General features: G+C 37.2%; 1 protein-coding gene, 2 long non-coding RNA genes and 1 pseudogene across 4 annotated transcripts; all 4 read right to left on the bottom strand.

Moving 5' to 3' along the window:
- Window positions 1–819: 819 nt before the first annotated feature.
- LOC125471017 lies at window positions 820–2,537 on the bottom strand. Its single transcript, XR_007253338.1, has 3 exons — window positions 1,670–2,537; window positions 1,482–1,589; window positions 820–881 (listed from the first exon to the last, which is right to left on the bottom strand). It is a non-coding gene; the product is annotated as an uncharacterized LOC125471017 (long non-coding RNA).
- Window positions 2,538–6,635: 4,098 nt separating this feature from the next.
- Window positions 6,636–7,730, bottom strand: LOC125470929. The gene is made up of 3 exons (XR_007253289.1): window positions 7,512–7,730; window positions 7,324–7,431; window positions 6,636–6,697 (listed from the first exon to the last, which is right to left on the bottom strand). It is a non-coding gene; the product is annotated as an uncharacterized LOC125470929 (long non-coding RNA).
- Window positions 7,731–27,358: 19,628 nt separating this feature from the next.
- LOC103935147 (F-box/FBD/LRR-repeat protein At1g13570-like) lies at window positions 27,359–29,994 on the bottom strand. 2 transcript variants are annotated; one of them, XM_048570848.1, is made up of 4 exons: window positions 29,848–29,994; window positions 28,307–29,125; window positions 28,066–28,221; window positions 27,359–27,919 (listed from the first exon to the last, which is right to left on the bottom strand). In XM_048570848.1, exons 1-4 carry the CDS (start codon window positions 29,848–29,850, stop codon window positions 27,632–27,634), a joined length of 1,266 nt encoding a protein of 421 aa, XP_048426805.1. In that variant the 5' UTR covers window positions 29,851–29,994; the 3' UTR covers window positions 27,359–27,631. The 2 variants fall into 2 exon arrangements, with proteins under 2 accessions (XP_048426805.1, XP_048426806.1); XM_048570849.1 differs by having other exon boundaries at window positions 27,791–27,930.
- A 1,996-nt stretch (window positions 29,995–31,990) lies between these two features.
- Window positions 31,991–38,953, bottom strand: LOC103935158 (annotated as a pseudogene).
- Between the last annotated feature and the right edge of the window lie 17,954 nt (window positions 38,954–56,907).

Genomic DNA, 56,907 nt, shown 5'->3' with positions numbered 1-56,907 from the left:
ACTAATCTAGAACACTAAAAGAAAATAATATAAAATTGAATGAAACAAAGAAGTGGGTCCTACACCGAGAGGACTCGAAGATGCCGATGCGGAAGTGCCTGGACGTCGGGATTGTATGCCTCGATTCTAAGTCCTGAAGGGGGCGCAAAACAAACATGAGTGGACCAAGTTGATATATATATAATAAAACAGTTATCAACATACTAACCCCCAGGTTTTATGAAAACACATATATATAATGATAAACATAGGTTTTCCGAAACCTAGCATGTCGTGCAATGTCTCAAATCATAATTCGCATAAATAATAAACACTAGTGAATGTCCGATATAACACTTCAGGCCCCATGCCGGCTCCCCGTCTCTGAGCACACAGTCAGAGGAAAATACACTTCAGGCCCCTTGCCGGCTCCCCGTCTCTGAGCAGACAGTCAGAGGAAAACACACTCCAGGCCCTATGCCAACACCAAACCGTCGCCCGGGACGGACCGGATCTATCCCTACGTCCCGTAGCGGAAAGGACCACTAGGTAAGTACAAAACCAGTGAACATACATATATTGAAAATCAACTTCATAGTATAAAGTCATCCATCATCTATACTATAAAGAGGTGTTCTAAACATGTTCTAAATATCATATCGTCATCCATCAGATATTCTACCAGAACATGGGTTATAGGAAAAATAGTAATAATTCAAACTAGCCTCAGTAAGCATGTTATCTCGTAAAACGTTTCATAAAACATAATCATCAAATCATGCTTTTCATGTATGCAGTTCTACTATTAAAACATGCATTTTTAGAAGGGGTCCACTCACAGTACTTCGCCGTCGAAAAGCCACGTCATCTAGCGAAGAAGGAAACGCCATCGATAATTGCCCCTAAGCACATAAAGGGTACATTTAGTCAAACTCTACTCAAACGATCGAATTTGGGAAAACGGACATCGGAAACGGATTCAGGACGTCGAAATTAGCCTAGGAGAGGTCCCGCACGAAAACCCAAAAAGTCAACGGTCAAAGTCAACCTTGACCGTTGACCAGTCAAAGTCAACGTTGACCGTTGACCGGGTCAACGGTCAACGGGTCGCGGTCAACGGGTCGCGGGTCACGGGTCAGGGTCATGGGTCACGGGTCAGGGTCAGGGTCACGGGTCATGGGTTTTGGGTTAGGGTTTTGGGCTAACAGGCCCTAAGGCCTTAAATATGAAAAAGGGAAATGGGTTTTGGGCTGCAACCAAGGCCCTAAGGCCTTTTGGGTTTTTAAAAGAAATAAACTAAAAATAAAAACTGAAAGGGTTGGGCTTTTGGGCTAAAACCCGAAATGGCCTAAGGCCCGTGAGGAAACAGACATGGCCCGAAGGCCTGGGTGCCCGGAGAAGAACACCGGAGCTTCCATAGCTCCGGCCAACTTCAAACACTCGACCTAGACCCCGATCTAGGTACCAAAATGAAGCACTAGAGGAGAGGAGTAAGTTTATACCTTGGGTTAGCCGTGTAACGGCTTGTGGTGGCCGGAAAATCCCTCGGAAACCACACACACTCGCCGGAAAATTTGGGTGCCTTCACCCGTGCCAAAGCACTCCAAAACCTTGGAAATCAAGAACCCAAACTCAAAAACCACATTTAACCAACATCTAACAAGACTAAAAAGGAAGAAACCATGCTTACCCAACCGGAAAACAAGCTAAATTCGCCGGAGGTGCTCGTACCCTCTTGGCGCCGTGAGCAAGGGAGAGAGAGAGAGAGAGAGAGAGCTAAGGTTTGATGATGATGATGATGGTGGCTATGTCCTCAAGCAGGTGCAACAATGGGTGTGTGTGAGTGTGTGTGTGTCACGGGTAGAAGAAGAAGAAGAAGAGGAATGAGAGTTTTCGAAAAGAAAGGAAAAAGGTGCAGACAACAAAAGAAAAGAAGGAAAAGAAGAAAAAAGAAAAAGAAGAAAGAAGAAAGAAGAGAGGAGGGACACGGCAGGGGGGGACAAAACAGGGGATGGGCCCCTTGGGCTCACCAAATAAGGTTCAAAAACAATTTTAAAAAGGAAGGTATCCCCAAACTTAGTGAAAATACAAAAATACCCATTTTCTTCCGTAAATTCCGGGACGGGTTGTTACAATCTACCCCCCTTAAAAGAATTTCGTCCCGAAATTTAAAATCACAACTTAAACCGAAATACTCGAAAATAGGAAGAAGAATATATGTATAAAGAGAATTCAAGTCAGAGTGGGTGCATCAAAGAGAATATGCCACACCGTCGCGAGCGGGTTGCCAAATCCTCTATCATGCCTCCAAGCTCTTACTTTCTTCCCCATCAGTGTAAAAGTAGAAACATACTTTAATAAGATATAAAGTTGAAAACATATATAGACGTAAGTTCAAAAATAAGTACGAAAAATACTATAGTGTCAAAATAGTCAAAATAGATATGTACTAACATATAGGTCAAAAATTCGTGTTGAACTTAAAACTGAAAACGAGAATACCTCCCCCAAAACATTTTAATGACAAAATAAATAATTAAAGAAAAGGAAGTTAAAATACTTACTGAAAATCAAAACTGAACTCAAAACTGAAAAAAAATGAGAGTGGGTCTCGCCTAAGCATACTAACGTCACGTACTCCGAGAAAAGATGCGTTTCTAGGTCAAGTCCTAACAATAACAAATCTGTACCAACTGCTGAAGACGAATCTTCCTGCCCACTTGCTTAACGAATCCAACAAATAAGTTTTCAATACCACAGTCGGCCGCCCGTGATATCGATCACACATTTGTTGTCTTGATAAGCAAGTAGTAATTTGATGAGGGTGCACAATTTCACGCGTCGTAATTTCAACCTTTTGAATACTAGTTCACAATACTCCTCTGCTAACTAGTATTACCTGTAAAACTCTCGTACCATGTCGCAAAAATGGCGTACTCAAACCGAACAAAATAGAAACTGTCGTCATAAAACTCTATCCAGTATCAAGCATACTTTCCTCCTCAATTCTTCCAAATGTGACCAACTACTCCAGTGTTTTGCCAACAAAGAACCCATTTGAAAACTGTACCTCGGGATTCAAAGGAAGTGGCTACCATGTTACTAGTAGACCCAAAAGCTCAAGCCAAGCAAGCAGAAAACAAAAAGTCACCTTTCCCAACAAGCAGTATCTCTTGGGAATCATTGTAGTGCTCAAACCACCTCTCCGATTTTGCTTAGTTGCAGATTTCTAGTAAAACAAGGTCAACGTTGATGGAAAGAAGGACTCTCAAGAGATCAACCTAAAAACAAAAGAGAATACACACCTTTCAAGAAAAGTGTAAAGATTTTCCAATTCTCGCCTCGACCACGCTGGGGTGCCAACCCAGAGTACACTAAACAGATCTGCTAGAAGTGTTTCAATAACCACGTACTCACAACAACAGAGTCTTGAAGCGAAATAATGAAAAGATGAGTTGAGATGGCACATAACATTGGAAAAGAACCGATGTGACGCCTATGAATTATAGTAAGATGGTGATACAATCCGCTGACCTTCTGTACTCAAACCTTCATCTAACTCTTACTAAAAGATCACATAAACATCACGCTCACGTGCTCACGAACCGAAGGATCCTGGTGGCAAGGTAGTGGAAAACTACGTTGAGGCGAACACATCACATCATCGAAAAGGTCTGCCAAAGTACGATATCATGGTTATGAATTGCAGCAAGATAATGAGTGGTGTCCATTCAATTCAGCGTGAAGATAATGATGCAATCTGCTGCTCACCTGCACCACAATCTTCACCAACCTCCTACCACAAGACGACTCCAACCTCACACCCACATGAAACTCTTTCTGGTAAGTAGGATAAGCTTATGAAAAGATTAGGCTCCCAACATTTCTGTCTGAAATGATAAGAATTGGGCACAAACTTCCACCGAATTGATCGATCGTGAATTCTTCACTGATTGAGCGAGAAACCATGTAAAGAAGGCTAAAAGAACACTCAAGAATTTGAGGATCAAAACAAGTTTATTAAAACTAGAGTACAAGATATCTGGATGAGAAACAAACCAACGAAGGAAGGTAAAGATGCAGAAATAGAAATCACTGTTTATGATTATTTGGTTAATCAACACGGTAAGGTCGACTGGTTCCTTAGCCAAAAAGGAAATAGGTATAGGCTCAAGAAATAGTCAAGAACTGTTAATAAGATTGGACGAGGCCAAAGACACTTTGAAATTCACAATACGTTGTAAGCTGCTTCAAAGTTCAAAAATTAAACATAGAACCTCTGAACCAACAGAATGACGAAGAAGAAAGATACAAAGCAGTCTGTGTAAGCATACAGTGACACGATTGGCTACCTCAAAGTGATGCTCTTGGGCAAACCAAAGCTCAATGAGTCCAGAGAAGTTCAAAGTAAAGCTCGATCTTCGTACAATGATGAATATGGTTGTCTCAAGCCATTACATTGAAAAGTTACAAAGCTGAACAATTAATGGATAAAAGCACTGGTCAGTTGGGCTACACGCAAGAGGCTAAGTTCACCTCCACCGAAAAGTATGTGGACAAGGTGCAAGGATTTACCGCCTAGTGCCAAACCCAGGTGAAGTTCAAGAAGTCTGTTTATCCAAACAAGTATGGATCTTCATCAACCAAAACCAACTACAACAAGAATAATCGCAACTGCTTTTGGAAATTGGTAAGAATAGCGTCTGCTACTGAAGAGTCACTTAAGAAATTATCTAATTTAAATGAAGTCAACGCCCGAAGAATTTGGTATAGAGCTAACGGTCAATGGTTAAGGAACTTGACTTCGTCGTTGAGTAAGCAAGGAGGTTACTGATAGAACAATCATCGAAGATTCATTCTACCGATTCCCACGAGTTTCTTCAGTGGTAATGAGCCTGAGAACATTGATTTGCTCTCGCCAACTACAACTTACTAATCGTCGTCACCACTAGCGCTTACTTGCTTTCTCAAACACGCACTTCGAATATTTCAAGTAATTGCCACTGCAATATGACTCTGCCCTCCATTTCTAGGGAACGCATGTCGCAGAGTGATGTCATCGTTTCAAGGTTCTAGTTGATCTCAACCAACTCGTACCGTCAAGATTTTTCCACTTCTCGAGATTTCGATGTAGAGCCGACTCTGCCCGCAATTCCTAGGGAACGCATGTTGCAGAGTGGCATCGTCATTTCGTATCTACAGCTGATCTCGACCAGACTCCCACAAACTGAGATTTCTAGAACACGTCACTTCCAAGTAACACTAACTGTGCCCGCCATTCCCTGAGAATGCACGTCGTAAAGTACAAAACCGCTTCACATCTTCCAAATTCAACTCACTTAGCGCTTTTTCCGTTTCCCAACGCACCTAGGTAAAACCACTTATGTTCGAAATTCCTAGGGAATGCACGATGTAGAGTATCGATCCGATGTCAAAAGTCATCCAACCATCCACTTTATCACTACTGAGGCATAATCCCGACACGAATTCTTGTATTCCAACCAGAAGATGACAATTCAAACAAAGAAAGATTCGAACAACTACGCCGAATGACACCAAATCCAGAAGTCGTGACATCCAAATGATGTCATGACAGACACACTACTCCAGTAACAGAAAGTCCTAAGTATGCTCTGAACAAAACTAGGCTCTGATACCAATGTGACACGCCCCGACCCCGATATTCCCCGAATACCAGGATAGGCACGTGCTGGGCGACACCCGAAGGTGACGAAAGCCATTTATTGAGTGCAAATGCTGAAAACAAGGGATAAATAAGGGTTATAAATATAAAAGAATAATGAATATGCAAATAAGGACCGTGTTCAGAGCACACCACTAATCTAGAACACTAAAAGAAAATAATATAAAATTGAATGAAACAAAGAAGTGGGTCCTACACCGAGAGGACTCGAAGATGCCGATGCGGAAGTGCCTGGACGTCGGGATTGTATGCCTCGATTCTAAGTCCTGAAGGGGGCGCAAAACAAACATGAGTGGACCAAGTTGATATATATATAATAAAACAGTTATCAACATACTAACCCCCAGGTTTTATGAAAACACATATATATAATGATAAACATAGGTTTTCCGAAACCTAGCATGTCGTGCAATGTCTCAAATCATAATTCGCATAAATAATAAACACTAGTGAATGTCCGATATAACACTTCAGGCCCCATGCCGGCTCCCCGTCTCTGAGCACACAGTCAGAGGAAAATACACTTCAGGTCCCTTGCCGGCTCCCCGTCTCTGAGCAGACAGTCAGAGGAAAACACACTCCAGGCCCTATGCCAACACCAAACCGTCGCCCGGGACGGACCGGATCTATCCCTACGTCCCGTAGCGGAAAGGACCACTAGGTAAGTACAAAACCAGTGAACATACATATATTGAAAATCAACTTCATAGTATAAAGTCATCCATCATCTATACTATAAAGAGGTGTTCTAAACATGTTCTAAATATCATATCGTCATCCATCAGATATTCTACCAGAACATGGGTTATAGGAAAAATAGTAATAATTCAAACTAGCCTCAGTAAGCATGTTATCTCGTAAAACGTTTCATAAAACATAATCATCAAATCATGCTTTTCATGTATGCAGTTCTACTATTAAAACATGCATTTTTAGAAGGGGTCCACTCACAGTACTTCGCCGTCGAAAAGCCACGTCATCTAGCGAAGAAGGAAACGCCATCGATAATTGCCCCTAAGCACATAAAGGGTACATTTAGTCAAACTCTACTCAAACGATCGAATTTGGGAAAACGGACATCGGAAACGGATTCAGGACGTCGAAATTAGCCTAGGAGAGGTCCCGCACGAAAACCCAAAAAGTCAACGGTCAAAGTCAACCTTGACCGTTGACCAGTCAAAGTCAACGTTGACCGTTGACCGGGTCAACGGTCAACGGGTCGCGGTCAACGGGTCGCGGGTCACGGGTCAGGGTCATGGGTCACGGGTCAGGGTCAGGGTCACGGGTCACGGGTCAGGGTCAGGGTCACGGGTCATGGGTTTTGGGTTAGGGTTTTGGGCTAACAGGCCCTAAGGCCTTAAATATGAAAAAGGGAAATGGGTTTTGGGCTGCAACCAAGGCCCTAAGGCCTTTTGGGTTTTTAAAAGAAATAAACTAAAAATAAAAACTGAAAGGGTTGGGCTTTTGGGCTAAAACCCGAAATGGCCTAAGGCCCGTGAGGAAACAGACATGGCCCGAAGGCCTGGGTGCCCGGAGAAGAACACCGGAGCTTCCATAGCTCCGGCCAACTTCAAACACTCGACCTAGACCCCGATCTAGGTACCAAAATGAAGCACTAGAGGAGAGGAGTAAGTTTATACCTTGGGTTAGCCGTGTAACGGCTTGTGGTGGCCGGAAAATCCCTCGGAAACCACACACACTCGCCGGAAAATTTGGGTGCCTTCACCCGTGCCAAAGCACTCCAAAACCTTGGAAATCAAGAACCCAAACTCAAAAACCACATTTAACCAACATCTAACAAGACTAAAAAGGAAGAAACCATGCTTACCCAACCGGAAAACAAGCTAAATTCGCCGGAGGTGCTCGTACCCTCTTGGCGCCGTGAGCAAGGGAGAGAGAGAGAGAGAGAGAGAGCTAAGGTTTGATGATGATGATGATGGTGGCTATGTCCTCAAGCAGGTGCAACAATGGGTGTGTGTGAGTGTGTGTGTGTCACGGGTAGAAGAAGAAGAAGAAGAGGAATGAGAGTTTTCGAAAAGAAAGGAAAAAGGTGCAGACAACAAAAGAAAAGAAGGAAAAGAAGAAAAAAGAAAAAGAAGAAAGAAGAAAGAAGAGAGGAGGGACACGGCAGGGGGGACAAAACAGGGGGTGGGCCCCTTGGGCTCACCAAATAAGGTTCGAAAACAATTTTAAAAAGGAAGGTATCCCCAAACTTAGTGAAAATACAAAAATACCCATTTTCTTCCGTAAATTCCGGGACGGGTTGTTACAATAACATCTCACACCCATATTCACATACACACAATGAAAGTAGAATTAGAGCGACACAGTTCATCCAAAGCTTGCACCTTTGCAACCATCTCAAACTAAACTCAATGAACTAAGGTGGATACAATCCCAGACCATCACTCAACGGGATCACGGAGGAAGAGGGATTCCGGACCATCACTCAACGGAACCCAACCTATGATACGATTCCTGACCATCACTCAACGGAATCGCGGAGTACATTGCATAACCACCAATCAAAGAAACAACACATGAATCAAGTTGCTCAAGTTATAAAGGCTCAATGAAACAAGAAATGAAATAATGAAACGAGCATTGACACATGTTTCAAAGCAACAAACCCCATGACAATGGGTTAACGGTCCACCACTATCCCTTACCTCATCAAATCAAGCCAATCATACAAAACAAACCATATTTCCAATATGCACGTCAAATCCCATTTCATATAACTATATCATTGGCTAAAAATGAAACTTAACAAATTATAGGAAAAAAAAATGATTATAAAACCATTTCATATTCACATATACTAAAGTCACTCACATTTCATCATATCATACCATTTATGTAAATCAACCACCCTTCGAATATGCACGTCAATTCACATATCTCGATCATCATCAGTACACAAGCCAAATCATGTTTGATAACATAGGTCTATGGCTAAATGTATATAGATAATCACATTTCAATAGAATCACATTATAAGACCAAGTCAAATTCACAGATGATACCAATAAGAAATCAAGGTAATAACCAAATCACATATGTTCAAGTCACTCTCTAACCAATGTAGGCCCACTAGACTTCACTTAAGTCTCCCATAGTACTAAATTTATTATTTAGAACGTTTCGAGACATGTTGACCATAATTCAACTCTCGGTCAACGAAGGGGTCCACAACAATCCACAACTCAGATTTATGATCCATAACTTCCCAAAGTCCACACTATGCTTCGAGAATAACATACTAAGGTTCCATTATACTCCAATGGTCGGATTGTCGTCAGTCACACAAACAAGTGGCGGTCCAAATTGATCACCACACCCAACAATTGAATCTTTGGAAACCAAGCTAGACATAGGTTCACATGGTCACTAGAAGGTATTTAAAACCTAGATAACACTCGTGAACGATCCCACACACCGCCACATGCGGTGGAAGTCAAGATGGAAGGTTTAGAAACCCCGAATTTCAACATTAACTAGATGAGCTCAAATTAACGTGGTAGCTAGAGCTCAACAAGGGAAACACTTTTCACAACTAGGCCGACGATAAATTCTAACCGGAAACCGTCCAATTCCACCGGAGAAAACCGGATTTCTAGAGTTCTAAACACCCAACTCTAAAATGAATACGAAAGCACAAACTAAGCATACCTACTTGAAGATTATGAAGAGTAGATGAAGTTTCATACCTCACTCGAAGGAAAACGTTGCCGGAATCGCCGGAAAAATGATAAAACCGCCGGAAAAGTCGTGGACTTTGCGACCTAGAGCTGCAAAGATGGAAAAGAAATGGGGAAATCTAAAATCACAGAGATGTAGGGCTCGCCAAGAGCTTTCCATGGACACCAAGATCATCCAAAACGGAGCTCGGATGAAAAAGATACAAGCGGGTCAAGTTTGGTGGGTTTATGGGCCAATTTCTTCCTAAAAACGGGTTAGGCAGCTCCCCCCCCCTCCCCCCATTTTTCCGAAAAAAAAAAACTCTCTTTTTTTCTGGAGGTTTCCCTCCCATTTAATTTATAGCAATTTGGTAATATTACCAAAATGCCACCAACTTCAAACGACTCTAACTTTTCCGTTCGACTCGGAAATAAGATCTGTTAACGCCTACACGCTCATGGAATCGATCTCTACCTAACCAATTCAAGAGTTGACCGAAAAGGTCGAGAAAATTAGAAACGACTAAAGTAACCCTCACTTCGTTTTTTCTCAAATTTGGAGAAATAAAGAACTAGTTCCAATCAAATCTTCGAAATACGTCAAGAATAAAATAAAATAATAATTTTAGGGACGGGATATCACAGAAGTGCCAAAGAGAGTGGTGGTTGTGGTTCAGTGTGGTGAAGGAAGGCTCGAGCCACTCCACAGCAGTGGCCGAACCCACCCCTCACTGGAATGATTCTAAATAGACAATAAAAGCACACCAAAACATAAACGATGTGATGCTAGATCAAGTAGTCATGTGCAATGTAATATTATTTTTAAATAAATTAATTTTGCTTACATGTAGACTGTAGCATTATCACCTTACTCTAATCATATTCAGATAAGAGCAATAAAGTTTATGGACCTTATTACTGATGAACTCATGAAAAATGGGGTAGCTACTAGCTTTCTAGTGTGAGGACATGATCAATGGTTTCTAGCACCCAAAGCTTTACTTCCGAAATAGAAATCCTCCATTATTTTACAACTTCAATTCAGAATCCACACACTATCTCTTCCAGTATCCTGTGATCTTGGTCTTGAAAGAAATTCGGCAACCTTGATCGATCCCAAGTAGACTATCTCGACGTGGATTGAGGCACGCCTGAGCTTAAGCAACTCTTTTAAAAGTTTTGAAGAACCCTTGCTAGAAGCAGGCTCGAGTCATCTTCTCGAGCACAATTGAACTTAAAAGCAAAAATATGATGAAATCTAGTTCAATCTTGGAACCATAAATGTTGGTTATTTTCATAAGTCGCAGCTGGCTAAATTGGTAGTTCTGGTAGTCATCTAACCAAGAAATCCTTTCTTGCACATCAGTCTCGTCAACACAAACCTGCAAAGTAACGTTGGTTTCAAATTTTAAATACAACATAAGAAATTAAAGACGAGGATGCCAAATCATGACAACCATTCTGTTTTATTGTCTGTTTTAGTTAGTCAATTATAGTGTGCCATGTGTACAAAGTTAATTTGATCTGTTATAAAGAATATTGTAAATAGCTGTGGCTATATATATGACAATTGATGTAATTATCCTATCATTCAATGAAAAGGAATATTCAGAAAATAATGTGTTCTTAGTTTTCTATATGGTTTCATCACCAACCGCCTCACGGCCTCTCTCGGTCCCTCTTTCCTCCGCTCTGCTTCTCTGATTTATGTACAATTTGATCAATTTCTTCGTTGATTCCTATACTCCGATCATCGATCTTAGACTGTATTTTTTATCTCTAATGGCGTCTCCGTTTGCGTCTTCTTCCCCCTTTGAGTCGGTGCCAATTCCGAACCCTAATTCCTCTTCAAACCCTTATTCTTCTCAATCTTATACCTCTCTCACGATCCAAAACATTGGTACTATGGTGCCTATCAAGCTCAAGAGATCCAATTATTTGCCATGGTGAGCTCTCTTTGCCCCAATTCTTCGGTGATATCGGTTCTTGGCATCGTCGATGGCACAGAACCTTGTCCAGCGCCACTTTTGCCCGATCGATCTTTGAATCCAACGTTCGAAATTTGGTATCAGAAAGATCAAAACCTCTTGATTTGGTTCAATCCCACATTGTCTGAGGACGTAAGTCCATTTATTGTTGGAGTTTTGTCTTCTTGCAATCTCTGGCTCAAACTCAAGCAAAGATTTAGGGGCGTTTCTGATGCACACATTCATTAGCTTCGATTGTGACTTCAAAGTATTCAAAAAGGTTCACAATGCATGTCTGATTACCTGCAAGAACTTAAAAAGATCTCCGACTCTCTCACTGCCATTGGAGCTTCAATCTCTGATTGTGATCTAATTGCGACCACTCTTGCCGGTCTTCCTGATGATTTTGAGTCCTTCACCGATTTGATCATGCTCAGATTATCCTCTACTTCTTTGGATGAATTACATGGGTTGTTACTCACCAATGAGCTCTTTATGAATCATCGAAAGAAAACTTTGTTGAACCTTTTCATGCTTTATCTGTCCAAGCTCAACCATTTCTTCTTCTTACACTGCCTCAGGCATATGCAGTATAGAATCCACCCCTTCAGAATTCCTTTCGTTACAATTCGAATCAATGAAAGAACAACCGTTACAATACTAATTGTGGAACTAGAGGTATCTGTCGTAGAAATCATTATACCAGTGGCTTCAATCGCAACAATACCAATTCCCATTCTCGTAGTTCATCTTCTGGTCCTTGAGTTCCGTGTAAATTTGTGGCAATCCCAATCATAAAGCCCTCGACTGTTCTAATTGCATGAATCTAGAGATCTCTGGTCGTATTCCTCCTTCTTGGATAATAGACTCTGGCGCCACCTCACATATCACCAATGACATCTCAAACATCAATTCTCTCACTCCCTATACTGGTGAAGAAAAAGTATACATCGGTGACGGTAAAGATTTGTCCATTTCTCATGTTAGTTCCTCTACATTACGTACACCTGCTGCTTCTTTTAAATTGAACATCGTTTTTTAAATTGAACAACATTTTTTAAATTGAACAATGTTCCTCATGTTACTCACATGAAACACAATTTATTGTCTGCCTTTCAATTTCTCCAAGACAATTATTGTTCATTGACCCTTGATTCTGATGGATCTGTTGTTAAGGATCATTCTACAAGGAAGACGTTTTTGCGAGGCTCAGTTAAAGAAGGGTTCTATCCTCTGCAACCTATTACTACAACTGGTAATTTTGTCTCTGAGATTGTTCCTCCCTCACTTACTGCATCAGCTCTAGTTAGTATTAAAGCTCTAGTCACGATATGGTATAGTAGATTGGGTCATCCTTCTTCCCCTATATTTCGCAAGGTTATCTTTAAGAATAAACTTGTTATGCAAGGTACATCTTTAGTTGAGTTTTTCTGTTCTAATTGTGCTATAGCTAAAAACCACAAGCTTCCTTTCAAAGCTACAAGTTCCTCTGCATCTCAAAGCTTGGCACTACTTCACTGTGATGTTTGGGGACCTGCCTTTGTGTTTTCTGTTAGTGGTTTTCGTTATTATTTGTTGGTAATAGATGATCATACTAAGTATAGTTGGTTTTTTCCATTCAAATCCAAATCTGAGATGTATTCTACATTTGTAAACTTCAAAACATATGTAGAAAATGCTGCTAGAAATAAAATAAAGGCTATCTGTTTAGATTCAAAGGGTGAATTTGTTAGTTCTTCATTTCAAGCTTATCTCCGTTTGCATGGTATTTCTCATCAGCTTAGTTGTCCACATACTTTTGAGCAAAATGGCTGTGTAGAATGAAAACACAGACATTTAATAGAGACAACTCGAACTCTTTTGGTTGCATCTCATATTCCTAAAAAATATTGGGTTGAAGCTATATCTACTGCCTTCTATTTGATTAATTGATTGCTTATTTCTAGCCTTTTTCATTCTCCATGGGAATTGTTGTTTCATACCTCACCAGATTATACTAGACTTAGGCCTTGTTTGGCAGCTCGGACTGTACTGATTATTTCAGTCGGATAGGATAAATAGTCACCAGATAAGGCTGACTAAATTAGTCAGGCGTTTGGTGCAGTATCGGACTAAAGATCGACTATTTAATATTGTGTTTGGTACTGTACCATATAAATCGTACTGTTATTAATTTTTTATGAAAGACAATTTCCATATTAGTTTTAAGAAAAAATTTTTTTAATAAAATGAATAAAAGGGAAAACAAATTGATAGAATAGTCCATAAATGAGGTCGTTTTGATCTTTGTTTGTGCACATTTCTCCATCTTGCTTGCCTTGAAGAGCTTGTACGAAGCCCTGATCTTGATTAGCTTCCCTCTCGCTGTCGAGTTCTTCAACTGCAATGCCGGAGTCTTCCTCGAGATGCAAAAATTGAATCAGAAATCTCAATTCGAGCACCGTAATTGAAAACCCAAAAGCAAAAAATGAAGAAAATGAAGAAACCGGGATGTGAAATCGCGAATTAAAGTAATTGAAAGTATAGAAGATGAGCGACGGTTTTAGTATTGGGTTTTGGCTATACAAGCTTCATCTCTTATAGAGTTCTGAGTTTCGTCTGCCTAAATGGTTGTCCTTCCTTCTTGGGTTCCTCCGTCATCGGAGCCTCTGCTGGTAGTTAGGATGGAGGGAGGGAGAATAAGCGACAACACCTTGGTCACGATGCGCAAAAGGAGAGAAGGTTAGAGAAAAACGAACGCCCGACTAAATTATACCAGTGCATAGGTGAAGATAACTAAACGGGTGTAGGGTGTATTAAAATTGTGGGACCGGATTGTTTTATTCGGTGGCTATTTTATACATTATGCACCAAACAACTAGGTTCGTATTATAAGTACTATTCTGTCCCTTATACAAGCTGCCAAACAAGGCCTTAAGGTCTTTGGTTGTAGCTGCTACCCTTGGTTAAAACCCTATGTTTCATCTAAGTTGGATGGTAAAAGTAAGGAATGTGTTTTCCTTGGATATAGTACGCAACATAAGGGCTATCGATGCTTAGATCTTCTCACATATAGGGTATACATATCTCGACATGTCTTGTTTAATGAGAGCTTTTTTCCATTTCAACAAGTTCACCCTCCATAGTCCTCACAATCCTCTACCACTGTTCCTTTTCTCATTGATCTTCATTTTCCTATTTCTCAACCATCACCTTCACCCATTGCTCAATCCCCTCCAACTGTGGCTCAACCTATTACCTCAACCTTATCCTCTCAACCTATTAAACCATTAAATTCTCATACTTCTGTTGAGCATCCTTCTCATGCACCAGTCAACAACATTCATCCCATGGTCACTTAGTCCAAAAATGGTATTTTTCGACCTAAAGCCTTTTCTGCTACTAAACATCCTTTGCCATCCACTGTGGATTACATTCCCACTACTTATAGTCAGGCTTCCAAGCATAGTGAATGGAGATTAGCTATGCAAAATGAGTTTAATGCCCTTTAATCCACTGGAACTTGGTCCCTAGTTCCTCATCACCACCTCAGAATGTAGTAGGTTGCAAATGGATATTTTGAATTAAGAAAAAGCCTGATGGTTCTATTGAAAGGTATAAGGCTCGATTGGGTGCCAAGGGTTTTCACCAATAAGAGGAGCTTGATTATCAAGAAACCTGTAGTCCTATAGCAAAGCCTGTTATTCAAATTTTGTTAACCTTTGCAGTTCAGTACAATTGGTTTATGCGTCAGCTTGATATTAGCAATGCATTTCTCCATGGAGACTTGAGGGAAAAGGTGTTTATGCAACAACCCCCTGGTTTCACTGATCCAAATGAGCCAAATCATGTGTGTAAGCTCAGAAAATCCTTGTATAGACTCAAACATGCTCCCAGGGCATGGGTAAGTTGTTTCAAGCTCTTAAGTCCTTTGGTTTTACTTAATCTTGTTCTGATGCATCTCTCTTTGTTATTAAGGATCTTGTTCTTGTTACAGTATTGGTTTATGTAGATGACATCTTGGTTAGTTGTCCAAACTCCCTTATGTGTAATCTGTTTATCTAGAAACTTGGTTCTCTATTTCCAGTCAAGGACTTAGGTCCTCTTCACTATTTTCTGGGATTGGAAGTTCAAAGAACATCACAAGGTTTATTTCTTCATCAAGGTAAATATCTTATGGATCTATTGCAGAAAATAAAGATGGAAGGTGCCAAGCCATGCTGCATACCTCTTGGTAATATTAAACTGGATCACAGTGGTATTCCCTTATCCAATCCCACTGAATATAGATCACTTGTAGGTGCTTTACAATATTTGACATGGACTAGGCTTGATATTTCTTTTGCTATAAATCAAGTATGCCAATTCATGCACACACCAACTAATCTTCATATGCAAGCTACCAAAAGGATTCTTAGATTTCTCAGAGGCATTTCTTCACATGGTTTGTGGTTTCATAAAAGTAATCGCAATCTCTCAACGTTCTCTGATGCAGATTGGGCTGGTTGTATCTTTGATTGAAGATCAACCAGTGGTTTTTGTGTTTTTCTTGGATCCAACTTAATTAGCTGGAGTACTAAGAATCAGCCTACAATGGCTATATCTTCCACTGAGGCTAAATATAGGTCTTTGGCACACACTGCAACTGAAATTACATGGATCTGCAAGGTTTTTCATGATTTTGGCTTTCCCTTATCTCTCAAACCTACAATCTAGTGTGATAACATATCTGCTATCTCCCTTGCTTCTAATCCTGTTTTCCATGCTCGGATAAAGCATGTTAAGATTGATTATCATTACATTAGAGAGTTGGTTCTTGCTAATCTTGTTCAAGTTCAATATGTGTGCAGCGAGGATCAAATAGCAGATATTCATACTAAGTCATTGTCCAAGAACAGGTTTCTCCTTCTCTAATCCAAGCTATCTCTTAGAACTCCAACTTCTTCCAAGGTCAGCTTGAAGGGGTCTAAAGATAAGGATGCCAAATCATGACAACCATTTTGTTTTAGTTAGCCAATTATAGTGTGCCATGTGTACAAAGTTTATTTAATCTGTTAGAAAGAATATTGTAAATAGGTGTGGCTATATATATATATATATATATATATATATATATGACAATTGATGTAATTATCCTATCATTCAATGAAGAGGAATATCCAGAAAAACAGTGTGTTCTTAGTTTTCTATAGAAATATTGTATGCGTCAATATAATAAAACTCACCATAATTTCAAGTTCTTGTAGAGCAAGGGAGCTTCTCAGAAGGCATTGAGCAGTTAAAACTTGTGCCAAAAGCGAGAAGTAAATGCTTATAGAACAAAAAAAAAATCAGTTACAAACAGGATTGGCAGCTTTGTTGGAGAGGCTTAGAGCCAAATACCGGAGCAAAAAGCAACAGACTTAATAAATACACTCACATTTCTATGGGCACGTAAATGATCATGAATTTAAAGTATGAAACCATACAATAGATGTACCTCTAAAGCCATTCTGAGTTGTGATCCTTCGAACAAGTGATAGGTGAACAAAAAACTTTACCAAAGGACTAAAACTGATAGGAACCAATCTAATGGAATCATTGTCCAAATCAATGCAAACTTGAACAAGTTTTAACGTATTCTCGAGATTTAAATCTCCAAAATATCCTGCAAAGTAAAAAAAATTGGAGGCTTGTGCATTAATCTTGAGGTGTGTAAGTCCGCAACATGATCTCAAAGTTAATCTCTTAAGCAGAGGACATCAAGCAATCAGATATTCAATGCATCTTCGGCAATGGTCACTTCATGAAGATAAAGGCTCTTCAAACTTTTGAATCCTTTGAATGTGGAAGGAGGTGTTATATATCCTCAAAATAACCAAATCATGACAAGAAAACAAGCATGATGGCATCTCTTAGGGATTCCATCTCCAAACTTCAAGAATGAACTACTTGATAGCACTTCTAGATTGATGAAGAATCATTCGAACAACTGGACCAGTGGCTATAGGACCTTGATGGACAAGCTTGAATGTATGTAAGGGGCCAACATGAAGTTCAAGTACTTGATCAACAAGTGCTCAAGGGTTGTAATGGGTTTAGTCGGAAAACACTAATCATTAAACACAAGATGTGGAAGTGTTGCCGTTTTGTACCTCCACTTTCTTAGTAAAACACTTGTCTTCCATGCTTGCTTTATGATGTTGAAATGTAAGTCTATAGCTGATTAGGAAATAAGTTGCGAATCAATGTGTGTATTCACTTGAGTTAAAATACCAAGTGTGCAGCTATATAGTAGTAAGGTAAGTAATGTCAGGTGTAAAGATCCTAGCAACTAGCTAGATGAAGGGCTGAGATTGTTTTGTAATGGGAGAGAATCCACCTTGGATTCTAATGGTTATGTAAGCATCGAAAGTGTGAATTGTAGAATGAGAGATGCAATTGAATATGCTCTGCTAGATTTTGCAGAAAGCAAGAATCCCTTCCAAAATTCTTCCATTGTTATCCTTTCCATTCTTTGTTCTTCATTTGTTCATATCATAACCAGATTTTAAAACTGAATCACAACATGGCCTCAGAGCCAGGTTCGATCATTTGAATCTGGGCATAAAACTATGAATTCTCTGAGCTGAATCAAAGCTCACTTGAAGGTCGCTGAAGTTTTGTTACCATCTGAAAAGAGTAATCAACTCATTCGTACCAAAGACGTCAAGATCTGGAGGCTCGAAAGTGAGAACTTCAATTTTCTCCAATGAGAACTAAGAGTTCTGAAGAATTAAGATGGTGACAATCTTTAAATCACATGGGTTGTGGAATCTGGTTGAAAATGGAATTATAACTCTCGATTCGAAGAAGAAGAAGAAGGTCAAATGATCATCGGAGGATGAGGGAGATGATGAAATAGACGCTGTGTTGATGAAAGATGCAAAGGCTCTAGGAATTGTTCAGAATGCAGTCTCCAACCAAATTTTCCCTCGAATTGCCAATGTTGAATCAGCGAAGATGGCGTGGGATCTGTTGTATGGAGAGTATCATGATGGCGATCAAGTGAGGTCTATGAAACTGCAAAATCATAAAAGTGAATTTGAATATGTTAGAGTGCGTGATGATGAAACTCTGTCGGGATACCTTACTAGACTAAATGATTTGATTAATCAGATGAAAATATTTGGTGATGTTCTTTCTAATGAGAGACTTGTGCAGAGGTTTAGTCTTAGTAAGTCATATGATTCTATATGTCTGGTTATTGAGAATATAAAATGTTTGGAGACTGTAGAGTTATAGGAGGTTATTGCAATTTTGAAAAGCCAAGAGCAACGATTCGATTTGCACACTATTGACACAACTGAGAGAGTTTTGCCTCACTCTCTATGAATCCAAAAGAACAAAGCAAAAGTGGTGCTTATTCTTGTTCATCCAAATTTCAGAAAAATCGGAATCCTAGAGGCAAGAAATGGAATCAACACCAAAGTTTCAACAGAGATCTTCTGTGAATAATTATTAGAATGTGAATTCATCTCAACCAATGAGTCAAGAGGTTTCAAAGCCTCAGTGCAAGGTGTGTTCTAAGTACCATTTTGGTGAGTGAGACACAAGGGAAAACCCAAATGCTTCAATTGTGATAAGTTTGGGCATTAGGCTAGAGAGTGTACTGCAACAAAGGTAATGCAAAAGGCAAATAGTGCAAATCAAGTGGAAGTGTCTGGGAATCTGTTCTATGCCAACAATGTAACTACTGAAACTAAAGTAAAGGGAGAATGGTACATTGACAGTGATTGTAGCAACCATATGACAGGGAATGTGGAGTTGCTTGTTGATGTGAGAACAAACATTGTAGGCAAAGTTCAAATGCTAATTGGAGATCTTGTAAATGTTGTAGGAATGGGATCCTTGGTTATTGACACAAATAAGGGCATAAATTATGTTAGAGAAGTAATCTATCTTCCTGGTTTAAAAGAAAACTTGCTCAGTGTGGGTCAAATGGATGAACATGGATATTTCTTGGTGTTTGGTGGTGGAATGTAGGCCTGGCAATTTCTGACACGACCCAATAACCTGACACAACACTACACGACATAAAATTAACAGGTGTTCAGGTCGACACGGTAACGAATCGGATCATTATCGGGTAACCCGATGAACAACTGTGAAGATAACGGGTTGGTTCGAATATACACGTGAGTAAAATGATACATGATAAGCAAAATATTAATTTAATAATTTTATAACCCTAAAAAAATACTATAATAATTATATATATATATATTAATTTAACAATTTTATACCCCTAAAATGTCACATCCCGGGCTCGACTTCACCATAGCACGATATTGTCCTCTTTGGGCCCCGACCACGTCCTCATGGTTTTGTTTCTGGGAACTCACACAAGAACTTCTCAGTGGGTCACCCATCATGGGATTGCTCTCACGCACTACTCGCTTAACTTCGGAGTTCCGATGAACTCTGAAGCTAATGAGCTCCCAAAATGCCTTATGACGACCAACACGTCTTAATTTCGATCGGAGTGTGTCATAAAAATTATAATGATTATATATATATATATATATATATTAAATTAAATATTAAAAATTGGTGACCATTGGATCGGCTTAAATATACATACCATTCAATTTCTTAAGTGTTACACATACAAAATAAATAAATTTAAATCTACTTAACATATATATATACACACACACCATTGAACTTGATGGGATACGAATTCTACGAAACTAATTTCAACGATCTAACCGTCATTCATGTTTGTATATGCTTCGAAATCGCATCAACAAAAAATCACAAAAAACAAACATTCAAAGATCAAGTAATGGGACAAAACTTTTCGACGGTTATCAACGAAAAATCAAGATTTAACGGTTATTTTAACTCCGATTTTGATGATTTTTTACAGTTAAGCTCCTTGACCCTAAATGAATACAATGAATGAACTCAATCTTCAATTTCAAATATTTACACTAGTGGATACCACAAAATCTTATGTTATACTTAATGAAAGTATGAACAAACTCTTAAGTGTTAGTGAATCTATTGTTTTGATGGGATACGCATTCTACGAAACTAGTTTCAACAATCCAACCGTCAAACATGTTTGTATATACTTCAAGATCATATACACCAAAAATTGCAAAAAACAAACATTAAGAGATCAAGTAAAGGGACAAAACTTTTAGACGGTTATAAACGAAAAATTACGATTCAACGGTTATTTTAACTCTGATTTTGATGATTTTTTACAGTTACACTTCTTGACCCTATATGAATACAACTAATGAATTCAATCTTCAATTTAAAATATTTACACTAGTGGATACCACAAAATCTTATGTTATACCTAATGAAAGTATAAATAAACAATTTAGTGTTAGTAAATTTATCGTTTTGATGAGATACGCATTCTACAAAACTAATTTCAACGATCCAACCATCAAACTTGTTTGTATATGCTTCAAGATCGCATACACCAAAAATCGCAAAAATAAACGTTCAGAGATCAAATAACAGGACAAAACTTTTTTATGGTTATCAACGAAAAATTATGATTTAGTGGATACCACAAAATCTTATGTTATACTTAATGAAAGTATGAATAAACTCTTAAGTGTTAGTGAATCTATTGTTTTGATGGGATACGCATTCTACGAAACTAGTTTCAACGATCCAGCCGTCAAACATGTTTGTATATACTTCGAGATCGCATACGCCAAAAATTGCAAAAAACAAACATTCAGAGATCAAGTGACGTGACAAAACATTTCGACGGTTATCAAAGAAAAATCACGATTTAACGGTTATTTTGACTCCGATTTTGATGATTTTTTTACAACTACACTCGTTTACCCTATATGAATACAATGAATGAACTCGATCTTCAATTTAAAATATTCACACTAGTGGATACCATAAAATCTTATGTTATACTTAATGAAAGTATAAATAAACTCCAGGTGTTAGTAAATCTATCGTTTTGATGGGATATGCATTCTACGAAACTAATTTCAATGATCCAACCGTCAAATGTGTTTGTATATGCTTCGAGATTGTACACGCTAAAAATCGCAAAAAAAAACATTCAGAGATCAAGTAACGGGACAAAACGTTTCGACGGTTATCAATGAAAAATCATGATTTAGTGGTTATTTTAACTCCAATTTTGATGATTTTTTACAGCTACACTCCCTGTCCCTATGTGAATACAATGAATGAACTTGATCTTCAATTTAAAATATTTACACTAGTTGATACCACAAAATCTTATGTTATACTTAATGAAAGTATGAATAAACTCTTAAGTGTTATTGAATCTATTGTTTTGATGGGATACTCATTCTACGAAACTAGTTTCAACGATCCAACCGTTAAACATGTTTGTATATATTTTGAGATCGCACGCCAAAAATTACAAAAAGCAAACATTCAGAAATCAAGTAACGGGACAAAACTTTTCGAAAGTTATCACCGAAAAATCACAATTTAGCGATTATTTTAACTCCAATTTTGATGATTTTTTACAGCTACACTCCTTGACCCTATATGAATACAATAATGAATTCGGTCTTCAATTTAAAATATTTACACTAGTGGATACCACAAAATCTTATGTTATACTTAATGAAAGTATAAATAAGCTCTAAGTGTTCATGAATCTATCGTTTTGATGGGATATGCATTCTACGAAACTAATTTCAACGATCCAACCGTCAAACTTGTTTGTATATGCTTCAACATTGCATACACCAAAAATCACAAAAAACAAACATTCAGATATCAAGTAACGGGACAAAACTTTTTGACTGTTATCAACGAAAAATTACGATTTAACGGTTATTTTAACTCCATTTTTGATGATTTTTTACAGCTACACTCCTTGACCCTATATGAATACAATGAATGAATTTGGTCTTCAATTTAAAATATTCACACTAGTGGATACCACAAAATCTTATGTCATGATGATTGCTGAAAATTGAGGATTTTGTAAAAGGAATAACATGCAAGCTTTGAGTTCCATTGGCAAGGTTTAAACTTTTGAGAAAGGCTTCAGAACCTTGAAAACAAAAACTCTTTCATTTTACATATCCTTGCACATTTAATATTTTGTAATAGACTAGTAGTGTATGGATGTTTGTTTATTTGGCTCTTATTTTCGAGTGTAGATGTAGTACTTAAACGACAAATGTGTTTTAATATTTTGAAGTAATATTTATGTGGCAATGTGTGGTATGTGCAAATTTAAGAAAAAAAATATTTTTTTTCTTAACGGGTCGGGTCACTTTACCCATTGGGTAAAGTGACCCGACCTGTTAAGGACCCGTTAAGATAACAGGTGTGGCACGACATGACCTGTTAAGATAATAGGTGTTACACAAAAACGACACGAAGACGACAGACACAACCCGTTTGCCAAGCCTAGTGGAATGTGTAGTGTGTTTGATGGTCCATCACTGGATTGCTTAGTCATTAAAGTAAAGAAGAAAGTGAACAGATGTTATCCACTGACTCTATTAACTAAGAATCAAATTGCATTGAAAGCTAGTGTCACTTATTCCACTGAGATTTGGCATAGAAGACTCGGACATCTACATTTTGGTGGTCTCAAGCAATTAAGAGACAAATATATAGTGCATGGTTTACCTCAACTTAAAGATCATAGTGGTGTATGTGAAGGCTGTCAATATGGGAAACAACACAGAGAAGAGTTTCCAAGAAATCAAGTGCAAAGAGCTAATGCTCCATTTGAACTTATTCATGTTGATCTGTATGAACCCATGAAAAACAATTCAATTGCTGGAATTAAGTACTTCATGCTCTTGATTGATGATCTTAGCAGAATGACTTGGGTTTATTTTATCAGATACAAATCTGATGCATTCAACTGTTTTAGAAAGTTCAAAGCTATGATAGAATTACATAGTGGATTCAAGGTTAAGTGTCTGAGAAGTGATAAAGGAAGGGTGTTCAAGTCATCTGAATTTGATCTGTTTTGTGAAAAACAAGGGATACAAAGACAATTCACTCTTGCATATACTCCACATCAAAATAGAGTAGTGGAGATGAAGAATAAAACTGTGATTGAGATGGCAAAATCTATATTGCATGAGAAGAGGATGCTATACTATTTATGGGCAGAAGCAGTTCATACATCAGTGTATATACTGAATAAGTGTCCCACAAAGGCTTTGAATAATATCACACCTTTTGAAGCTTATTCTGGGAGAAAATCAGGTATTGCTCACTTGAGGATATTTGGTGCATGATGCTATGTGCATATTCCAAGTGAACGCAGACACAAACTTGAGCCTAAAAGTTTCAAAGGAGTATTTGTGGGATATGCAACTTGTGAAAAAGGGTATAGGGTGTTTGATCCAATATCCAAGAAACTTGTCCTGTCAAGAGACATTGTCTTTGATGAAGAAGCTGCTTGGAATTAGGAAGAGAATTTAGATCAACCTTCTCCCACTACTAGAAGATTTGCTTATGGTGATACTAGTGCTGAAAGAAATGACAGTGTGGTGTTGTCTCCTGCATCACCTACATCACCTTCACCTAGAAGGGCCCTTAGTATTGGGGACTCTAGAACTCAGTCTAAGTCACTCACTTCAGGTGAATCTACAAGTACTTCAAGTCTGAATGAGAAGTACACTCAAGCATTTGATCATACACCATTGAAATGGAGGAAACTAGATAAGATGAGGTATTGGCTCAGTGTAATCTGTGTATCATGGATCCAGAGAAATATGAAGATGCTAAACAAGATGAGTCTTAGTTGAGAGCAATGGAGGATGAGTTGTTCATGATTGAGAAGAATGGTACCTAGAAGCTTGTTGATAGATCAACTGAAAAACCTGTCATAGGGGTTAAATAGGTCTACAAAACCAAGCTAAATCTTGATGGTTCAGTGTTGAAAAATAAAGCGAGGTTGGTTACAAAGGGCTATGCACAAAAGCTTAGATTGAATTACAATGAAATCTATGCCCCAGTTGCTGGGTTGGATACTATTAGGACTCTAATAACATTGGTTGCACAAAAGAGCTGGAAATTGTACCAGTTAGATGTGAATTCAGCTTTCTTGAATGAAGTATTATAAGAAAAGGTTTATGTTGAGCAACTTGAAGGATTTGTAGTCAAAGGCAAGGAAGACAAGGTCTATAAGCTACACAAAGCTCTTTATGGTCTAAAATAGGTACCAAGAGCCTGGTATGGAGAAATAGACATAAATTTCTCACAGTGTGGTTTTGAGAAGAGTTTGAGTGAAACAACACTGTACATAAAGGCAAGGGGAGTAGACATCTTGATTGTCTCTATATATGTGGATGATAGAGTCTACATTGGCAGTTGTAAATCAATGCTAGAAGAGTTCAAGGAAGACATGAAGAAGAAGTATGATATGACAAATTTGGGACTTCTCCATCATTTTCTTGGGATGTCAGTAATTCAAACTGACTCAAGTATCTTCATTCACCAAAAGAAATATGCAAGTTCCTTGCTAAACAAGTTTGGATTAAGTGAAGGAAAGTTTGTGACAACTCCTATTGTAACAATTGAGAAGCTAATTAAAGATGATGGAAGTGGACCTGCGAGTGAGGAAATGTATAGAAGCATTGTTGGAAGTCTTCTATATCTCATTGCCAAAAGGTCGAACATAATGTATACAACAAGTTTATTAGCTAGGTTATGCACTGTCCTACTAATAGACACTATGGAACTGCAAAGATGGTGCTCAGGTACATCAGGGGGACCCTAGACTATGGTTTGGAATATGTGAAGGGAAGAAAATCTTGTTAATTGGCTATTGTGATAATGATTGGGGTGGTTCATTCGAGGATAGCAAGAGTACATCAGGGTATGCATTTTCTTTTGGCAGTGGTGTGTTTTCTTGGGCTTCAGTTAAGCAAAATTGTGTTGCACTTTCAACTGCTGAGGCTAAATACCTAAGTGTATCTGAAGCCATAGCTCAGGCAATATGGTTGAGGTTTGTTTTGGAGGATTTTGGAGAATTTCAAACTGAAGCAACCCCCCTTCACTATGATAACACTTCTGTCATTGCTATTACCAAAAACTCTATGTTTCATCAAAAGACCAAACACATTGACAAAAGATATCATTTTATCAAAGATGCATTGCAGAAAGGCATCATTGACTTGGTGTATTGTCCCACTAAAAAGCAATTGGCAGACATCTTCACAAAGCCACTCGCAAATGATCGATTTAGTTTTCTTAGAAGTATGCTTGGAGTGAAAGCAGCTTTAGACTTAAAGGGGAGCGTTGAATTGTAAGTCTATAGCTGATTAGGAAATAAGCTGTGTATCAATTTGTGTATTCACTTGAGTTAAAATACCAAGTGTGCCGCTATATACTAGTAAGGCAAGTAATGCTAGGTGTAAAGATCCTAGCAACTGGTTAGATGAAAGGTTGAGATTGTTTTGTAATGAGAGAGAATCCACCTTGGATTATAACGGTTATGTAAGCACTAAAAGTGTGAATTCTAGAGCGAGAGATGCAATTGAATATGCTTTGCTAGATTTTGCAAAGAGCAAGAATCCCTTCGAAAATTCTTCTATTGTTATCCTTTCCATAATTTGTTCTTCATTTGTTCATCTCATAACTAGATTTTAACACATGGGCCAACAATAAAATTTGGTCTATAACATCACTTAATACGTTGCTAAATCTATCCAACTCCGTCTTTCTTTTTGAAGAGGACTCAGATGGAGTTCCTTGCTTCATGAGAATCAAGATTCTCTAAATACATCAAAATACATTTAGATTTGCCACATTGGAAAAAGTAACATTTAGATTCGCAAACCTGTTTAACCCATAAAAAATTTATTTAACAATGAAAATGAAAAATGTTATTGGCACACCAAATTTGTCATCCTGCCCTGTAGAGTATATAACTTATGACTCATAAACAAATTAGTCAATACAACATATTTAACATGAAATAAGAGTTATTTAGCCTTACTGTCTACATAAATAGTCTCTGCAGTGTGACTATTGTATGAATTGATTAATTGAATGCAAGTGAGAAAGAAGACTTATATTCATGTCAAATTTATTCGCCAAATGATTTTTCTTTTGCAAGTGCGCTACGAATGCATCAAAATCTTAGCTCACATCAACTGATTGTAGTAACGAAAACTGAGAATTTTCAGACATTTTAATGTGAAGGAGAAGAAAAGAGCAGACTTAGGGTTTGGTCTGATTATTGATTGATAAAAACTTAATTTCATTCCCGCTCTTTTTTTTTTTATCAATCATTCCCGCGTCTTCCAAACACCAAAAGATCATTATTTTAGTAAAAATGTTTCTGATTAACATAACTCTTTACTTTAGTTCTTGAAATTGAAAATTGATAAAAGTTGTCTACCGTCAATCATTTTGATCATTCCATAAAAAATTTCATTAAATTGAGGGTATTTTTGTTCAATCAACCCCTCCACTTCTTTTCCTTTTAACAAAAAAAAAAAAAAAAAATTCACAGAAGTACTAACATAATTGATGGTGGATAAACTCAGGGACCACTTCTATCGATTTTCAATATCAAAAATCAAAGTGAGGAGTTATGATAAATTTAGAGATCATTTTGGTTAAAAAAAATTTTGTACAACGTTTATTTATATGTTTTTATACAAGTGGCACTATCTGGAGAAGTGTATTTGAATGCACAGTTAAACGTTTTTTAGTTAACTCACTTAAGTTAAAAATCATTTACAATAGGCCGGACGTTGGAGAACGGATAAAAGTTTAGAGTAAATTTAACATTTGTTTCTGAACGGTGACCTTAGTTTAGATTTGTTTCATAAACTAAAAGTCCGTTAATTGAGATTTTGAATTTAACAAAACATGGACCATTAGTCTACTCTATGGAATTTTTTGTCAATTTTATTATGTGATTGAACATGTGACCCACAATGAAACGCACAATTGGCCCAGCATTTGTGCCTTAATTTAGATTTGATACAGAAACTCGCATATTGTGTCGTTTAGGTTGGTCATAAATATGTTTAGAATTGGATATGTGAGATCCACATGTGTGCATACTTGTAAAATATAAATTATGTAGTTCACTGATATTATAACACATGGGTTAATAAAACAACGTCAAAGTGTGACAATCATCCCAAAACATTTGTCCTTGTGCCATACCATTCCTTATTTGACTAGATTCTTGCAGCCATCTTCAAACTCTGGTTCAATTGGACAAATATAATTTCCACCCTGAGCAATTGTTGAGGAAAGCAGACAAACATACATATTAAAGATTAAAGACTATGAACAAACCACTTCCATTTCTGCGAGCAAGTTCTTTCAGCTACTGAAATTCATTGATGAATCATGGTCCCAAGTATATTATCTCGGCGTGAGCGGAGGCACGCCTGAACTGGAGCAACTCTTTCACAAGTTTGGAACAACCATTGACAGAAGACGGATTCAGTCATCCTCTCGAGCACTGGTGAAGTTAAGAGCAGAGATCTGATGAAATCTAGTTGAGTTTTGGAATCAGAAACTCCGGTTATTTTCACACGTTTAAGTTGGCTAAATTGGAAGTTCTGGTTGTCATCAAACCAAGACTTCACTTCTTGCACAGCAGCCATGCCATAACCATAGGCCTACAAACCATCTGTAGCATCAGATTCTTAAAAATGTGAAAAAAACATATCTCCAAACAGAAACATATGCGGTAAAGTTGGTTTGCAATTTTTAATTCGGCAAAAGAATATACTTATATAGCATGGATCAATAGAACAGAACTCACTCGAACTTCGAGTACTTGTAGAGCAGGGGAGCTTCTTAGAAGGCATTGAACAGTTAAAACTTCATTCAGATGGCGGAAGTCAATGGTTATAGAAAGAAACCTCAGATATAGACAAGGTTGGGGCAGCTTTTGGGGCAAGGCACCAACAGCCAAATACTGCAGCACAACGGATGCAGAAAGCAGCAGAATCAATGAATATGTTCAAATACCCATTTCCATGTGTAAAAGAAGTATCCATTACCTCTAAAAAGCTACTCTGAATTGTGAGCCTCTGAATACAGGGCAGGCGATCAAGAAACTTGACCAAATGGCTAGAGCTGTGAGAAACCCATCTAAGGTCCTCATCGCAAAAATCAATGTCAACTTCAACAAGATTTAGTGTATTCTCAAGATTAACAGTCTCAAAAGAGCCTCCAAACGCAAAGTATTGGAGATTTGGTGCGTCAACATTGAGGTGGGTAAAACCATCACATAGGCTCACAATCAATCTCTCAAGAAGAGGACATGAAACGATCAGATTATCAAACACGTCTTGAGCCATGGTAACCATACCAATAGAAAGGCTCTTCAAACTCCTGAAGCCTTTGAAGGTGGGAGGAGGCTTTAGCAAACAATTACGTATCTCCAAACAAACCAAATCTTGACATGAAAACAAACATGAAGGCAAATTATAGCAAACATCAATTTCCCTAAACTCAAGTATTAACTCTTTAATCGAGTTTCTTGACAGATGAAGAATCCATCGATCAAGAGCAGCAGCGGCTAGAGGAGGTACAAGGAAAAACCTTAAGCTGTGTATGGGGCCAATATGAAGTAAGAGTACTTGATCAACAATGTTCTGAAAAGTTATGTGCTTTTGAGTCGAGAAGCACTGATTATCAAACACGAGGTGTGTAAGCAAAGCCGTTTTGTACCTCCACTTGCTTGATAAGACACTTGTCTTCACAGCCTCTTTAATGGGCAAACATGACAAAATTCGATCGATTGCATCACTTGGTAGGTTGCTAATTCTATCCAACTCCATCTTTCTCTTCAAACAGGACTCGGATGGTTTTCCTTGCTTCAAGAAAATTAAGTATCAAAGAAGTCATTAACCTAACACAATGACACGTGGTGTCAAGACCATTTGTGTATATAAGTGTCAAGAAAACAAAGTTCAAATTTCCACTTTGACAAGCAATGTCCAAATCTAATTCAGTCATGAGCAAAAGATAAATTTTCATATTCCTCTTTTACCACAATGACAAGCATGAGCCTTGTAAGAGTCTAAAATACTTGCAACGTATATCCAGAGTGACAATGCGCAAGCCTTGTAAGAGTCTAGCGATGCAGACATATGAACGAATGTCCATTTCAAATGAGTCTGCTTTTGGGCATAAAATAACCTTCTAACTCTAGCACTTCAATCAGACTCGATTAAGTCTGAGATATGACAAGTCCGAAGAGGCAATCCTAGCGGCTCAAGCTAACTGCGAGCGCCCCATCGGCCTAAATTCCAACACTACCAAAACATAATTTCCATAGCCAACAACAAATAAAGCTGCGAGCTTTTTAAATTAGATACAGAAATGAAACCTTTGAGCTTAACTACAAGTTGAAATGTCCTACAACTTCAAAAATGAAACTGAAATCTTCGGCATTTAAACCCGAAATCCACCACAAGAAAACCCCAAATCCGCAAGCACAGCAAATTTCACAGATACAATTAATCAATCGAAGAATTGTGATATGCATGGTAATGAATTGAGGGCAAATTAAACAGAAAACGAAAAGAAAAATTACCATATTCGCTTCAATTTTGTGGGCAAAAGTGCCGATAGTGAGCCAAATGAGTGTTCTCTTACAAGATGGCTGCGAATGTGGGAATGCGTTACATCAACTGATTGTGGTAAATTAGGGTTTGAATTTCAGGGCTGATTAATGATTGGGGAGAATATGACACGTCATTGCCCTCCCAATACGCGGGAACTTAGCTTCACTCCCGCCTCACAATAGGCGGGAACCTTAACTTGTTTTCAAGTTTTTTATTTTTATTTTTATTCTTTTTATATAAGTAATATTAGGGGAGTACGTAATTCACAACAAGATATGTGATATAGGAATATGTTATAAAAGTGGATGATCCACGTGAAGAAATATGCAACATCTACCATTTCTTGACACCAACAAATGTTGAAGTTCTTGTTAGCCAACAAATGTTGAAGGTGTGCTGTCTACTTTCACACTCATTGGCCTTAACAAAGAAGATATAGTTTCTTTATATAAAGGCCTATCAGCTCACAAATAGAATAGAGAAGCATAGATACAATGTATTGTTTCCATTACTTTGTAATTTCAGTATGATAATGGAGAAGACTACTGCTATTGTCCCGAGGACGTAGGCATACTTGCCGAATCTCGTAAAAATTATGTCCTATTTACTTTATATTCCATTGCACATATACCATCGATTTCAAAACAGAATATCTTAATGTCACTGGATTTAATGCACAAGACCATAATGGAGATAGGCAAGATTCTTGGCCGAAACCATATAAATTCATATGTGTTTCTTTTCTGCGGTGTGGTTGTTTAATTCATGTCTATATATTTCAAAGAGGATTCTAACTCTCTAACTCGTGCTTTTCGATCAGACACTTTCTCTCTCTCTAAAGATTCATAATACTATAGAAGGAAACCTTGAGCTTATCTAGAAGTTGAAATTTACCTATTACTTAGAAAAATGAAACTGAAATGTGTGAGTTGTATTATTGGGAATTAAACACGACAACAACCACTAAATTTTATTCCACTATGTGAGTCAGCTGTATAGATCTTAAAACTCTATTGCGCTTGATTTTGGGTCAAAGTCTTCGTTAACTTCAAGTACTCTATATTTAAAGTCTTCATAGGTCGTTATTTAACTCTTCTGCCCTGAATCTTTGTCTTACTGAAAACAAGACTTCCATATTGGCTTCACTTTTGTTCAGAAAAATGCAGATAGAGCCAAATGAGTTTCCTAATTCACCAAACAAAACTAAGAATCTCAGACATTTTGATTGAGCATTTTGTTTGGCTTTTTTTGGCTCTAAATTGACTGAGCATTTTCTTTGGCTTTTGAGGGGGCCACGTCAGCATTTTAATTCTGGCTTCTCTTCATGTTGGGTATTGCCTAAATGTGAGAGGGTTGTGGCCGAAAACCCTTCACTACTAAGAATAACATATTGGGCGACGAAGCCACAATCGTCGCTCCAAGCCGAATTTGGTCACCGGAAATTTTGGGCAGCAAAGACGAAGTTGCGCAAAGCTCGTGATGTTAGGCATTGGACCGAGGAGAAAAGTCCTTCATCATGCGAATTGGTGATTGCACGACGGAATTAGTGCTCGTTGCGCGAAACATTTTGTGCAACGAAATTGGTGCTCGTTGCACGAAATCTTCTGCTTGAAGAACCTGGTGCCTGACGCAATAATTTTTGTGCGAACCAACCATTTTATTTATTTATTATTTATTTTTCCTTTTAAATGTTGATAAGATTGTTTTATGTAGTTTAAATTAATTTAATGAAATTGAAAATAGAAAATGTAAAGAAGAATATTGAATTAAAAAAAATATTTAAAGTGTACATAACGGAAGAAACATTTTAAAATTCAAATATAATAATAATAAAAAAAACTACAATATAGAGTCATCCACGTCATAATCGCCCGCTGGTGGTGTTGCTGCTACATAAGGGGGCTGGGAGGTCGTAGTTGCTACAGCGGGAGGTTGGGAGATCATTGCTGGAGTAAGTTCTGCGTCGAGGAACTAAATGCCAGAGAACTGAAAGGCGAGACGAATTTGGTTTATCATACTGCTCTGGATCGCAAGTTAAGACTGTTGGGCGGCAATTTGCTCCATTAGGTCCACCACTTCAGATGTCAACAATTCGACCTCTTATGTTATCTGCTAGGAGGAAGAGGCAGGCAGGTCCCGAAGGCGGCCTTTCCCCAGCCCCTGGTGAATATTCCCCTGCCTATGACCGAGGGTTTGATCAAGTGTGTCCATCATGATCTGAAAACCCGCATCCTCGGCAGGAAACACCTCCATGATCAAGGTCTTTGGGAGAAGCTGGGAAGCCACCTCCTCTAGAATGGTCTTGCTCTTCTCTACCATGGTGGCCTAGAAAAATGAAAACAAACAAATTAATTTTAATATACATGTAATTAATATTAATACTAATTGAATAACAAAAAGTTGAAATAACTTACATGAAGATGCTCCTCTAGCTCATTCTTGGGCCGAACGTATACCTTCTTGAACATGTCAATCTCAGGAAACTTTGACCCCCCCTAAAAAAAAAAATTAACACATAGATTACCAATTGTGTAATAGAGAGCAAAAAGAATCAAAACTTAAAATAAATATACGGTTATATTACATCACTCCTCCAACCTATAAGAGAAGGGTCGCGAGCTGGAGCAGTGAAGAAGTTTCTTCTTCGACCGATTGATCGAGTTTTCCTTCACTTTTTTCTGTTGAATAAAAAACATATTAGTTTGGATATTTATAACAAATTAATGAAAAAATTAAAATATTATTTTAAAATATAAAAATTTTGATTAAATATTATTGAAATATATATTATACTTACGAGGTATTCTTGTCCTTAAAATAGCCGGAGAGCCACTCCCTTTCATCTCAGCGGTCTACCAACTCCTTAGAGCACCCAACTGCTAAAGCAACCTTTGGACCGTCATATTTCTCATAATGCTTGTGGAGGTCGCTCTTCCACTGAGTGAACCTGCTGGACAAAAATAATAAAGGTTGAAAATTTATGGACAAAAATAACATTTAAAAGTGAAATTGTAATACATTTAATTCATAAATCAATATCACACTCATCTTGAATCTTATGATTATAGTCCTTCATTCGAATTCTTTTTTCCGAGTTTCTCTCAAGATTATTCAAATCAATGTTACACTTATTTTGTCTTGAATTTGAACTACCCGAACAAATAAATGATGCTATTGGCTTTGCCTTGAAAAAGGTGGTGGGGTAGAGATTTGAAACAAATTGACATAGAGGAAAATGAAAATATGGAATTGGGTGAAATTTAGAATTTTAGGATTTTTACAATTTGGGGAAAAGGAGATTGGGTCAATATGTGGGAAAGGGATCCTCTCCGGATCCCTTCCACCTAATCCTTCTCATCAAACAATCCAGGTCCTTGAAATTTGATCCAACAGCTAAAATTATTATAACTTTTAGAGTGGCCCCTATTTTTAGCCGTTGGATCAAATTTCAAAGGTCTAGATTGTTTGATAAGGAGGATTAGGTGGAAGGGATCCGAAGGGAATCCGTTTCCGAATATGTGAAGTCGGGGCATTAGGATGGGGAAAAGTGGGACCTAGGGGGATGTGCACTGCTGGACCTGGGGAGTTAAAAACAAAAAAGAGGAGACACCAACGTTTTGGCAGTTGTTTTAGGTTTTTTTTTTTTCTTTAAAAAAATTTGGCCAAAACGAGCGTTTTGGGCCAAGGCTGGAAAAGAAACATTTCTTATTCGCTCGGTTTTTTTCTTCGTGAAGATGCCGTTGCTGCGGTCACTATGCACAAGCCTTCTTCTTCGCATACGAGGGGTCTCCAGAAAGTTTCAAGCAACGATTTAGGGCCGCCGATGGGTCCTGGGACCTTCCAAGTCTCTTTATAGATCCGCCACTGCATACAATTCTTTTGTAATATTAATCCAATGATCAAGTTCAATCACAGGTTTCCAGTTCTATATACTATTTACATACATCTAAGAACAATTAGTGATCATGCAAGCATAACTACACATTGGGCATGGTTTAAATGTTCTTTCTTATATAAGTAATGTTTATTTTAAACTAATCTGAGCTGCAGGAAACAAAATTTAGACTCAAGTACATAGAAGAAGTAGATAAGCTCTAAATCAAGTACTTATCTTCATAGAAGTAGATAAGTTCAAGTTTTAAACTAATGAAGAGGTTCCTTTTCCCACTTCCTCTCCATCTTGCATGAATTTTATATGGTTTTTCATGTGCAAAGGTTCCTAATTCTCAGCCAAGAACAACTACCTGAAGCAATATAGCTCTAAAATAGTACTAAATCAGCTTAAACCCATGTTTTTCCCTAAAACCTATTAAAAGTAAATGGCCAGCCAACTAATAAAAATGCAAGTTTATTAAGCCTATGTTGGCTTTGCACATGGATAGAAGCCACAAAGGCCTCCATGAAAATTACAGTAAAGCAATATCTTAAGGAAGGAATGCCAATTCGAAAACCCTAACCCAAGATTTTCGAATTAATTCGAAAATTAATTGTGATAACTTGTAATGTTGTGTGATAATTAATTGTTCTAATTAATTCAAAAACCCTAACCTAGGATTCCCAATTCAAACTTTAAATCTCTAATTGTTCTAATTAAAACAATTCAACAGAAAAAAAATGAAAATTTGAAATGATAAATAATAAAATTAAGGGAGAGTGGGTGCTTACATGGTAATGTTGTGGTGGCATAGAGATGGTGTGGCATAGGATTGTGGCGGTGGATGTCTAGTGCGGAGAAGAGAGTGAGAGAGAAACAGATAAACAAAGAGAGATGGAGAGAGGGAAAGAGGGAGAGAGGGGGAAAGAGAGAGGGAGGGACTAAGATGGTGAGTGATGAGAGCAAGAGAGGAAGAGACTGAGAATCGAGAGAGAGGAGAGTGAGAGCTTCGAAAAGAATCAAGAGAGAGATAGACTCTATAAGAATTATAAAGTAGGATCTTGTGCGACGAAATGTATTTATAATTCAAACATGCGCCCAATTTTCGCCAAAAATCAAATTTTTAAATGTTTGTGTGACGAGGGTGTACAAATTTTCATTGCGCGTCTAGTTTAAAAGAAAAGGTATTATTAAATATTTGTGCGAAAAATATTTCCAAAACGTCGTCTCGCAAATTTATAAATTTAATTTATTGTTTAAATAAATAATTCATTCTTTTGTATATAATTTATTTTTCCTTTAATTTATTGCAAATTTAAGAGGATTTTTTTTTTGTATACAAAATAAATACCATTCAATAAATATCATTATATTTATATCATAAGTTTTCATTAATCCTCATCCGAAGTAGAATAAGTATCAATATCATAAATTTCGTCAGATTCAGACTCACAACAAAATCTAACAAATGAAATGTCCACAAAATATCACTATATGATTGACTTTTAGGGCACATTTCCAACAAACCAACTAATTCTCAAACGAGAAACTAAGAGAACACTTCAAAACATTTTTTGTAAATCCATACAAAAATATTTGCATAAAAATAAAAACTCACAGCAATTCTAAACTACAAACAAAACAAGTTAAATGAATGAAAATTAAATTAGTTATTTAAGAAAATATATCTCTGAGATTAATGGCAACGAAATAGCTGACTGGAATTTTTCAGGAAGAAGGCAATTGCTGCATTTGTTTTGCAGCTTTTGCCTCCCTGCGTTCTGGTTATATTCCAAAATGTGAATAACACTTTGTGCAACAAAAGTACCCTCGCGCAAAACATATAGGCTCCATATTTTGGCGCCATCCACATTGTACTTCGCCGTGTTTTTCAGCCCACCTTGCACGACGAACCACGTTCCATTGTGCAAAGATATATCGTACGACAAAGGTTTGCCATTGCACAAAGCTATCTTATGTGACAAAGCTTTGTCGCGCATTGTGTGTGCATATATATATATATATATATTTATTTATTTATTTCTTCTTTCCATTCATTCTTTAATTTATTTTAAACCAGATACATACTTAATAAATCAAGAACTTATTTCATTAACTAAACCATTCATGCATAATTAATTAATATAAACATTTATTAAAATACAATTAATTACATTCAAAATAAACATTAAGTACATATTTAATTAAACCGTTCATACGTAAAAAAACTTCAAATTTATGTCATTATTTAATAAGCGATAAAATTTATAAAAAAAAAAACACAATTCTACTCTGCAGCTGGTTGGTCAGGTTCTTGCTGTAGTTCGGCCACACGTTGAATATTAAACTTCTACTCTCGAAAACGGGACTTGAATATGTTGTCGATGCACTTCATCAGATTTGGGTTACTTTTGTCGATGTCCCAATTAGGTTGTTTTGCGAAAATTAATAAATTAAAATCTCAGTAATATATTAAATTTAACAAACATAATTATTATTTAACTAATTACTTAACACATACAACTAACTCATCAATCAAATGTGTCTTCATCTCTTGAGGGACAGTTCTCCAAGACTTCCAATCCACACCACATTTGTCATCCACCAATACTCCAATGTTGGACCAAAACTTGGTGCGCATGTCCAACTTCACAACCCCTAGTAATTCAGTAGAAGTAATTCGGTAGCGGCTCCCACCATAAGTGTGTCGGACCCGTGGTGCAGCTCTCTTCTTCTTGTCCACCAACAAAATATATATTTATATACTCAAGCTATATATATACTTTATGCAAAATGCAAATTTTACAACGCATACCTTTTTCGGAACCTATCAATTGTCTTTGATGAATAAGCATCACAGTTGCCCATCGTACCAAAATTCAAATAACAACTAGATTATAATCTAGAAAAAAAACTAAAGCATTTTCGAAACGAATTGTGAGGAATAGAGAGAGGAACTGCAAATTTATAGGAAGCCAAGGAAACTTGTGCAACAAAGGTTTTGTTGCGCATACCAATGCAGTAAATACGGTATTGATTCCTCCAATTCACATGCATTGAATCCTCTGATTGAAAAAATTGAACATCGGTTTCCTACCTTGTGTGACGAAGCCTTCGTCGCGCAAGTGTTTCGCAAGAAACATTTCATCGCGCATTTATTTTGCACCAAAAAATAACTTACCCACGTTTTTTAACTCACTTTGTGTGACGGGGTTTTTTGGTTCGTCGTGCAAACCATCTTTCGGGACAAATCTCTGCGTCGCCCAAAACAACACCACTCTTGCGCTATGAAGGTGTATATTCGTTGCGCAAAGCCCATATGCACAACGAATGGTGCTTTGTTGCCCAAACAACTGTCGCGCAAATGGTTTTTCCTAGTAATGTTTGTGACTGAAGCAACATACAGATGTTTGTGACTGAAGCAACATACAGACTCATGTTATGACCTAAGATAACTGCATATGACAAAAATCAAATTGTAGTGAAAATGAAAAGATCATTGCAAGAGTGAATCATTCTTCAAAAAAACCAGACAGGAATAAATTCATTATAAAGACTAGTAAACCCACATTCGTTTCTACAAGCAAGTCCTCCTAATAAACAGACAAAAAATTCGTGAAAAGGGATACCACCATATGAGACGTCATTCCGAAAAACAGAAAGACCGCATCGTGAAAACCTCTTAAACCTTGTTTCTGCAATCAAGCCCTGTTAGACGCGATGTTCATGGATGAATCATGGGTCCAAGTAAATTATCTCGCAATGCGCTGAGGCACGCCTAAACCGGATCATGTTTTTCAATAGGTCTGAAGAACAATCGTCAGAAGCAGGCTTAACCGCCATTTTCTCGAGCACAGGGGAACTTGAAAGCAGGAATTCAATGAAATCTAGTTCAGCTTTGATACCAGAGATGTTGGTTATTTGAACAAGTCGCAGTCGGGTCCATAGGCAATCCTGATTGTCATCTAACCAAGAGTTCACTTCTTCCTCAACAGGCTGATCCTCATCGAATGCCTGCACAAGGTCTGTAGCATCAGAATCATGAACTCTGACAAATCAGCTCTCTAAACTACATTACTGTAGAGCCACATTGGTTTGAATTTTTTTTTTAATTTTTTTTTTTATGTACCAGAAAAATATTGGACGCATCAGTAGAGTAATACTCACGGCAATTTCGAGTTTTTATAGAGCAGGAGTGCTTCTTAGAAGGCATTGAGCAGCTGAAACTTCCCTCGAAATATGAAAGGAGATGCTCATAGAAAGAAAATTCAGATACATGTATGGTTCTGGCAGCTTTACTGGCAAGTTACCATCCGCCAAGTATTGGAGCAGAATGGAAGCTTCAGACTCAATGAATATGCACAAAAACCCATGGGCAGGTTAATGTTCATGAAATTAAAGTAGGAAGCCAAATAATCCATTACCGCTAAAAATTCAGTCTGAACTGTGAGCCTTCGAATATGGAGCAGATGAGCAAGAAAATTGACCAAATGGCTAGAACTGAGAGTTCGAGTCCAGGTAAGGTCATCACCGACCAAATTAATGCAAACTTCAGCAAGATTTAACGTATTCATAATACGCACATGCTCAAGGGAGCCGTCAAACTCAAAGAATTTGAGACTTGGTGCATCAATCTTGAGAATATTAAAGCCATCACATTTTGTTAAAGTCAATCTCTCAAGCAGAGGGCAGCAAACAATCAGATTATCAAGCACATCTTGAGCCACTGTAACTAGATCAAGACAAAGAACCTTCAATCTCCCAAAGCCTTTGAAGGTGAAAGGTGGTTTTAGCAAACAATTATATAACTCTAAATGAACCAAATATTGATAAGAAAACAAACATGAAGGAATCTTGTAAGTGTCCCCTTCCAAAATTTCAAGCAGCAACTCTTTGATAGCATTTCTTGATAGATGACGAATCCAACGATCAATAGCACTAGTGGCTACAATATCTGGATGAGAAAGCCTGAATGTGTGTATGGAGCCAACATGAAGTACCAGTACTTGATCTACAATGCTCTCAATAAATGTACGGTCTGAAGTCGAGAAACAATCAAACACAAGATGTGGAATCATGGCCGAGTTGAACCTCCATTTGCTTGACAAAACACTTGTCTTCACTGCCTCCTTAATAGGCAAACTTGACAAAATTTGTCCTATAACATCACTTGGTAAGTTGCTAATTCTGTCCAACCCCATCTTTCTTTTCAAAGAGGACTCGGACTGATTTCCTTGCTTCATGAAGTCATTAATCTAACACAATGGCATGTCATGTCAAAATATCATTTATAATATGTAACCTTTGTGTGTTTAAGTGTGAACACAGAGAGAGAGAGAGTAGTATCTAAATCCCATTCAATCGTGCACAAAAGAATGACTCTCATATTAGATCAATATTGACTTCTCTTTCGAACATGACTCCGATGCTTTTCTTTGCTTTTCTAAAATATTCAGACGGTAAAAGAAATCAGTAGTGCAACGACATTTGGTCGCGTAAAACTGTGTTGACCAACTATGCCTAACAAAAGTACTTGTCTGTCAAAATTCTTTCAGCCAAAATTTTAAATTTACAAAGAAAATATATTTATATATATATAAACATTATTTTACCCGACGAAATAAACTTTATAAAGAAAAATAAAATTAAAAGTGTAAAACCTTAACCTAATACTAATACCATATATTAAGTTATGTTTAAATTTAATTAATTAAATTTTATTATACTAATACCATAATATTAAAAAAAAATTCCATTAATAAAACAAAACAATTAAATTGAAGATTTTGAGTAGTAAGAATCAACCAAGCATCATGATTGAACATGGAGCAAAAAATTGCATATGTATATATATATATATATATAATCTATCTCTATTGAAGCTTTAGCGCGCGATAGTTCAAGCCGTTGCACATGAGGGTCTCTTCGTGCAATTAAGTTGAAGGGGTTGATTTAATTGGCTGATGGCTTTTTAAGGGTGAGCACGTCATTTGAAATGACTTGTAATAGCTTGGGCCTTCTTTATTAACTTGTACCTGAATAATATCAATAGTCCATTGATTAAGTCTGAAGACAAAACTTAATATATGGTTAATTAGTAAACTTTTTAGTGATTTATGACCAAGTTCCCTTATATATATATATGTAAGCACAAAAATTCCTGAAACAAGAACACGTGTACAAAATATATTTTGTATTGATTTTGGGGTTACAATCTCTTCTACGAATTTAGCCTCTGATTCTATATTTGTAAAATGTAGATATGTGGATGGGCTGTTGATCCAAAGGGTCGTCGGGATTTGGTCTAGGGATGAGCAGTTATTTGGATTTATTGATGTTGTTGATCCAAATGGCCGTCGGGGCTTGATCTTAGGATGAACGGTTGATGAACGGATCTTCAAGGGGTTTTGGGCTTGATCTTGAAGAATGGGTGTTTGTTGATCCAAAGGGCTGTCGGGGCTTGATCTTGGGATGAACGGTTGATGAACAGATCTTCAAGGGCTTTTGGGCTTGATCTTGAAGAACGGGTGTGCGGATTTGTTGGTGTTGTTGATCTAAAGGGCCATCAGGGCTTGATCTTAGGATGAACGGATGATGAACGATGAACACTTTCTTCAAGGGCCGTCGGGGCTTGATCTTGAGTTGGTGGAAGTTCTTCAAGGGCCGTCGGGGCTTGATCTTGAAGGAGGATTTGACGAAGAACGAAGAGGGCTTTCTTGATCCTTCGGGATTTGCTTGAGAGCTTTAGAGTTTCAAAACTTCAAGGTTTTGGTGTAATGTGAATTGGTGAAATGAAATGAATGAAATTGGCTTCTATTTATAGAAATTTTCAAGGCCTAATTTTGAATAAAATATTTAGATGAAATAAATCATTTCTGCCAGGTGTTGACATATGTCCTATTTGATGACTTTTCCGATTCATTTCAATTTTTCGTTGAGTCACACGCTACGTGTACAATTTATGTGACACGTGAGCATTGAAATTTTATTTATTAGTCAACATTCATTTCACCGAAATTTCGATGTCTACTATATAAACATGGCTACGACATTCATCAAAATTAACAAAAAAAATTTTGTACCAAAACATGGAAACATTCTTCAAAACCATACACAAAAAATAATAGATATTAGGCTTAATTACGTTAGTAAATTTCTTTGATTAAACTCGAAATGGATACATTCTCCAATCAACAAACAAGAATGTACACATATAAGTTTTAAAATGGATTGGAAAATTGAATGGATTTTATATAAAAAAAAGCGTACATTTTATATTTAAAAATTGTACATTTTACATATAATAAATTGGTATATTGAATAATGGGTACATTTAAGATTAAGAAATTGAAAATCTTTTTATAAAAAACTAATGGTTGCAAACCTATTTTTATTTTATTATTTTTATTTTGAAAATGTTTTGAATTGAAAATTAATTAGGAGTTTAATAAAGGTGTGAATATTTAAACCCTAAATCAATTACTAATTTCTATTTAAAAAAATTCTGTAACTAACATGTAAATTTATTATTACATTAATGTTAGGGATTTCGATCAAAATCTAAAAACTAATAAGGTCTCAGTCCATGAACATTAGTAACTAGGGATCGAATACTAAGTTTTCTAATAAAAAAACTAAACTTAAATCAATTGAGAGAGGATGAGATGCAAGAGATATGAGTGATGAGGTAGGTGTGATTGTGAGTGAGAGAGAGAGAGAGAGAGAGTGTGTGTGTTTTGCAGGGAAGATCAGCTGGGCGGAAAAGGAAGAAAAGAAGGGAGAAGGAGAAAGAGAAGGCACGTACCTCTTTAATAAATAAAGTTTTGCTCGAAGAAATAGTTTGTCGGGCAAATCTAAGAACGACGTCAATCAATAGTTGTGTGGGTGATTTTTTTACAGATCACTGTGGACCATTGCCTAATAATTAACACACTTGGCCTGATGAAACATATTGGTGGGCAAAGTACCTCAAGTCGACGAACTAAAATTTCGCCAGGACAAATGCTCACACAATACACGCCAGATTTTTTCCTCGGTGCCAAAATATTGCCGATGAATGTTACCTTGCCTTGCAAAAGTTCTTCATCACTTAAAGTCTGTGACAAAACTCTAAATATTGACTAGGTTTGTCTGGCCACCATTTTTTCTTTCACCGGGTAAAGTCACTTGACCCAATGGTGTGGTTCATCGGGCAAAATGTGATTGGGAAAATGATAATTTGGTAGTGACTGTTGGGCAAAGGTCCACAATGCCCTGTTAAAAAAATACACCGACACTAGTTTTACTCGACAATGTTCTTAGCTTTGCGTGATTGACTCTTTTGTCAGTCGTCGGGAAAAACCTTATTCATTAAAAAAGTTCGTATCTTATCTCTTTCCTTCTCCTTTCTTTCTTCGTCCTCCCCAGCACCGTGCTTCTCTGCCTTCTGTGAAAACTATCTCTCTCTCTCTCTCTCTCTCTCTCTCTCTCTCTCTCTTACATCCATCTCGCACGTACCTCATGACCCATATCTCCATCATCTCTCCCTCTCCCAATTGATTTAAGGTTGTTTTTTTTTTATTTGTTAAATATTTTTTTGTTTAATTGTATGATTAATTAGTTTTGTTTGTTGTAGGTTCATTTGGTTTGCAATAAAATTAAAAGAAATGTATTGCCTCTTAATTTATTTTTTAATAAGTCTGAATTTAGTTATTGTCTCCCAATTGATTTAAGGTTGGTTTTAGTTTTGTTTGTTGTAGGTTCATTTGGTTTGCAATAAAATTAAAAGAAATGTTGTAAGATCCCACATCGTTCAGGGGTGAGGATCCTGTAAGTCTTATATGTATATTCTCATCTCTACCTAGCATGAGGCATTTTGGGAGCTCACTGGCTTCGGGTTCCATAGGAACTTCGAAGTTAACCTAGTTCGTGCGAGAGCAATCCCAGGATGGGTGACCCACTGGGAAGTTCTCGTGTGAGTTCCCAAAAACAAAACCATGAGGGTGTTGTAGGGCCCAAAGTGGACAATATCGTGCTACGGTGAAGTCGAGCCCGGGATGTGGTGGGGGCCCGAGCAGGGATTTCACAATTTGGTATCATAGCCAATCCCTGAGCGGAAGTGTGCCGATGAAGACATTAGGCCCCTAAGGGGGGTGGATTGTAAGATTCCACATCACCCAGGGGTGAGGATCCTGTAAGCCTTATATGCATATTCTCATCTCTACTTAGCACGTGGCCTTTTGGTAGCTCACTGGGTTCGGGTTTCGTAGGAACTCTGAAGTTAAGCGAGTTCGCACGAGAGCAATCCCAGAATGGGTGACCCACTAGGAAGTTCTTGTGTGAGTTCCCAGAAACAAAACCGTGAAGGCGTGGTCGGGGCCTAAAGCGAACAATATCGTGTTACGGTGGAGCCGAGCCCGGGATGTGGTGAGGGCCCGGGCCGAGATGTTACAAATGTATTGTCTCTTAATTTATTTTTTAATAAGTCTGAATTTAGTTTATTCTGATATATATATATATATATATATATATGTGTGTGTGTGTGTGTGTGTGTGTGTGTGTGTGTTTTGAAATTGTAGGTTATGTGAAATTTTGAGTTTGTGTGTTATTGAAACATATGCAGTTTATATGAATTTTATGTGTGCAACAATAGCCTAGGAAATCGTGGCATGAAATTTGTTAAAATTCATAACTGTTTATACAAAGTTAATTATGTTGATTAACCTTGTATAATAAATTCGAAAAAAAAAACCTTATTAGACCCATTTGAGAGTCTAGTACACAAATTGTAGTAGGAAAAAAAATAAAAATTGCAAGTCAATAAATAGATTTTTCTATGTGCCAAGGACAAGGTCCGTCATACAAAGTGTCTTAATACAAGTCGATGGACACTTTAAAAAAAAAAAAAAAATTATCCTCACTCTTATATTATGACACTTGGTGTATTGGGTCATGTTCCTAGTACAATGAAAAGTCTTTCCACTCAGCAAATAAAAATTTGCTATTTTAAGCTATTTTATGATTTTTAGTCGTCATATTCCACTTACCAAATGAAAATTTTGAATCTTAAGTTGCTTTTAAGGAAAATAAGAGCTTTTAAATAAACTCTTCGTTTTAACCAATATTATAGTTTAATAGTAATAAATTAAAACTTACATACCACAAATGATTCCTTATTTTAATCACTTGAAAGTTTTGAAGGCTAGAAGCCTAGAAAACGGTTATTACCTTCAGTTTTACTATTAGGCAACAAAAGATTAAAACTTTGATTTCGTAATTTTAGCTTAGCCCACCCACCACATAATTCATGGCTACCTCATTTGTATGTAACTCTAAATTTGCTCAATTCATCTTCAATACAGTGGAATAGTTAGGTAATATGGGCCCACACCACAAAGTAGGCTTATGATATGAATCATTCACTTTTTAGGTCATCATTCATAGATTTTCTTTGTAAAAAGTTCACTCAAACCAAAACTTGTGAAGCACTATTATTATTGTGAACATTTTATTCACAACATTATACCTTTCAATGATAACATTAAAATGATCCGTTTCAATTATAAGAAATACTATACTGAGCATGCCTAGACAAGGAGTCAACACATTATAAAGTTATATGTATATATATACATGCCCTTCATCTAAAGGGATTTCCATTTTTTGGTAAAAAATAGGACCAGTTGTGAGGCTTACTTCACATCGAACTTCAACGATTTGAATATTCTATTTTTTAGGTTGCAATTTATTGATCATACTTGGAAAATATTAGCCAAAGAAGAAATGTTTGAGACATCTAATTGAGTCCAAAAAATTGACGAACACTATGTTCGAAGAAACATAGAAATTACATCACGACAATCAAACAAGTAAATTATTTCAGATTGAATTGATTTTTTGAAAGAATGATTTATGAACGAAGACTTAGTAAAAGGAACTTTAATGAAAATGATTTAAACTAAGATTATTTTAACAAAAAACTAGTCTAAAATGTTGTTTAACCAGAAACTCCTGAAATTTAACCACAAATACAAAGGCCATAAAATTATATACGGGCTGGATTAAAAGGCCCAACACACTCAAATATGACTTTTCATAATTACCCCTAACGGAAAGAGAGGAAGAATAAAAGTTTCTCTCTTCATTCCCACCCCACGTGGCATCACCCTTTCATATTTAATGTTTAATTAATTTGCAGTCCAATGTAATTTGGACAGCTACCATCCCAACATGTTTAAGAAATGGTTTGGTGCCCCCACCTCCCTTCTTTGAGGCGTCACATCCTAGTGCTCCCTCTAGGGGTGGGCAAACGGGCCCTGAACCAGCGGGTAAGAGCAGGTACTAGCGGTTCAGGGTAAGTTCGGGATGGGTCCATGTTTTGTAATATCATAACGGGACGGCGCGGGCCAGGTCCAAGTAAAAAGCGGGGCCGGGCGATTCCTAATTCCTGAAGACACAGGCCCTCGGCCCGTACCATACCTAGTGTCTTTTGGTGGATATTACAATCATTACATCTATACCATTCAAATCTCATACACACAGATGTATGATATCAGTCTAGGGCCATCCTACTCCTCCCTCGATCTCTCCTCCTTGAATCTCCTTTCCTCTCTTGAGTCCTCGACGACATCCTAGACTATAAATCCAGAAAGGCAGAAAACGAAAAGAAAAAAAAAGCAGAAAAAAAAGAAAAAGAAAAAAACACTGATCTTTATCACCCATTCTTCAAATCCAGAAAACCCAATTGAAAATAAAACCCAAATAGATCCAGTTCTCCCATCAAATCTCAGAAATTAGACAAATTGAAAAAACCCCAGCAAATTGAAAAAACCCATTCTTCAAATCCAGCAGGTCTCGATCTCGTTGGCGACATGGAGGATTTGAGCTTGAAAGCGAGAGCGGAGGGGATGACCTTTTTGTCAAAGACCCTTTGTGGAGAAGGTGGTGGTCTGGTTCCTGGAACGATCAAGAGAGTTAATTCTCACAAAAGAAAAACTCCAAAATCCAATTTTCCCATAAAATCAAAGAGTACCATAATGAAGCATGAAAAATGAAATTACATCATTCTCCAAAAAGGAACAAAATTTCACAACATTACCTCACCACTGACCCAAATTCCAGAAATTAGATTTGCATGCAACAGAAATCAATAATTTTCTAATTAAAAGAAAAAAAAATCCATTGACCCAATTTCATTCCCAAATGCATGAATGTCTTTCCTTAGAAAATAAAACAAAGTTCCAACAATTTTCTTTTAAAGAAGAAGAATGACTGAGAGGTCTGCCTGAATAAAGAGCATCGGATACACACACACACACACACACACACACACACACACACACATATATATATATATATATAGAGAGAGAGAGAGAGAGTCCAATCTGAATCACAGGGAGAGTTTTGGGTTGAAGAGATTGTTGTTTGCTTGAGTGTTGAGGTTGGAATCATCAGCAGAAAAACAAAACTCAAAAAGCGCAATTGTAAGAGACAAAGAGAGATAGAGAACTGGAAGTCTGGAACAATCGAGAGAGTTAAATAAGAGAAGAAAATAAAAAATAAAAAATAAGAGGACCTGTGGACCCGACCCGAACCGGCCCATTTCAAACAGGCTAGATTAGATCCGGTTCTTGTATTAAATTTGTTATACCCGGCCCGATTCGGCCCATTTCTTTTAAATTTGAGTTCGGTCCAATCCCTTCAAAATTGGGCCTGGCTCGACCTATGCCCAGTCCTAGCGCCTCCCTTTTTTTTTTCTTTTTTTTTTAATTAAATTGTTGTTCAAATGCCTCTTTTTTTTTGTCATGTTCAAATGTTTTTTTTTTTGTCATGTTCAAATGCTTTTTACATCACATGTTTAACACTTTTATTTTGTTTTAAATTTACAATAAATTCATATGATTTCTAAAAAATATTTTGTAAAGTACTATGGAGTTGTAATTAATTAAACTTTCATCTCATTCAGACTAAGTTAAATGGGACTAGCCCGGACTCGCATGGACTACCGGCCTCGTTAAGTCATCCTAATTAGTCTAACCCAAAAGCATGGGATTGCTAAGAATCTCAATACGTTGCTTCCCTCGCCGTCTCCTTCGAGTGAATTGGTGGGAGCGAACCGTTCTTTGTCAAAGCTATTGATCCGCTGGTGAGCTTCCAGAACAAGTCTCATCTCTCTCTCTCTTGGATTGATATGGGAATTGGGGGATGAACTTGGTAATTAGAGCTGCTCATGAACTTGGTTAATTTGCCTTAAAACTTGATAGTTATTTCTCTTGAATTGAAGAAGAACCATCTGGCTGTTCCGTTTTTCCATGCTAATGTTGTGCCCATTGCATGCAGTCAAGAAATTCCAATAAAAAATTTCAAAGCTCTGCCATGGTAGCTTGACAACTGTGTCCTATTTCTGATGGGTGAGTGGGTCGGCACACAAGAGGGTTGAAAAAGCACTGTCCAGATGAAGATTGAAGACGATGGAACAAATTGTCAAATTCCAGTTTTGTCATGAGGATAAAACGGTGGTGTTCTATTGGATTTGATCTTTTATTATTTATTTTTTAATTAGTTTTTAGTTTTTCTTTTGTAAAGCAAGTATGGATTAAAAATGAAAAAAAAAAAAAACGATTTGAGTCCTAAAATAGTTTAGTCTGGCACTATACCAAATAATTCACTATTCTTATCCTGCTTGGTCCAAATCAAGCTATTCCAGCTTAATCCTTAAGGCTAGTCCAGTCCGAAATAGTCCGGTGCAACAAATGCACCCTCTAGTGTCTTTTATAACCATGAGAAAGTGTGTTTTCTTCAGTTTCATAAATAATGTATATTTTTGCAATAGTTCCAACAATATTGTGTGTTTTTTTTGGTTCAAAACTAGAATTATTGTGAGTTATTTTGTTCTAATTTCTAAAATGGTGTTTATTTTGTCACCATTCATAAATAGTGTGAGTTATTTTGGATAAATATTAGAAATAGTGTGGGTTATTATGTTGTAGTTCCAAAAATAGTATAGGTATTTTTGGTTCACTTTCTGAAAATAGTGTGGTTATTATGCTGTAGTTCCAAAAATAGTGTGGGTTCATATGTTGTAGTTCTAGAAAAAGTGTGGCTTTTTATAATGTAGTTTCAAAAATAATGTAGGTTATTTTGGTTCACTTTCAGAAATAGTGTGGGTTATTATGTTGTAGATCCTTAAATAGTGTGGGTTCACTTTCAGAAATAATGTATGTTATTTTGGTTCACTTTCAAAAATAGTGTGGGTTATTATTTTGTAGTTTTAGAAATAATGTATGTTATTTTGGTTCACTTTCAAAAATAGTGTGGGTGATTATAATGTAGCTTCAAAAATAGTGTAGATTATTATGTTATAGTTCCAGCTATAGTGTAAGCTATTTTGTTTTATTTTTAGAAATAGTGTGGGTTAGATCTATAAATAGTGTGGGTTATTATGCTGTATTTCCAGAAATAGTGTAGCTTATTTTCGTTCACTTTCAAAAATAGTGTAGGTGATTATACTGTAGTTTCAGAAATAATGAGGATTATTATGTTGTAGTTCCAGCAATAGTGTAGGTTATTTTGGTTTACTTCCAAAAATAGTTTGGATTATTACATTGTAGATCTAGAAATAATGTGAGTTATTTTGGTTAGTTTGGGTTATTTTGTTGTAGTTCAAGAAATAGTGGTTCACTTCAAATGGTATTGGTTATTTTGTTGTAGTTCAATAAATAATGTTTGTTTTGCTCTCTTCCATCAACATTATGGGTTATTTTGGTTCAGTTTTATAAATATTTTTTATATTGATTACATAGTGTTGTACCATCATTGTTAATCACACTCCATATTATAGTTAATCATAATTTGCACACATAAATTGTTAAGGAGTTGTAGCGTAAGTGTTTCGATTCTCAACATTCCCTCTATGTAAATCTCTTGCCCTTGTTAGACAAAACTAAAATATGGTTGCTTCTTTTGAAATTGAATGAATGAGTTTAAAATAAAGGAAAAGAAGAAACAACAAAATGGATATTGCTGATGAAAAAAAAGTTACGGATCCATTGAAATTACAATTAGGACAACATATTGTTTGAAGAAAATAAAAGAATAATAATAATTAAGCATCTTGATCTTAAACAACACGCATATTGTGATAATAATTGATCATATTGTAAGTAAGGTCAACATAATCAAGAAATGACTTTACAGGGACCCTCGTTCCATTCGGCTCTACCTTCATCGTCTTTCCAAGGCAACGTTTCGCACCGACTTGACTTCAATCCGGCTGAAAGTACTCCAGATGCTGTTGAATTCGCAACTGCATCATAGTGGGTTGTATCACCTCTAATCTACTGATACAGTTGATAAATTAGCTTTCATGGAGACAATCTATTATTTTATGAGGATGAACAAAATGCATGAAAGTACCACATGATGAAAAGTGCCACTGGGAAACGGTGGCCCTGAGTTTTGGTGACAGAACTTAATAAAAATTGCATAGATTTCTAACCTCGTTCAAAAGTCAAAAAACAAAACTTAATAACAAAATAATTAACCAACTATACATGATTTTATTCTTTATTATGAATTTATAAATGGAGAATGTAGTAGGAAACACTCAATGCATCAGTATAATGGGATGCCTAACCCTAAGCCTTCGGTATCTACAAAAATATGCGGCAATGTCCAAATCTTGGTAATCCGTGAAATTTCAAGATTGTGCTTTAGTCTCTTTCATCCGCCTTATATGCTTGTAAAATTTACGATTGTGTTCAAGAGGTCTAAGATAATTAATTGAATGGTTAAGATGATATGATGGGAGTATAGACGAACCTAATTCATAGTGCGTGAGGCTACATCTTGGGTTGTTGAGCACTTTGACCATTAGCCCGATCAAATTCACCAATCTTTTGTGGCTAACCTTCGCAACCATGGCCGCCTCCGCCTACTTTCAGATACAATACAAACAACTCCATCAACTCAGAAACTCACAATTTTCCCTATTTAAAAAACCAAGAAGTGGAACGAAAAGAAAGGAAAAAAAATGAAGCAGAACACTTAGCACCCGCAAATCACAAAGTAATATAAAACCAAAATGCACATCAATATTCTAATTTTCTTAGCAAAGATTGTGACCTTGACCAAAATCCACATTAATATGGTTATTTAAATTAAACTACCTCAATAAATTTTCGAGATCTAACATCAATAATTTTAAGGAATGGATTTCGAGTGACACGTATCGCTAAAGTGAGTAACTCTGCAGATTTCTTGTCGCTATGTATTCTCAATAATTTTTCAAATTGGATTTCGAATGCCATGTGTCGATATGTGAAACTCTCTAGATTTCTTGTCGATATGTAATCTCAATAATTTTTCGGATAGGATTTCGAGTGCCATGTGCCGATATGTGAGTAACTCTCCATATTTCTTGTCGATATGTAATCTCAATAATTTTTCGGATATGATTTCGAGTGCCACGTGTCAAGATGTAATTGTTTGTGTGAATTTTAGATAAATTTTTTATCTGCGTGACACTTCTTATCTTTAGCTTCCAATGTCCATAAATAGGGTGGGTATTGGGCTGCACCTTCATATTTGCCCTCTCCAATATCTCTTTCAATTTAAGTTTGCAATGAATTCCTACTTTGGATCCTCTTCAAATTCCAAATCGGAGTCCTCATCCAATTCCGAATTGGAAGATAAATGGGCGCATATGAGACGAGAAGATGAGGAGTCTAATGAAGACGATAAAGCATGGCGAAACACAACATATATGGTAGCAATGGCTGGGGTTATGGCGTGTGAGGCAACTGAAGAACAACCATAATGGGGTGGCTCTGCTGCTAGTCGCTCTTACAAACCACGAAATGGAGAGATGACACATGTTACTATGATGAACAACTACTTCAACCCCAACTCGGTGTACACCGAAGAGGATTTCAGACGTCGCTTTCGGATGAGGCGTCACGTCTTCGAGTGTTTACTTCATGATGTCCAACATGTCAATCCATTCCTCTTGGTAAGACCCATTCCTCGATTCGTTCCTTTCTATCATAATTCTTTCACTTAATTCTTGGTTAGTTGTATGCTTTAAACACGATTTTGCACTAGTGTATCTCTTTCTAATTACATATTTTATTGGGTCGCATGTTTTTAATGGCTTCGTCACCCTTGGGTGTCAGCCAGCACGTGCCTACCCTGATATTTGGGGATATTGGGGTTGGGGCGTGTTAGTTTGGTATCAGAGCATGGTTTGTTCAGAGCATACTTAGGATTTTCTTTGACTGGGTTAGTGTGTTGGCCTTGATATCATTTAGATGTCACGGCTTCCATTTGTTGATGTCCTTCGGCACAGTTGTGCAACACCCATTATGCCTGATTAGTCATATCTTATTCGAAGCAATAGAAATTCGTGTTGGGATTGTGCCTCAAGTTTAACATAATAGGTTACAAATGACTTTTAACATCGGACGGCTACTTTGTGACATGCGTTCTCTAGGAATGGCGGGTAGAGTCGATTATGCATAAAGTGACGTGAATTAGAGGAAAACTTAGTAGGATGAAGTCTAGTTTGGATCAGTTGAGGATCAAGGGTGATGATGGTTCTTTGCAACATGCTTTTCTTAGGAATGGCAGGCAGAGGCATACCTGTTTGGAAATTGCTTATGACATCCGAAGTTTGTGTTGGAGAAAATTATGGAAACACCAGTCGTAGGCGAAGTTAGTAGGTATCTGTGATGTAGACCTAATCAGCTTCATTGAATTTGTTGCTTCCACTAATAAAATTCATATGGACTTTCAGGAAATCTCTCAGCGATTGTTTCATCGATAATATCCTTATCTACTTTAACCATGAGGTTAGTTATTAGACATCTACAACCATTTTTATAAAAATTCCTCAAATGTTGACCTCGCTTGGACTTCGTACCTTTCTGGGGAGACGTGAGCATAACAGAAGTTATTCTAACCAAATCCAAGGTTGTGATAGTCAATAATCGATGATCCTCTCGAGGGTCGTGAATTACAAAATATCATTGATGTTGTCGATTCCTATCGACAGTTGTTATCAATTCGTTGACCATAACCCAAACTCTCATCTTCAGTTAGGAAATGAGTCAGTTTTGTTCATGATGTTGCCTCACCCTACCATTGTTCTTTAACTCTTTGGTGACATCAATAAATTTTGCATCCGATGGTGATGTTTTACTGAAGGTGTAGTTGTGTACTGACGCAGCATGATCGAGTGAACGCTGTTACCTTTCACGGTTGGGACCACCTAATGCGAATCATCCTATTTACGACCTTTAGTCATCTGCTACCATCTTGGCTTGGAAATTCGATGACATATCTCTATGGAGAAATGCATGAGATCGTTATTAAACTTGCACACTTCTCTATTATCTTCACTCGAAAATAGCTAAATCTTCGATATCGGTGATGGATATGATACGTCAATTTCTACGATTACACCATCGCGTACCACCCCGATTATGCAATTGTAGATATTGACGATCGCAATAGAAAAATACTTAGGTATCAAATACTTTTCAAGCAATTCTATTTTCACCTTATGCGGGACCCTCGAATACTTTTGTGACGTTACTTGTTTGATCATCAAGAAACCTCGTTAACTAGTCTTCAAGTTCGACCTTTCTATCCTTAGCCTGAGATGACAAGGAACTAAGTAGTCATTTGGCATAATTCTTCATTTTCGAAATCATTGGACTCTCTGACGTTTGGCTTTGTTCGTAATCCCATATTCACCTCCTGGCACTAAAAGATGTTTTAGTCAATCTTGGATCATGCTTTTATTCTCCGTATCATTTCTAAAGTAGACGGATTGTCCAGGAGGACCATTCAGATGTTGAAGTTTTTAGATGAGGTCATCAGTCCTTGAATCACCCAATTAGCACCCTATTGACCGAATCTTCACCATTGGTGATTTATTATTCCCAGAACTACCGTTGTAACGAATTATTGTGAATTTTGGGTCAAGGAAAAATCTAAGTTCCCGTTCGTCAAATTCATTAGATTATCGTCTAAGTAGAGTTAGGTTTGACCATTTCAAGTTGTTGTTACCTACTTAAATTAGGTACTTATATGTACTCAAGCATCAAATTTGTATATTAAATCCAGAGATCTTGTACTCTAGACTTAATGGACTTATTTTGACCCTCAAATTCTTGAGTGTTCTTTTAGTCTTCCTAACATGGTTTCTCACTAAATTCGTGAAGAATTCATGATGGATCAACTCAATTGAAATGTGTGCCCAGTTCATATCGATTTTGACAGGAACATTAAGAGCATAACCTTTTCACACATTTACCAGACTTGCCAGGAAGAGTTCCAAGTGGTTTTGAGGTTGGAGTTGTTTTTTAGTAAGGGATTAGTGAAAGTAATAATGCAGGTGGTTAGTGGATTACATCACCAATCACTATCTTCACGTATAAATGAATGGTCACATCTTATTGTCTTGCTATAATTCATAGGCATCATATCGTACTCTAGCAGTTCTTTTCCAACGATTTTGCCTAAATATTTTAAGGGTATTTCTCACCCAACCCTAAAACACCTTTAAATATGCATCGATGGAGATTAAATTCCATCTTGGGTTCTGAGTATGGTGATCGTAAGGCTAGTTCTATGAATAGTTTGAAGTGGTAACCATTATTCGGAGAAAGTGGGCAGATTTATGGTTCTTCTATTATAGGCTTCGAGTTTTATACCTCTCGACCACGAGAGCCACAATTTTGGTTAGTCACAGAGGAAATGTTATATGACATGTGTTCATCTCTACGCATCTTTCAACTACTTCACTCTAGGATCTTATTGTTCATGGGAACGTGGATGTCAAGGCACTTCTAGCAGTTTTGAATGTTGCGTGTTGGGATAGTGTGGGAGCACGATCGAGACGTGAATTGTACTATCTAGGCACATTTCACATTGAGGAGCACAATAGCGTTTTGGCAACTTTAGGAACTTCTCATTTGCTTATCGAGACAACGATGAGTTATTGGCATTACAAGCTGCAGACTGTAATATCGATGGCTTAATTGTTGGGTTCGCTAAGTAAGTGGGCAAGTCGGCCCATCTACGGTAGGAGTTATGAGTTAACTATGATTAGGACTCGACTCAAGACACACACTCATTCTCAGAGTACGTGACATGACGAATGCTTGGGCAAGGCCCATTTTGATTTTTGGTTTTGATTTTCCGTACAAACATTTTGAAACTACATTATTTTCTTTATATAGGTAATTTTGGCATTACAAGTTTTGGGTGAGTTATTTCCACTTTCGATTTTAGACTTAGTACAAGCATTTTAATTCTATGCTATATATCTATTTTAGACGTTGTTTTATTAAATGTATATATATATTTGAATTAATGTTATTGCATAACTATATGTATTTGCAACTTTATATTTTTATATGAGTAATATACTACTATATTATTGAGGAAGGAAGAAGGTATGAGCTTGAAGGCATGAAAGAGGAATAATTGCAATCTGATCGCGACGAAATGACACTCTCTTTTGTGCAGCCACTCTAACTTGATTTTTTCTTGTATATATATTTATACACATATTTTCTACCTAATTTCGAGTATTTTACATATAACTAGTTATTTCAAAAGTTTGGGGACGAAATTTTCTTAAGGGGGTAGATTGTAATGACCCGTCACCAATTATTACGAATTTTATAATTTTAAAATGTGAAATTTCAAAAATTTCCTCCTAGGTAAATGCATTGACTTTTGTTGACCGCCTTGTCATGTCACGTAAAATCTATTTTCTTTGCATATCGTCGTAATACTCGTCACTACAAACGCGTGGGCACAAACAGAATGTAACTTGGAGCTATAATGAATAAGTTATTAACAAACGAAGTTGAGGGCAAAATGGTCATTTGACCATAAATCTGGAAGACATTAGATTATGTTGGAGGATTAATTTGGTGCCACGTGTGTGGCTAGGATGGAAAGATAAGGAGAGAGAGGAAGAAAATGAAAGGCGCGGGAGAGAAAATAAGGGAGAGGGTAACCAATTAGAAAGTAGAGAAAAGAGAGAAAGGAGAAAGTTGAGGGAGAAGCCAACCGGACCCTTTCCCCTTGACCCGTTACACAGTGACTCGACCCGTGTTCCGACGACTTTTCCCGACGGCTTTCTGTTCATTTTTCCACTGATTTATGGTCTTCCACCCCTACCAAACAACTCCTTGGCCTTCCCTCTTCCATTTCCACCCAAAACCCAGTTCCTTTAACCCCTGATTTGAGGAGAACGGAACCTGTGGGTTCCAAAGGGGCCACCACTACCACAACTAAACCACTCCTCTATAGGCCAGGAACAAACCCCAAACAAGTTTGGGGGCGGCGAAGCATCGGAAGAGACGAATTGATAGTCACCTATTTCTAGGGTTCTGTGGGTTTGAGGGGGAATCGGGGTGTTTTCTGGCTGAATTGGACTTCGGCTCAAGTATTAAAGTTGTTCCTCTCATTAAGATATACTTGCCTATAAAATTTGGGAAGTTTTAGTGTTAGTCGGAAATTTGGGTTTTCGTTCGCCGGAAACCGCCACCTATGGCGGCGCGTGGCCTTCTGGGCCACTGCCTCATGAAGGTTTATGCGGCGGAGCGTGGGGGGAACCAAAGGTCCCCCCTTAGGTTTTCCAACGTGCCTATTTTGAATCCGCCATCCGTTTTCCCAAATTCTATCGTTTAGGTATAGTTTTACTAAAAGGTCTCTAATTGTGTTTAGGCGTGTTGGTGGGAAGCGACGTTATCCTCACTAGTTCGAGCAGTTCTCGGGCAATAAAATCTGTGAGTGGACCCCTTCTTAACTTACTTGTTTTTATAAAATATTAGCCGAGCATGCATTCCGTATTTCATAACTTGAATATGATTTATAATATGCTTTATGGACTTTTATCATTATGGTTTACGAAATAGTTTGATTTATCGAAAATACGTTTTATTAAAGGTATTGAATTATTGGATTTGCTTATGTGAATTTATATGTATTTCGAATGTGACTTATTATAGATTTACAAATATGATTTACCATGGATTTGTGAGTTGAGTTTTGGAGCTTTTGAGTTTTGGTTTGGATATGAGATTTTGAGGTATGTTTTCGGTACTTATCTAGTGGTTTATCATTCGGCACATCCGTACACCACGAGTATAGATGTCTATGGCCATAGGACACAGTTGATGAGGAAGAGTTAGATATGATATATGATATACCCCTAGCTTCACTGCCGAAAGCAGTGTCGGATAGCTTCACTAGCCACGTCTAGTGTCGGTGTAGATGTATGCTATTTTATACAGCTTCACCTTCAGGTGATGGACAAGTTATTCAGCTTCACCTTCGGGTGATGGACAAGTAGTGCCTTCGGGCGACTATGATACCCCTAAAGAGTACAGTATTAAGGAGATTTGTGGATTTGCCTTCGGGCTGTGTTTTCAGCATTACTGGGCATGGTTTTACACGTACATGTTTACGAAGGTTTTGGTGTGGCATGCTAGGGTTTTCATAAAGTTTACTATATAGTATTATATATGTTTTCAAAATAGGGGGTTACTAAGTTCTAAAATAAAATGGTTTTCCTATTATTAGTATTGTTATTATTATAAACTTTGGTCCACTCACCTTTTCTGTTTTGCACCCCCTCATGACTTAGAGTTGAGGCATACAATCCCAACGTTAGGACACCTCCGCTTAGGCATATTCGAGTCTTCTCTAGGTAAAACCCATTCCTCGGTTCGTACCTTTCTATCATAATTCTTTCACTTGATTCTTGGTTAGTTGTATACTCTGAACATGCTTCTGCACTAGTGTATCTCTTTCTAATTACATATTTTATCGGTACGCATGTTTTTAATGGCTTCGTCACCCTTAGGTGTCGGCCAGCACGTATCTATCTTGATATTTTGGGATATTGGGGTTGGGGCATGTCATAAATTGAACTCCATCATGATGTTGTGCATCATGATACACAACATGATTGTGGAGGATGAACGAGATGGCTATATTGATAAAGAGTCTGATGACAACCAAGATGATCCAAATAAGTCAAGGAGGGCTTGTGCAAAAATATATGATGGACCTAATTTGCCTTTGGATCCAAGAACTGGTAATATCTCTTTAAATGAGTACATGAGGCGCTATATGATGATACGTTCACGTGCCA

This window comes from the organism of the source record quoted next, unplaced genomic scaffold (assembly GCF_019419815.1).
Source record: "Pyrus x bretschneideri cultivar Hongxiangsu unplaced genomic scaffold, Pyrus_bretschneideri_v1 Contig55, whole genome shotgun sequence".
In the NCBI taxonomy this organism is placed as follows: Eukaryota; Viridiplantae; Streptophyta; class Magnoliopsida; order Rosales; family Rosaceae; genus Pyrus; species Pyrus x bretschneideri.
The sequence above is the reverse complement of the archived record's forward strand: the minus strand, read 5'-3'. Positions and strand labels throughout refer to the sequence as shown.

Excerpts from the sequence above, each read along its gene's own strand:
- LOC103935147 (XM_048570848.1), bottom strand. Across the intron at positions 28,222-28,306 it reads TTCAGAGTAGCTTTTTAGAG|TATTTGGCTGTTGGTGCCTT; the intron begins GTAATGGATACT and ends GTTGTGCTGCAG. Across the intron at positions 27,920-28,065 it reads TACAAGTACTCGAAGTTCGA|GCCTATGGTTATGGCATGGC; the intron begins GTGAGTTCTGTT and ends GATGGTTTGTAG.